The following is a 72,089-nucleotide window of genomic DNA, read 5'->3' as shown; positions in this document are numbered from 1 at the left end:
CACACACACACACACGACATATGTAGGACCTGGTTCTCCCTCTGCATCTCTCTCTCTCTCTCTGTCTCTTATGAATAAATAAAAACTAAATGCTTAAAATATATATTTAATAATATTTAAGTTATATGTATAATAAAATAATTATTAATAATGTAATGTATGTTCTATTGGGAAGTATGTATGTTTTATATATAATAAAATAAGTATAAATGATATAATTTATACATATATAAATATGTATTCATACATATGTATCTACCCATCTAATTATACACATACATACACACATAACACCGAGCAGTACTTTAAGGGGCACCTAGGTGGCTCAGTTGATAAGGGTCCAAGACTTGGTTTCAGCTTAGATCTGATCTTGGGGTCTTGGGATCCAGCCCCATGTCAAGCTTCCCAATCAGTGCAGAGTTTGCTTAACTTTCTCTCTCTCTCTTCATCTGCTCCTCTCCACTTCGAATGCTTGCTCTCTTTCTCTCTCTCACTGAAATAAATAATTAAATCTTTAAAAAAAAAAAAAAAAGAACTGAGTATTTTAAATTACTAGGCTTAAATGATCCTTTACAGTTCCTTTTTTTATATAAGAACAAATTATATTTAAATATGTTTCAATTAGTTTATAAAAATAAAATGTGGTATAATTAATCTTCTTTCCCTGTGTCCCCTGCTGAACTTATTTTTTATTAAATATTTGTCATTCCTTTGTCAGTCTTGCCCATTCTGTTTCTTAATATTATATTGCATTGTGACTTAGCATTTGGAATGTGGTCATAGTCAAGTTTGCTTCTCACAGGTTAGTTATCGGACGCTGCTAACTATACTTCATCTTTCTCTAACCCAAGCCTCTCCTATCTGAGGTAATTCAACCAAGACTTGTATCAATTGCCAAGTATTTGTGGAACATAGAATATCAGTTGTATCTCAACAATTACTGACATTCGTGTAGAAGTATATTAAAACATCTGTTCTTCTTCCTTCTCTCTTTCCCACCAACCCTTTTTTTTCTTTCTTTGCTTTTTTTCCCTTCCTTCCTTCCTTCGTTCCTTTCTTCCTTTCTTTCTCTTTCACTAAGTTTAATTTTCATGGATTTAATGCAATTGATTTTTGTACTAAAAAATATCCCCACCATATATCAAGGCAAAAGGAAACAAATACATGGTGCATGTTTTCTGAGTGAATGCACACTTGCTTTAAACAACAGTGGGTCCATAGAATCAGCATTCACTAAAACTGAATTTATTTCAAGGGATATTAGGTTGTTGGCATTTATTAAAATGTTAAAGGGAAGAGTAGTTTAGGTAGTGGTTGATGCTGGCATTTTCATGGGAGGAAAAATGGGTTGAGGATAAACATTGGAGGTATCCAAGCTAGAGAAATCAGCTTGAAGACTTAAAGGCGTAGGATAAATCCTGCTTTACTGACTCATTGGTTTTAAAGGCATTATGGAAGAGAAAGAACATACCTGTGTAGTATGAAGTGCCAAAGAAAACACATATTTAAGGTAAAGCACATGTATATATTATATATAAAATTAATAAGATTATCAATATTAGAACCCTACATTTCAGTTTCATGTTTTGAAGTGAAAGAGGATTATTCAATGTTTATTAATTTTACTTTTAAAGTTTAAAAGTCATAGAACCAAGTTTGAGTTGTATGAGTCATACAACCAAGGATATGTGCCTTAAGTCCGTAGGTAAGGGGTCTCAGGTATGGATTAGAATGGGGATAGTTTCCCTGTGGGTGATAAGGACTGGCAGTGGTCCTAAAGTCCCCTTTGTTCAGCCAGGGTCAGTGAACAGAGCATTGGACGCAGCAGGGTGTCCAGTTGCCACTGTTTTCTGAGACTGCTGGGTCCAGTCCTTCAGTCTTGTTTTCTCTGGAGGCTCCCTGAGTCAGAGACCAAAGCCTGGGGCCCTTTAAGGCTACATATATTTACACGTGATACTAACATTCCCTTTAATGTCGAAAGATAATCAGGCCTTACTGTTTCAAATAAGTCTGGGGAGTCATCAGCACTATAGAACTAACAGTACTTCAAATAATTTGAAAAGGAATCTTTACAGAAAGTTCTAAGAGCATTTTCAAATTATATAGCATTCTAGACCAAACTGGAAACAGCAACTGTGTACAGTTAATTCCAAGAGGAGACCCCTTACCTGAATCCAGCAATGGGATAAACATGTACCTCTAAATAATTAGAGTGTTTTGATCAGTTGCTTGAGATTTAAATTATATGTTATCCCATTTGTATTGTTGGCCTACAGGTAATAACAGAAATTGAAAATGAGGCCACCCTCTCAAGTCTCATCACTAATTGAAAGTTTTTTCTCATTATTTTGGCTTTATTTTGTGTTTCGTCTCTGGACTCCATCAGAAGTTGCTATAGACACGCCCCAGGTCACATTGTCATGTTTGAAACTGCAGGGCCCCTCTGGTTAGAATGCAGCCTTCCTTCTAAAGGTAGAGTTCAACTCTTTTTGTCTTCTTTGCAGCAAATTAAATTGCTGGCACTTACAAGCTTTTGGAGAGCAGGTCCCTCATCACTAAAATGTGTATTTCGAACCACCTTTAATTCACCTCTGCTCTCCACCTTTGCAAATTTTCCCATCCACCAACCTGAATGCAAAGATTAATTCTCTGCCATGTTTTCGTTTCATGTCATCTAACAAACTATGTTTATGTTTACTTTATAACTTAGGAAGGGAAGCTATTTTTCTTCATCATTTTCATTTGCATTATCATTATGTCATCATCACCTGGGAGATAAAAAGTCTTCCTAGCACTGACTCGTGTCTGGGGTTAACCTAAGAATCTGTAGGAAATGCACATGTAAGGTCATAGAATTCTTTCCTTTGCAAATATGTCCAGCTTTACATCTCCTAACAAGAATTTTATTTTATTTCTGCCCCCACTGGCTGAAAGTAGACATTTATTTCAAGAAAGCTGTTCGTGCTCTGAAACTCTGCTTTGGTCATTGTCCTCAACAAATTATTTTTAAAATCTTCTAAGAGGGTGAATTTTTGTCTTTAATTTGTATTTCATTACGGGTCCCTTGAGGCAACAGAGAGATGAAATCAGAGATAGGTCCCTGGCTTTAAATTCCTGGGGCTCAGTCCCAGTTGCTCTATGTACTAGCTATGTGATCGTGACACTCCCCAGTTCAATGTTCTCACCTACAAAATGGAAACATTAAGAACAGTTAACTCAGTGAAGTTGTAGAGAGTAATAACAGAGTGAATGGTGCCTAATCAAAGTAAATACATGTTAGCTGTTATCATTCCAAGTCAAGTTAGGTAACACATGGCAGGCTCGGTAACAATAAGGTTGAATAACAGATATTTTTATTTTTTGAATTATCTTGTAAATTAGAGGAATTTCTTAACAGTAACATCCAAAATGAGTTATATAATTGGAACAAATACATGAACTTCCAAGATTATTGTCCTTAATAGATAGCATGGATTATAATTAACATATAGGTTATAGATAATGAAATATAATGTATGTATATATGTATATGTGTATTTATATATGTATGGGTATATACACATATGTATGTATATATCTACACATGTACATGTGTATATACACGTGTGTATATGCATGTAGGTATATGTATGCATGTAAATGTGTGTATACATTTATATGTGTATATATAAAATATATATATAAATTTTTTTTAACCTTCTAGTTACAACTTCTCATTGCTTGAGAGGCTGCTTTGCCCTCTTAGAGTTGCTAATCTAGAAGGATTTAAACAGGTTTGAAATGTTTAATGAAGGAGTTGGGTGCCTGCACTTGATTAATGATAAAAGTATGTGCATCTTTAGAAGCCAGAGAGGAGTCATCTTCACAAGAGAACATTTGACTCTTGAAGGTTTCATAAATTTATTTAATAGCAGTTCTAGATAGTGCTTTTACATTCCATTTTATCATAAATTTTGCTGTAGTGTGTTATTTCTCTCTGGACACCTTGACAGCTGAGTACAAAGTTCTACTCTTTCTAATGGGTATTCATAGGGCAGTTTTCTTTAACACATCCTGGTTCTAACACCATTGGCATCGTTTCCTGGTATTTTAAAAGTTCTTTGGTCAAGAGGTTGCTTATTATTTGCTTAACTCCCTGAGAACTATGCACTTAAATCATAAAATCCCTCTCCACTAAACAGGGCCTCACATTACCACCTTTGCCAAAGGCCAGGAAGGATTTATCATGGTGCTGCATCATGCATTTGGATATGAACTGACATAGATCTATAATATGGTTTAGTGGAAGTAGTTGATGTTTTCTGAATGATAGCTCTTGACCTGAGAAGCTCAGAAGTAATGAAAGTGGGATAAATTTGCATGATTTGTGCCATAAGCAATATTTATAATGTAAGAGGGCTTTAAAGATTAATACATTCCCAAGGCAACACATGAAAGAGACAGGAAAGGTTATTCGATGATCATTTAAGTGCACTATTTATTTGCAATGCTTTCATCTGAAAGATTTTCTCCATTTTTCCCCTTTCCCCCATTAATTTAGTATACAAAGGGGACATTGATAACTCCCTAATTTTAAAATATTCTCTGTAAACTTAACTCTTTTAATCAAGGAGAGGAGGCACAGTACTGCTTGAAGAAATAGTTGATTGATTGTCTCTCATTAGTTAAGTGGCCTAAAGTATTTTGTAACTTCTTATATCATTAACTCCTTATTTTGAGAATCAAATAGCTTAAAGTATTTTTCACAAAATAGTTACATTATTGCTTTATCTAATTATCAATTTGTAGAAGAAAAATTGATGTGTAAAGTCCCTAAGAAAGTATATAATTACAAAGTTTGAGAATTCAAGTCTGAGGTTGACAACACACTTAAAGATAGTCCTCAGCCTAATTTCTTCTGAATTACTTGTCATGAACTTTTACCTTTCTATCTCAAAATATGGAAAGTTTTCAAAATGACTTCATACTCCTTATTTTTCTCCATCTTAAAAATTAAATGCATCTTGGTGCAGTGCTAAAATGAAAAGATCGGTAGGAAGAATCACAAAAGAAAATGTTCAAGAAAATTTAAGGGTTAACTTAAGCTTTAATATCTACATACATTGTATTTTTAATTCCTTTGGTAAATATGTTGTGACAGTATAGTTGTGTCTACTCATTTCGAAAACAGTTGAAACTAATTGAAAAGCAGAGTTCTGTCAGTCAAACACTAGATTTTCTTCAAAGTCTCAAATTGTATTCAATGAATATACAGAATAGGATGTTTATTCTAGAAATGTGGACAGAAGTTGAGCAGCCAATAAAAAGATTCCCTGCCGCATGGGCTCGCACCCATGCCCTGCTTCCCATCACAAGCTCTGTGTAGGAGATTTATTTTCTCATTCTCTTTTTGGTAGATTAGATCTCAATGAGAAAAGAGTTGGAAATATTATGACTTGGTAATATTCCTCCGAGGGAAAAATAAGTTTATTCTCTCCTATCTCATGTCTCATGGAGCGTGATCTAATAATGCTTCCATTTACAAATGAGAGAAATTATTTAGGAAATTTAGTAAAGGTAAGACAATAAATAAGTAGGACCAAAACTAGAGGTCTCTTGCTCTTTAATTTTTTCCTGACATCTTTAACAGTAATTTTCTGTGAGATAAGCTGCAAAATTTTGAAGAGTAATTTAGAGAAAATATTTCTATTTTCCTCTTAGAGGCACACAAAACATAAAAATGGCAGTTGTTAAAGAATGATCACTTGGATCCATTCTCGAGTTTTGAAGAACAGTAAGGTTTGTATTTACAGTGTAAATATTATATATATAAATATATATGCATATATATGTATATAATTAAGTTATTATATAGCAAATTAAATGGATCCAGATAAATTACTTCCTACGCATTATGGTCTTGACTTACAATCAAATGACTATTCTTCCCCAAATGGTCTCTGTTCCATCCTAATAGCTTTGAAGGATAAGCCTGCTTACTTCCACTTTGAAGATCTATTTTCAGTTTAGTACCATAGACTCACTGGAAAGATCTCTCTGTTTTGCTAGCCTAAACTGAAGAGGAAAATTCACATTCTCTTTACATTGTTTCCCTCACACCTGATAGGATGATTGCAGGCTATACGATCAATCAGTTCTAAAGCTATAGACTTTAGCTGTATATTGGGTACACCAATGCCCTCTTGAAGCATAACTGTGTATATCTTTGTAAAACAAGGATAATCCTGTTCTCGTGTTACAGAATTATTGCTAGGGTTTGAATAATAAAATGCACAATAAAATCTTTGACACATTGTGAGTGGTAAAATGTTTAATATTACATTATTACTTGTTTAACATCTTCTAATGTTCTGCAAGCAAACATGGCGTGGGTTATATTGCAAGGTGGAGTTGGAAAATACATCAAAATAGTAATAAAATCTTATCATACCGCCTGTGGCATGAGATTCCTTCCTTTTCAGAATATTCTTTTTTAAAAGATTTTATTTATTTTTGAGAGAGAGAGAGCACACATGAGTGGTGGGGGGGAGGCAGAGGGAGAAACATTTCCCACTGAGCAGGGATTGGAGGACCCTGGGATCATACATAACCTGAACTGAAGGCAGATGCTTAACCCACTGTGCCACCCAGGTACCCTCAGAATATTCTTGACTCGTATTTCCCTATTAATTTACCATTAACTGGTTGCTTGTTACCATAATTATGTATAGGTCCAATTACTCCAACTCTGCTTCAAGCATCTTGAGGGAAGTTGTCTGGACTTTTAATTCAATCTAAATATACATTCTATGTAATAATTTATAATCCATAAAATGTATTTTTTAAAGATTTTTATTTATTTATTTGACAGACAGAGATCATTAGCAGACAGAGAGGCAGGCAGAGAGAGAGGGGGGTAAGCAGGCTCCCCGCTGTGCAGAAAGCCCGATGAGGAGCTCGATCCCGGGATCCCGGGATCATGACCTGAGCTGAAGGCAGAGGCTTTAACTGAGCCACCCAGGCGCCCCCATAAAATGTATTTTGAATCCAAAAGAAATTCAAGAAGTGTTTCTTTGAAAGAATAGGCCATGTACCTAAGGTCAGATGATCGTATTTCCATTTGTGTTTCTTAGTCTCTGCAAGCTACCTTTTTTAGGAAAATCATTTAAGCACAAGGAGCAGGTTACCCTCATCTATACAATTGTGGTAATGCTACCTCCCTACCACTTAGAATGATGTGAATCATACAAGATAATGCAGATGAAAGTACTCTAAACTTTAAGCATGTGTCAAGTTAAGAAGTTAAAGCCCTAAGTTGGAAATGAGAATGAGAGTTGGCTCTTATTATGATGTCTCAATGCATAATACTATAATATTTAGTTGCATCTATGTACTCGAAATGACAATGTGATTTTGAGAATGCCCTCAAATATAGTAATTTGCAGATGGATATGATCTGCTTATAAACAAGAGCACTCTTAGGAGTATTCTGTGTCTCCTAAAATCTGTTGTTGTGTATCATGCTGACATATGAATAAATGTAAAGAAAATAATTAAGGAAAAATAAAATCACTGGCACAAATGTCATGTTGCCAGGATCATTCATCCTCCTCCCGTGGATGAAGAGATAAGCTCGGAGAACTGAAGTGGGATGAGAATAATTTTTATTATTTCTTCTCACTCCCAGACTGAACTTTCACCCTTCTGAAAGAACAGTCTTGAAATTCAACCTCCCTTCTCAGGCTTTAATAAACATAGACAAGGTTTATTTCTATTTCTTTCAGAAACTGGAGTGAGAAATGTTGAAATGCCACATGAAAGGCCTTGCTTAGAGGGTTTCCAGCTGAGACTGGAGATTGAAGTGGCGAACATTCTCACAAGGGATCCAGGCCTTCAGGATATTTCCAAACAAACCTTGTGGCCCCTTGGGGACAAGGGTAAACTTACGGTGAGTATCTGAGGCTTTCTCTGGTAGACCCAGCTCCTTTCCAAGTTGTCTCACAAAAATGGTGGTAATGAAGAGCATTAGACAAGTTTTCTTGATATTTTGCATTTCCTACATTACTTACATTATTTTCTCTGCTTTAAGTAGGAAAGAAAAGGCTATTTTTCACTTAATGTCAAATGTTAACTACATTGTGGAAGATCCAGCTTCTTCTTCTTCCTTCTTTTTTTTTTTTTTTTTTCCATTTTTAAAAATTTTTTCAATGACCTCTCCTCAGGAAGAGGTTGATGGAAAATGAAGCATTACCTGGCTTAATAGGTTTCAATCTCCTGCACGGGCAGCTTCAGTGATATTTTGGAGTCTGTTAAAAGGGACTCAAAATTGCACAGTAGGAAGGAACTCCCAAATAACTCCTTGAAGCTCTGTTTTCTAGATTATCAAAAAAGAAAAATAGGAAAAATGCATAATGTATTATTTTCTTTGGTGGTTGTTCTGTTGATGTAAGATATGCTCTTCTTTACTAGAAAATTACAAGGAATACCTATAGCATGTCCAAGTAAATGGCCTTAAATAATAAATGAGATTTAAATAAAAGCATAACTATTGAAATAATAGGAGAATACAGTTTTTAGTTTAAAAAGTAAGATATTGTATTACTCCACTTTCATTTCCTATATCTTGACTCAGTCCAGTGCAAAACTCGGGGGAAAACAGGGTTTTCCCTTGTGATGTCTGTTTTAGAATAAGAAACAGAGAATTTATACATAAAAATAATTTTGTTGATTAGTATTTGTCTTTGAGTTGTACTAAAAATAGAGGTGTTCTAGAAGCATACAAACACTGCATCAAAAACTAATGATGTATTTTATGGTGGCTAACATAACACAATAAAAAAAAGAAGCATAAAAACACTGATTTTTATATGGATACTCACTATATAATTTCTAATTAAATCTTGTCTTTTGAAAGATTGTTCTTTGGGCACCTGGCTAGCTCAGTCGGTTAAGCATCAGCTTTTGGCTCAGGTCAAGATCCCAGGGTCTTAAGATTGAGTCCTGCATCAGGCTCTCTGCATGAAGCCTATTTCTTCCTCTCTCTCTGACTGCAGTTCCCCCTGCTTGTGCTCTCTCTCTCGCTCTCTCTGTCAAATAGATAGATAGGTAGATAGATAGATAGATGACACATAGATAAAATCTTTTAAAAAAAGAAAGAAAAAAAGAAATATTGTTCTCTTCCTATGATATGTTGAGTTGATTTTAAAGCAGATTCTCAATTACACTTCTGTAGCACCAAATGCATACTACAATGTCTGAACCACATCCTGCTGTTACTTTGGCCAACACCATGAGTAAAGGGACAGAGAAGGGTGTCACAGTTGTTCATATGTATAATATTCATTATGATACAAAATTATCTTCTTGTTTTAAACTTTTCTTTTAGTCTTCCCAACACGGCTCATAACAGGTTTGGTGAACGGATAGACTGGACAAGGGGAGTGGTTTGTTGAATGTGCTCGTACAAGCAAAAAGCAAATTTATTTTTATGACTTCTTGCTTAACCCCATCCTCTTCACTCACTCTTTGACCCCATATGATCACCATTCTCACCCCATCTGTTGCAATATCAATTCTCATATCTTTTCCTATTACTTCATTTAACAAAATGTCAGTACCGCTAGGGTAACCAACAGCCCAGGTTTGCCAGGACTGAGGAATTTCCAGAGATGTAGGACTCTCTATGCTGAAACCCAGAATGACTAACAGGGATGATTTGTCAACCTAAATGAACGGCCTAGAAATCATGAGACTCCAAACTTCTTCAGCTCTTACTCAGACTTAAAATTCTGCTGTGCAAGAGGCTCCTGTGGTCAGATTTTGCACTATTTCTCATCTTGCTTTTCTACTCTTCTTTGTCCACTCACAAAGCTGCACTTGGCTGCTCCAGGTTTGATTTTGGAAACGGACAGTAAGGTCAGCCAAGATGGGTACAGGCAAAATCTATATCAGTAACCTCTGAGAGGATCCTGCCTTTTCTTAACATGCTTGAAATCAATTTCATCAGATTCAACAGAGAGATCTCTCTCATTTATTCTTCCTAACTCTCCTCTGCAGAATGTCAAGGATTTGGGATGAGTTTGCTTTATTTTGTCTTTCAGTAGTTAATTACCGTGATATGGAAATGCCATACAAATGAACTTTGTATTAGCCACAAGCTATGCTGGCCTAATGTGAGTTTTCCATAAGACCTCAAAAACAGAGGATGGCAAATTGAGATCTATTATTGAAACTGTTGGAATTATTTTCTTGATAAGTTTACAAGAATAATGTGAAGACCTTGTATTTTGGGGGGAAGAGGAGAGAATGGGGTATGATTAGGGAAAATTGTGGGTTCCCAGATACAGTTCTTCCATTACCAAACAAGGGATGATCTGAGGTAATGATTGTATATACTGCCTTTCACTGGTTGAAAAAGAAATGTCAGTGACTGACAAATAATAGTAAGCCTTTCCTTCTGACCCATTATAAATTGCCTGTGAGGTTTGTCAGTTCTCTGGATTTGTAGACAATCCAGGAAACTCAGTGACCATGGAAAGTCTCATATTTTAAAATATTATCAAAGGCGTACACGCTTTACTGTCAGGATAAAAGCTCTCTAGAATGGCAAATATTCAAGTCCCAGGTTTCTGAGGGTCTCTTCATTCTTTTCTCCACATTTATTCCCCACCCTTCTAAACTGATTCAGGATTTTAGATGTCCTATTAATTGTTTAACCACTCTGGCTTTACAAATTCACAGTACTTCCGAAAACAGTCTGTGTTCATGCTTGGATAGGAATCTTTTTGAGAAATCAGGACACTTCCTATAGTGAGTGAGGGAGATCTAAGATAAATCTTAGATAAATCTAAGCTCCCTCCATGAAATGGAAAAACAAGGCTAGATCTCAACTTATTATATTGACTGTGTTTATGCCTAAATTGATTTCAGCCCAAGTTTTGACTAGTTTCTATCCTTATATAAATAATTGGAAATCATTACAAAATGTTTTCTGCTACAGGAACTTAAATCACACTTTATAAAAATAGACAATATTTGGAAATAAGAATGTATACACTCTTAATCTGATTATTGCTTACCATTCAATTCTTATCACTTAATGTGGAGATGTTTATCTTTGGTCAAAAAAATGGCCTAAACTCTGACCTATAAAATATGTCTAAAATAACTAGAGTGATCTTTTACTTTTTTTTTTCTGTAAACCAAGGCAGTTTTAAAATGAGTGGGATCATGAAAAATATTTAAAATCAAATACTTTTTGAATGTTTGGTGATCAAAATATAATTTTAATATATTAGCAGATCTATAAATTAGTCTTAATAAAATTTTAATTTCAGAAATAAAAATACCCATAACATAAATATTTATTTTTTAAAAAAGCAAGAAAGCTCATTATATTTAAATTTATATCATATATTACATGTATATAATAATATATGCATATGTTATTTCATATATAATTACATATTGTTATATTAATATTATTTATGTATTTCTATTTTTATACTGATTTTCTCAATGTTTAAGAATAAGAAGACTAATTGTTCTTAGTCTGATTTCTACGATGTAAACAGTATCTTAATAATATCTTAATGACATTTTTAAGATATGTCATTCCAACATATCTTAATGACATTTTTTAAATTAATACATATCGATATGATTTTTTTAAAATATTTTTGAAAATCATTTGCAATTTTCTTCAAAGTTGCACTTTATGGCTAGTAAATAAATATGAACACACACACACACATATACATAAACAAATAAGAAAATCTTCAGTTGATTCTTTTCTAGAGATCATAATATTTTAACTCATAAAATATTCACTCTGTAGGTGCTAGTGGGGAATATTGCTAAGTGGGGAATATTCTCCATTCTAAATTGTATTGAAGTATAAACATTTTTTGGCTGAAATGTTTTTATGTTATTATGTTGCTTCAATTTAGACATTATTTTTTTTAAGATTTAATTAATTTATTTATTTGACAGATCACAAGTAGGCAGAGAGGCAGGCAGAGAGAGAGGAGGAAGCAGACTCCCTGCTGCGCAGAGAGCCCAATGCAGGGCTCCATCCCAGGACCCTGGAATCATGACCTGAGATGAAGGCAGAGGCTTTAACTCACTGAGCCACCCAGGTGCCCCCAATTTAGACATTATTAATTCAATAATTATTTTTACAAGGAAAACTTGCCAAATTAATTGTTGCCATTTATTCTTTTGAATGTCTTGCCAAATACAGATACTGCAATATCTTTCTCAGTTTCAATCTAAAGACAAGCGAAAGAACTTTTGGCTTTGGGCTGAGGAGGAGACCAAGGTGCAACTCACTTTGGTGCTACTGAATCCAGGTTTATCTGACAGCACACCACCTAAGTACGACCCCAACAGGATCAGAGTACTCCTGAGGTTAGTGGTGGGAAAGTCAGTGCCACCTCTGCCCTGGCCCCAAGATGGACCATCTGGGTCTATCTCCAAAAAAGCCTGGGGTGATGACACCACTAAGACAACCAGTGATTGGAGGGTATGAGGATTCCAGTGAAACTGAATGTTCAGAATAGATAAGCCCAGATTTAAGTGGTACCTTCTGCCTCTCCCATGATTTTCAAAGCCCTCAAGGAACTTCAAAGAGGCAGACACAGAAAAACATTAAGGACAGTGTAGCTGTCATTTTTGACGAGATTGTAAACATTGCCCAACAAATGCAACACCAACCTTTCACCAGAGAATTCTCTGGAACCATTAAAGATATGCTAGGGATTGTCCAATCTGTGAGCTATAGTTTTGATGGCCACCACCTGCATGACATCATTGATGGCATAAGTAGTGGTACAATAGAGGGGTGCCTGGGTGGCTCAGTCATTAAGCATTTGCCTTCGGCTCAGGTCATGATTCCAGAGTCCTGGATTCAAGCCCTACATCAGGCTCCCTGTTCCTTGGGAAGCCTGCTTCTCCCTCTCCCATTCCCTCTGCTTGCATTCCCTCTCTTGCTGACTCTCTCTCTCTGTCGAATAAATAAATAAAATCTTTTTTTTTTTTAAATAAAAATCTTAAAAAAAAAAATAGTGGCACAATAGAAAACCCAACTAGTTGAGCACTCCAAAGGAAAATATTTCAATGAAGGGTTGTTTGACAACCAATAAATAAATGAATGAATTAATTAAAATTTAAAAATTGGGGAAAGGATGAGAAAATAATAATGTATTTTTGAAATACGTTTTGGTATTCAATGTCAGCTTCATCACCAAGATTTTCTGGTTTAGTTATCTTAAGCTTATACATATGAAATAATTGTAAATATAGGCAAATATAGGTTAGTTATTAGAGCATCCCAGATTCTCTAGACACAGTTATAAATTATGTCTACACACAAAAAATCCATTCTTAAGTACATTTCTGCTCCAAAATTTCTTAAGTTTCATATACTCCATCATTATCAGACTAATTTTCTGAAATTTTTTACTTTAAATTAAATTTAAAATGCATATTTCACCTTAAAGCCAAAGAATTCTATCATGTATTGAAATTTTTAACTGACTTACATTTATGATAATGTTTTGTCATCAGCAAACTGCTTTTCAAAAAAATCTAATTCTTCCATTAATAGAATTTAAAAATATGACCATTACAAATTAATTAATTTTCTACTCAAATCATCTCATAGAGTGGCATAAATACATCTATTTGCAAAGTTCTTCTGTTAATGATCTAACACATTAACAAATACATGTATGTGTGTGTATATATATATATATATATATATATATATATATATTTTAACTTTCTTGTACATTCACAGGAAAGCTTGAAGTGGAAAATAAGAGAAATTAATTTAGAACAGTTGCTTGATCTAAATGAAATGTCAAGCTTCACCGGATGGTATGTAAATGCACTTTCCACAGCTAAACATGTTCAATAACTGTGCTTGTCATAGTCTCTTTTAAACATAGTTTCTTTTAGTTATCTATTGCTGCATAACACATTTTCTCAAAATTTAAGTTCAAACAACTCAGTTTTTGAAAGCTGAAAATCTAGAAACAGATCAACTGGATGGTTCAGGCTCTGATCTCTCATAAGGTTGCAATCAAGCTGTTGGCAGAGACTGTAGTTCCTTCAAGACTCACCTAGGGCTGGAGAATTTGCTACCAACCTCACTTGCATGGTAGCTGGCATGCCACAGTTCCTGTCTGGCTCTTGGCCAGAGGCTTAGTCTCTCCCATGTGGGCCTCTTCATAGCAGCGGTTTTCCGCAGAGCAGAGAGAGAGAGAGAGAGAGAGAGAAGGTGCTCAAGATCACAATCAGTCCTTTCTAAGCTCACGTTGTGTGGAGAAGACTAGATACATGATAGAAATAGCAGGAGGCAGAGATCACCGGGAGCCTTCCTGGAGGCGTGACCATTCTGCATTTCAAGTACTAGATAACCCCACAACCTCACGGAGTATGGGAAAGGTTAACTGACATTTGCACAGAAACCCACTCACCATCAACTTTCCAGAGAAGTTGAAATTTGGCGCCTAATTTTTCCTCAAATATTTTTGCTTTCTTGAATTTGTTGTGATCAAAAGAGTTCTTGTAAAAATAACATGTGTTAGTGCACAATAAAATAAATAGCTTTGGAGTGATGTCATGTAAAAAGTGCTAAAATAAGCACCACAGCAACTGTATTCAGACAGCTCTCTCCGGTTGACAGAACAGCTAAGACTGTATTTCCATACATATCTTGGAGAAAACAGGTCTGTAATTATCCATATTTACCACCATCCCATGAACAGTGACCAAGCAAACTTGCGTACACAGCAGCCTTCGACACGGACAGTGATGTAAGTAGCCAGTGAAGTGGCCAGTCAGGGTGAAGAAAGAATTTCAACCCTGCCTCTCCTAAGAAAACACAAGAGTTAACTCTCCCTCACCGCTGCTCTCTGAGCACACTAGTTCTTTTATTCAAGTGTTATGCATCCTGTCCTTAAAAAGGAAATTAGTATTTTGGAGAAAGGGTGGAGAAAAAAATGGGTGGATATAGCTAATCATCCTTTCGATATAAAAGCCCGTTAAAGTGAAAAATGCACTTAATGCATGCGAGTCTCCCAAATTATTAATGGAGACCATGTGAGACACTGGGAGTATTACCAAGCCCATCTTAATTCATTATGGTGAAATAATAACCAAAATACAATAATGCAATAATAATGCCTTCTTTAAAAATAAAAATCCAGAACAGATGCTAAACTGAATGGTATCCCAGGCCAATAGAAACAAACACAGCCTGTCCTGGCAAGGTGAGTGCACTGTCACTGATCACCTTAATAACTTTATATGTAGGCTAAGGAATGTGGGTGGAATGTAGGTTACCATACATATGATGAAAATAGCATTTCCAAGCATTTCATGGTGGTAAAAATCTGTCATCAGTACTGTTCCTGGGAAATACATTGTCACAAACTGGAAGTTATGGGAAAAGTGGCAAAGATTTGGGGCTGGTGGTGTCCTAATTGTCTTATCACTTTCTTGTGAAAATACAAAAGAATCAGTCCTATTATACTATTGTTTGTGTCAGAAATAGAGATATTTTCATACTGTGAGAGAATGCTGTTAATAAGGGTGTAAATATTGGGTTAGTGGAAAGATGGTAAACAATTTGAACAAACATCAAGTAATAAAGGGCCGTTTGGGCAAATGTTAATTACATACCTATTTCTAATAATTTAAAAAGTGTTTAATAAGCCTGGAGTCATTTCGAGTCATTTCCATAAGCATCTTTGTATGTCCCCAAAGAGAAATTAAGATCAGGGAAAAGGATTCCTACTGCATACTCTTTCAAGTCAGGAGACTTGAGATGAGCACCCTCTACCATTTTACACCTTATTCAGTCAAGGAATTAGTGCATTTCCTCAATCTAATGGCTCATGAGTTTTAAAAGTTGGCTGTTTAAAAAGTATCATTATGAGGGGCGCCTGGGTGGCTCAGTGGATTAAAGCCTCTGCCTTTGGCTCAGGTCATGAGCGGGTCCTGGGATCGAGCCTCGAATAAGGCTCTCTGCTCGGCGGGGAGCCTGCTTCCTCCCTCTCTCTCTGCCTGCCTCTCTGCCTACTTGTGATCTCTGCCTGTTAAATAAATAAATAAAATCTTTAAAAAGAATAAAAAATAAAAAGTATCATTATGAAAAATTCCAGGCACTGAGAAAACCTATGTACCTACCATTTAAATTTAACAAATGCAGAAATTTTGTCATGGGAATTGGCATGTTGTTAGCCTTTTCAGTATTACTAGCTATTAAAAATTGGACTCTAGTTTATATTGAAGCAATATAGTCTTACTTGGTCTTTCTAGAACTTGACTTTCTATTAGTTTATTTAGTATAATGTATTAATTTTAATTTACCTAATATTAGAAAAACGGATCACATACTAATACAGTTAAGGAACTATAGCATTTTCATTTTGTTTTAACTGGTCATATCCTTTTAATGATTTTATTGACCTATTTATCTATTTATTTATGTGTAGATTCCTTATATGTGTTGTATAGTAATTATTTTTCCCAGAAACTTTTTAAATATCCTTTCCAAGTCTGTGACTTGTTTTCTAACATTGGCTGTACTACTATCTTTTGTCATCAAGAACTCTGCCATTTTAATGTGGTCCAATATGGCACTTTTGTTTTCTTATATGATTTGTGCTTTATGTGTTTTCCTTTTGAAATTCTTCCCTCTACTCTGAGGTCATAAAAATTAACTTTTATGTTATATTATGCAGATTTATCTTTTTTCTTTTCACAGATATATCTTTATTTAATTTGACATTTATCATGAATAAAAACTGACATTTTATCCAATAGAGAAACAATTTCCCATACATCACATTTTGTTTTCCCAGCTTACTTGAGAAAATATTGACATTTAGCATTATGTAAGTTTAAGGTATACAACATGCTGCTTTGGTGTATGTATATATTGTGAAATGATTACCACCATAAAATTAGTTAACAGATTCATTAGTTCACATATTTGCCTTTTGTATGTGTGCGGCAAGAACATCTAAGTTCTACTTTCTTCCCAACTTTTAAGTATACAATGTAACCATTAACTATAGTCACCACTCTGTACACTGGATCCTCCATACCTCTTGAATCAATTATGCTAGGTTGAAGCCAGTTTGCCAGGCTGTTACTGGATCTACAGTGGAGTAAGCAGTTGGCAATCTTGTTACGAGGGGCTTAGGCATGTGTGGGTCCTGTCTGGTCTCTGTAGGGGATGCAACTGCTCCAGGACTTTGGTCAGTAGGATGGCATTGGGACAAGTGTCCATTTCAAGGTCCAAAAGGAGGTACTCAGAGAGTGAACCTATTACCGGATACATGGATAGGTGTGGCTCCCAGAGGGTCCTTGGGAGGATCCCTGCCCTGTCACTGGGTGGGTTCCAAGGTGGGAGGAACTTTCCAGGTGGTGGCTGAGGGGGCTGGGACTGAGTCCAAGCACTGCTTCAAGGTCCACAACCAAGACTGAGGTCTGCATACCTGGCTCTGGAGGCATAAACAAGAATGTCTCCCACCAAGTTCCTGAAGCAAAAGGAGGGGCCCATTACCCACGGTTGGGAGGGGGTAGAGCCAAGTACAGTGCCCTTTCAGAATCTCTGGAGATTCAGATAGGACCCTGTGCTGACAGAACTGCAAGTGGACGGTAGTTGGGAGGGGCTACAGACTGGTTATAGGGCCATATCAGAATCTACAATTGGACCGAGATCGGTAGACTTACCTTCAGGGGTTCCTGGACTGTGGCAAAGAGGGACTGGAGTTGAGTCACAGGTCACTTCAGTGTCCATGGCCAGGAACAGGTTCTATGTGCCTATTAACTGAGCCATGTTTGGATGTGACTCTCCTCAGGTCCCCTTGCATAACTGAGGTATGCTGGTGACAGGATCAAAGCCAAATGGGGATGTAACCAAGTCCTATCTGAACTACAAATCTCCCACCTGGATCCCACAAAGGCACTTTTGACCATGGGTGGCTGCCAAATTATTGCTGCTGAAGAGAATCTCTTAGTGTGCCATTTGGCTGACACTATTCCACACATCACATACTGATTCATCTATTTTTTTGTTAGCTGTTTGTATAGATATAGATATTTAGTGTATCAGCACCTGTTCTTATACCTACTTACATAATAACTGATATATGCTTGGTTCTGTGTTTGGAGTCTTTATTCTGTTTCACTGTCTATTCTGAACAGTGCTATGTTATATCAAGTGTCATATATCATAGAGACCTTGAGTTCTGGTAGGTTAAATGCCATGCCCTTATTTTTTTCTAAATGGTTTTTAGCGTCCTTAGCCCTTTATTTTGCTCAATTGCTTTAACAAACCCCAGTTGGAATATTGATTGGAATCACATTAAATTTATATGTTGGTTTGGAGAAAACTGTTATCTTTGCAAAGTTGATTATTTTCATCCATAAACACAATGATTTTCATTGATTACCTTATATAACACTATATTTTTTTGAGAGAAGACCTGTAATTCTTCAGTTATTTGTTACTAACTAATGTATAGATGTTTCCTCATTATAAAAGAGACTATTTTATCCATCTATCATCTATCTATCTATCTATCTATCTATCTATCATCTATCTATCTATCTATCTATCTATCTATCTATCATCTATCTACCTGTCTATTGAGAAAGATAGTATGTGTACATGAGAGGAGAGGTTGGGAGGGGGCAAAGGCAGAGAGAGAGAGAACCCTAAGCAGGTTCCATGCCTAATGTAGAGCTTGACACAGGGGGTGATTTCACAACCCTGAGATCATGACCTGGGCCCAAATCAAGAGTCAGACACTAACGAAACTGACCCGCCCACACACCCTGAAAAAGAGCCTACTTTAAATCACCTTTTTCTAATTTGTTTTAATTCAGTTTGTTTTTATATATTGATCTTGGAACCAACAACCTTGCCCAACTATATTATTAGTCATATTTTGTCTGTAAGTACTCATGGATGTTCAATGTCATTAATCTTGTCTTCTATAAGTACTAGCAAGGCTGTTTCTTCCTGTTCCATTCTAATACTCCTTACTTGTTTTGTTTTTCTCTTTTTTTTCTTTTCCTTTTTTACCTCACTGGCTAGAATTTCAAATATAATGTTCATATAGTAGAAAATTGGCTTTTTCCTGACTTTTATGGAAATATTTCTAATATTTTACTAATAATATAATACTTTTCATATTGTTATGGTTATCTTTATCATGTTAAAATATTTCCTTATATTACAACTTACAAAATTATAAATTGATATTATATTTTATTGAGTGCTTTTCTGCATTGGAAGCAATGTTTTGTTGTTGTTGTTGTTTTAATCTTTAAGAATTTTATTACCATTACTAGCCTTTGTTTACTATCCCTTAGCATTTTAGGATTTTATATTATGCTTTTGAAATACTAATTTCAATATAATGCTAAACTCACACAAATTTGAAGAGACTTCCCTCTCTAGTTTTCTGGAGGAATTTGTGTATATTAGGGCTTAAATGGTCCTTTAAAAAGTCCCTATAAATCTTAGTTGGTTTATTAGATCTCTGATGCACTCATCTAAATATTTCCTATATACATGTTCAAATTTATTACAGACAGTCTCATTTGACTTTATGGTGTTGTGAAAGTGATACGCATTCAGAGTAAAACTTACTTAAATTTTTAATCTTTTCTTGGGATGGTGAGCGATATGCAGTATTAACCTCTTTCATGATGCTGGGCAGTGGCAGTGGGCCTCATGTCCCACTCAGCCACACAACCACAAAATTAAGCAACCAGTATACTGACAACCGTTCTGTACCCATATGACCATTCTGTTTTTCTGTACAGTATTTCAGTACAGTATTTAATAAGTTACATGAGATATCCAACACTTTACTATAAAATATGCTTTGTGTTAGATGATTTTGCCCAACTGTAGACTAACGTAAGGGCTCTTAGCTTGCTTGAGGTTGGCTAGACTAATCTGTGATGTTCAGTAGGTTGGATTTATTAAAGGCATTTTCCACTTTATGATGTTTTCAATTTACAGTGCTTTTATTGGGACGGAGTTCCATGGTACGTCAAGAAAGATCTATAGTTACATCAACAGTAATGTTTTTCTGAATTGTCTAACGTACTGTTACCTAGAAATGATACTCTCACTCGTGTTACTTACATCCAGCTCCTTTTCTTTGTTGAATTTCCATAGCATTCTGTGAACTTTTTTCAACAAAATTTTATGAGCCATTTTATGTTTGTTTTTTTAGATATGTATGTTCATTGTGTTAATTTAACTTCCATTCTAGAATGATATTCTAGCTGGGATACTACATTCTAGACTTATATGACTGTATTTTATTATTAAATCTCTTATTGTAGATGTAAAATCAACCATTGCTTTATAAATATTTTTTTTCATCTCTTCTTTATTTGCTTTATCAAATATCCTGTCAGTACTTTAAATATCTCTTTTTATTATCTTCTGGACTCCATTATTGGTAAGAAGTCAGTGATGTTTGGAATGTTTCTAATGTTTCATTTTACACTTCTAATTTCAATATAAAAATATTATTAAAGAAAAGTTTCTTAAGAAGGTGAAATTTTGGTATTTTTGGCTATAGTTATGATCTTTATTTTCAAAAGTTCAACTGTTCAGTCTTTTTTTAACCACTTTTAACTCCTCTTGGACAAAGTGGTTTTTCTCTTTGCTCAAATTTTCAACACTTATCTGATGCAAATTTTCATCACACCTCAATTTAGTGTGTTTTTCTTTAATTCCTTCTTTCTTTTCTTCCTTCCTTCCTTCCTTCCTTCTCTCATTACTTTACATTATACATGTATCTTCTTATTTTTCTTTTAGATCATAATTTATACCAGAGTGGGGTCCTTTCATATGTAGACTATTAAAATACAAAAACAATGTAACACTTTATTTATTGAGAAATGTACTTTTTGTCATTAAAACATTTTGGCAAGTTAAAGCGACTTTAAGCCTTGTTAAAATTAGATCAGTGATCCTATTAATGACCTCAATACCTTTACCTTAACACTGATGGTTTGGAAGCTGTGGATTTACAGTTGTACATGCAGTAGATATTGAAAAAAAGAAAATGCATCTCAATGAAACATTTTTCTTTTTAACAGAATATTTTATTTTACTCTTTTAAATAGCTTTATTGGGGTATAACTGATATACAAATTGATATAATTAGTATATAATTGAGTGTAACTACACATGTTTAGTGTGTACAATTTCATGAGTTTGGACATATGCAAACATCTATGAAACCATCACAACAATTAAGGTAATAGAGGCATCCAACATCTCCCATAGTTTCCTTGTTTCCCTTTATTTTTGTTTCTTGTTTTTTTTTTTTTTTTTTTTTTTTTTGTGGTAAGAAGACATACCATGAGATTTTCCCTCTAAATAAATTTTGGAGTGCAAGATACCATGTTGTCAACTATAAACACTTTGATGTACAGCATATATCTCGAAGTTCTTCATCTAGCATAACTAAAACTTTAAACCCAATGAAGAACAATTTTTCTTTACTTTCCTCAGTAAAGTATTGCCAGTATTTCCTGGCAATGGCTTATATTCTCCACTTTATGAGATTTTAGAGATTTAATGTAGGTGGAATTTTGCAGTATTTGTCCTTTGTGACTGGCTTATTTTACTTAACAAATGTCCTCCATGTCCATGCATATGTTCACAAATTAAGGGATTTTCCTTTTTTTTTTTTTAAGACAGAAGGATATTCTTTTGTATTATATACCACATTTTCTTTATCCATTCACCCATCAGTGGACTTTTGTTTGCTCCCATAACTAGGCTATAAGTAATGCTGCAGTGAATATAAGAATGCTTATATTTCTTCCATATCCTGATTTCAGTTCTTTTAGATTGTACCGAGAAATGGGATCACCAGATCATAATATTTCTATCTCTATTTTTTTTTAATTTTTTTTAGCAACATTGTTCTGCCCACCTTCCTCACCCCATCTTCCCCAGAGATGACTACATATTTTTTTAAATAGATTTTATTTTTAAATAATCTCTACATTCAACATGGGGCCCAAACCCACAACCCTTGAGTCCAGGAGTCTGGCGGACTTCTACCGACTGAGCCAACCAGGTGCCCCGAGACCGCTATTTTTCTGCTTCTTGCTTTTCTGGTAGTAACTTCTGTATGTCTCAGAATACACTTATAGGGCCTCTGGGTGGCTCAGTCGTTGAGTGTCTGCTTTCTGCTAGGGTGGTGATCCCGGAGTCCTAGGATTGGACCTTGCATGTGGCTCTTGGCTCACTGTATTTCTTTCCATTAGAGCTGTACCATTTTATATTCTCACCAACAGTGAGAATAATGAGTACAAGGGTTCTAGTTTTTCCATAACCTGATCAACATTTGTTATTATTTTTTTAAATAATATCCATCATTTTTTAATAATATCCATTATTTTTTAATAATATCCATTCTAAGTTGTGTGATATGAGGTGATATCTCATTGTAGATTTGGTTTGCATTTCTATAATAATAAATGAACATCATTTCTTTTTTTTTTTTTTTAAGATTTTATTTATTTATTTGACAGAGGTCACAAGTAGGCAGAGAGGCAGGCAGAGAGAAAGGAAGGGAAGCAGGCTCTCAGAGAGCCTGATGTGGGACTCGATCCCAGGACCCTGAGATCATGACCTGAGCCAAAGGCAGTGGCTTAACCCACTGAGCCACCCAGGTGCCCTGAACATCATTTCTTATACCTGTAGTCCATTTGTATGTTTTTTTTCTGGAGAAATGTTTATGGTACCTTTGCCCATTTTTAAATTGCAGTATTATTATTATTTATATTATCTTGCTATTGAATTATGGGAGATTTTTATAGATTTTGCAAATAAACTTATCAGGTATATGGTTTAGAAATATTTTCTCCCATTTTGTAGGTTTCCTTTTCATTTTGTCGATGGTTTCCTTTGCTGTGAAAAGATTTTTCAGTTTGATGTAGTCCCACTTGTCAATGTTGCTTTTGTTGCCTGTGCCTCTGATATTATATTTAAGAAATCATTGCCAACATTAATGTCAAGAAAAATGTTCACTGTTTTCTTATCGGAGTTTTACCATTGTAGATCTTACATTTAAGTCTTCAAACTATTTAGAGTTGAGTTTTTTATAGGAGAGAGGCCCAATTGTTTTTTTTTATTTTGTTTGTTTGTTTTGGGGGCCTTTTTTTTTTTAATCTATCCAATAGTTTACCGATACTGTTTGTCAATGAGAGTATCCTATCCATTCCTTAATGTGCGTTCTTACTACCCTTGTCAAAGATCAGTTGAGCATATGTGCATAGTTCATTTTTGGCTCTCTATGTGGTTTCATTATGATTGCCAGCATTACCAACTACATTTGTTGGCAGACAGATAATGTATATTTATTTGCAATATGTTTTATGCATGATCATAATAAGTTTATTACTCCTATCAATATGAAATATAATTTTCTGTGACTCTTGCCTTTTCTCATTATATGGATACAGATGTATAGAAATGAATATTTATATCTATTCTCCACCCACATCCTTCTCAATATCTTTGACATCCCTACTTGGAAGATGATAACCAAAGAGATACCCATAATGGTAAAAATATTGGTGCCAAAAGCCTCACCAGCCTCCCATTATTCTGCTTGATCTCTCTCACAATCTGTCTTATTTTGGGTTGGTCTTAAATCCTCTAATTCGTTCTCTCTGCTCAATGATTCTGCTCTCTCTGGAGGCGTTCCCTCTTGCTGTCCTCTTCTTAGACTTAAGGTCACCTCATTTTTCTCTCCTTCACCATTATTAGCTTGTCAGTACTTTATTGTTTCTTCGGTACACATCACTTCTTTTACTCTCTCACGATCTTATTGTTTTCTACTCCTATTGTGACTGTTTTGAGGTGACAAAAATTTTTTTACAATGACTCTGGTATGATAAGACTTCACCTGGATGTGTGTTTTCACATTTTCACAGATAACCTTCCACTCCACTTTCTCATTTTTTGAACTTGTCTCCAGACCAGCTACTGAAAATAAAATTGAATTAATGCAAGTAATGAAACAAATTTGCTTAGTTCTGTGACAACAGGGTACTGTCCCAACTTTTAGCCAGAACCTGTCATAAAACCTACTTTCACAAAATATCTTTAGTGACAGCAGAGTGAAAAGATTTTAAGTTAGAGAAACGCAGGCATGAGATCTCAGGTGGTTGTTGAAGGACACTAGAAGTCACATAATAATGATCACTTAGATCAGGGTTTGGAAATGAAAAAATCTATCTGGAAAAAAATATGTAGCAGTTAATATCATAGTTTAGTAAATGGTTTCATGGAGAGTGGTAGAGAGAACAGATACCAAACTGTCTGTAATTCAAGTTTCTAGTGTGAGTAACACAGGAAGTGAAATCAAAAAGAGAAACAGTTTTAGTTTGAAGATTTGTAGAAATAAGTAGCAAACACCACTCTGCATTTTTGCATTCTAATTTGTAACTTGCAAATTTTATAGCTAAGTTCCTTGACAGAACAGGCTTTGACCTGGCTGTAGAAAGAACCTACTTAAGAACCAAATGCTCTATCTTCATATACACCAAAGGATCTTTTGCTGGAAAACATGAATGAGGAGGCTATGGAGAGTTTGGATTGTTGGCTCTAAGCCTCAGACCTCACAAAGACTCATGGGCCACCTACTTTAGACTATCCATTTTTGTATTTTAGGTGCTGTCTGATGTTCTCTCTAGTCAAAATGTTCAAAATGTTTTCTGAGTAAAGGAATAAAAAATGTTACTTTACCAGCAATGATCTCTTTGACAAAATGGAAAGAACTCAATCATTTCCAAAGTCCAGAATGTCACTTTTCTCTAAAGCTACATCTTCATCTCTGTTTTTCTTATTTTCTCCAACTTTCATATATAGTTTAATTCTTTTAGAGGCCTCTGTAAGGGATTCCAGAATAGTGACTGGCACTTTGTAAACTTTAAATAACATTTGGTTAATGAATAAGTAAATTAATAAAAAAAAAAAAAAGAGTGGATGTGTATTCTACCATTTTGAATGGACCCCTAAACAGCTACTCTCTAATTGCAGAAGTTATTTTTGTGTTTATTATTTTGATACTATTTATATTGGTATCATTAGCAACTTCCAAGGGCATATCTTCTTTTCAGGTTTTAATATTTTTTATTTGCGTATTTCAACAATTGTGCAGCCCAGTACTTAAAAGCATTTTAACAAAAAAGAGCATTCTGATGAAATTGCATGTTTCAGTCTGCGAGATACCTTGGACTGCCTTGCTTTTTTCTCTAGATTTCACTCTCATCCCACCCAGCTTCTTTGTTCACCAACATGCAAGTTCTTTTCTTTCCCTGCCAGCCAGACAGGCAGATGGGAGAGGCAGGAGTGGCCTTCCTTGTCAGTAGTCCTCGGTTCTTTGATGTGAAAAGGGGCAGCACAGTCATTTAAACTCAATCCAATCTCTCTGCATCCTACAAAGTTAAACAAGTAAAAGAAGTAAAATAAGAAGGCAGTGCCTGTGAAATGTACAGTGACTACTGGCGGCACACACCTCATTACAATTTCCCTGCTTGCTTCACCTGTTCTATTGCTTCTTCTGAAGGCACTGGATTTTTCTCTTGTGTTTCTGTCTTCAATTTTGACTTAGCACATTTCTCCATCTCAGGCATATTGGGTTTGTCCAACACGGACGCAGAGCAGACCGGAGCAAGGCAGGTGAGCCAAGCAGTCTGATTTGTGGTCTGTGCAGTAGCCATTGTCATGTCCAAAGGCAAATTTTAATGGATTTTCCCATATCCATGAAACATATAGTTATCTGACTCTGTATTCCCTAAGCCATCATTTTAAATGTTGAATGATAAGCTAAGTGTAAAACTATGACAGTCTATGTTTTGGAATGATTTTGTTAATTCTTACAGAATTTTATGAAGTGGGTATTCTATTTATTATCATTTTATGTATGAGGAAATTAAATATCAGATAAATTAAGTAAGTTAGCCTGTGAAAGAGACAAGATTTAAAGTCAGATCTGAGTACTTACAGATGGTCTTAACATTGTCATATTCTGGAGAAGCCCATCTTAAATGAGACTAACCCACTCAAAACTCTAACCTTACAATTCCTTAAATTTCTCCATGCCAGTGTTTCACTCCAGAACTGGGCATGATCTTTAAGAAAAACTTCACATTAGAATCCTAGTATTGCTTCTCTACCATAGTTTTTATCATTCTGACACTATCACACTCATCTCATCCACTCCAAGCTTCTGTAGAACTTCTCCATTCCTTGATGCCTTTTTCTTTAATCTGTCATCCATTTCCTGCCCTAATATATTTTCTTCCTCAGCCTTGAACAAGTAGTGACACTTTTAGTTGTAAGAACAGAAGCCAGACTCAAATTATTCAAGCAAAAGTTTATTTGTCACTCTTAGACTACAGAGCACAAAAAATAATTGACTCCAAATGACAGGATTTAGGTGTTCAACTGAGTTGGAATATGGCTCAGTTCAAGTACTAAATTATCTCATCAAAATATTGTGTCTCTCTCTCTATTTTACTTCTAAATCTTGATTTTTTTCTAGGTGTATGAGCTCCTGGCTAATATATATGCACACATATATAATCATACATATATACACAAATTTTTATTCTATCTTCCTTATCCCCAGCAAGTAAATGCAACCAACTTAGATTAATTTAAGGCCTTATTAAGTACAATTTTTTTTTTAAATTTCTGATCAACCTTAAATTTAAAGTTTTCTGAATGTATTCTCCCCCTTCCCCCTTCTTCTAGCATAACAGGCTGAAGTGTATTCTTTTGTCATTATTCCATTTGTAATTATTGTTACTTTCATTATTCCATTTCCTGTAGTACTTACCCATAATATCATGTGTGCTTGCTAGTGACTTATTTCCTTCACCTTAGATGTGTTCTCAGACTTGAAGACCACTCACCACACATGCATCTCTGTACTATGATACTGCTTCACCTTCTTTCCTTGCTCAGATGTGCTTTTAAAAAGTTAAGTCTTCACTAACACTCCCTGATTCTTTGCTTCTTATTTCCTTTTTCAGCTTATTGCATTATAGTTTCTGCCTCTACTCTATTGAAATTGTTTTGGCAGATATTGTCTATAATGTCCTTACTGCCAAATTCAATTGATAAATTTTAGTCCTTATCTTACTGGACATATGGGCTGGTTCTCTAATGCATCTTTTTGATTACTTGGCTATCATTAAAGCTCTCTTACCTTTTTTTTTTTTTTTTTTTTTTTACTTTTCTGACGACTCCTTTCTGGTTTTCTTTATGAAATTCCTTAAGGTAGGTCTTTTCCAGGGTTCTCCCATTGGATCAACTATGTTTTATTCTAAATAACTGGAAGAGTTTACCTGAAGATCAAGCCTTGCTGGTCCCCTTGAATCTGGCTTTTTCATCCAATAACTATTTTTCCTTCTTCCCTTATTTATGTCCCACAAATACTTCAAATTCAACATACTGAAGCTCACAATTTCTCTAACTGGCATCCCTAGTGTTGTTGCTCCCCTTCAGATGAAGTAAAGGTTAACGATCATTGTAGTTACTATTATCATCATCATCACTTGATATTATTATATTTATATTTCTAGAATCCCTTTTAATACTGGGCACATAGTAGCTTTTAAAACAATAAACTGTATTAGTAAATAATGCATTCCCATCATTTAAACAAACTTCCATACAACTTTCTGAGAACATATCATCATTATTATTAGTTTAGTCTTCTTCCTAAACTAGACTAGCTTGAGAGATGAACCATAACTTACTATTAAATCTCTTGTTTATTCACAGTACTTGCCCCTTTGTTGAGTTTAGTAAATGTTACTAAATAAAGCAAATGAAGATTTTCTGCCAATAAGCCTTAGATTTTGGTTTAATTGAAATAATTGAAATAGAATCTTCTTTAATTTTCTTCTTCTTCTCCTGCCTCTCCTCTCTTTCTTTTTCTCCTTCCTCTTTCTCCTCCATTTTTCCTCCCCCTCCTCCTTCTCATTCTTCTCATTAACATTACTCACTGTGTTAATTTTTTAGAATTACTATAACAAAATACCATAGGCTTGGCAGTGTAAACAACAAAAATTTATTTTCCTCACAGTTTTGAAGGCCATGAGTTCAAGATTAAGGTACCAGCAGCACTGTTTCCTTTGAGGGCTCTATCCTTGGCTTTCAGAGGGCCAACCTCTTGCTGTACCTTCACATAGCTGTTCCTCGGTAAATGCATATCTTTAATATTTCTCTAGATCTTCTAATCTCTTCCTAGAAGGGCATCACTCAAATTGGATTAGGACATACCCTAAAGTCCTCATTTTAAATTAATACCTCTTTAAAGCTCCTATCTCCAGTAAAAGTCACTTTCTGAGGTACTGGAGGTTAGGGCTCCAACAGATGAATTTTGCAGGAGTACATTTCTGTCCGTAATGCTCCCTCATTTGGTTATTTCATCTTTTCTCACTATGTAAAGTCATGAGATAGTGATCATGTTTTTATTTCTCGCCAGGATCAATCCCCTAAAATGCCATCATGACAACTCCATCCTTTCAGTGTTGCAGGACAAAGGCTTCTCATCTCAACATTTCTGTTTCATCCTCTGTCTAGTCCATTAACAAACTGTTGACCTTTCCTTCAGAATATATCCAGATCTTGACCAACACTTCTCATTACTTCCTCTACAGTCACTGCACGACAGTCAACCAACTTCCATTTCCAGAAGTGTTGCAAAAACCTCCTATCCACCCCTGACTTGAACCTCCACCTATGTTCTAATTCTAACCATCTATAGCCTTCCACAGTAGAAGAGACAGAGTGACCAACTTTAAAACTAAATCAGATGATGTTTTTCTTGAATTCAAATATTTCTAGTAGCTTTCTATCTCACTCAGGGTAAAAATAGCAATGAAGCAGGTCATGGATCATTAAAAAATGATTGGATCCCCACACCACCACTATCTCTTTGACTCTTTCCTATGTGACTATATCATTCACTCACTCTCCTCAAGCCACACAGGCCTCATGGCTTTTCTTCTACCACATCAGGTATATCTCTATCTCAAGAACATTACACTTGTAGTTCCTTCTGCTGTGGAGTGCCCCTCCCCTAGGCATTCTCACGATTTATTCCTTAACCTTCTTCTGATGTTTACTCAAATATCCCCTTTTCAGTGAGGTTATCTATGACCTCCAAACACAAGATAACAGACCTCCCATGGTCTACTTCTTTTCTTGTTTTACTTTCTTCCTGTGTACTTGGGGGAATCTTTTATATTTTAAAGATTCATTTATTTTATATCTCATCTTCCCCACCCCAACAACATATACACCCACTAGAAGCTGGGTTCTATAGGTAAAACAACCTATTTTTTTTTTTCATAATCTAAAAGAAAAAAAAATTTGCAATCACAGCCAGCAGTGGTAAAGCATGTGGATTCTTGAGATTTGAGGTATTATTCAGATATACTAAAGATGTTATTGTTTTCTATAGGCTAGGCTTTGCTTATTAATGTTGTTGAAGATAGCTTGTTTCTGATTTCTAACTCCAAAACTTCCATTAGGTGTTCTGTAAATATTACATGTAAATGATGATCATAGTAACATCCAATCAAGAATAAGCCAAATGCTGCTATGTTTCCTAGTTTTCAGAAAGACGAAAATACAGTTATTTAAGGAAAACTGAACTTTAACTAGTTTCTGCACAGACTGTCAACATTGGAGCCTAATTACAAGCATTTATGTGTCATTACCAGCCTTTTTGGACCTAACCATCTGAGTCTAGCCTATTCACTGATTCACTATTCACTGATATCTCTGTCATGTTTCTACTCATTTGAAAGAATTCTCAGAAGAACTAAATACAGTGTTTGTGAAAGAAAAAAACAAGTTCAGCCATCAGGTCATCTTTCTATGGGGAATAGGCTATAATAAAAATGAATTACAGTCCAAGAATCCAGAGATGCAGAGTATCACATACTACTTCCTGGTCTTAAATTAGCTTAAGTTTTGACTCTCAATTCCCAACCTGCCTAGGAGCCATGAAAGGTAACCTTATTTTTACTGAAATTTCCTTTTCACTCCAGGATAGTGCAAATCCTCAGTGATCTGAAGGGTGGGGGCACCTAGAATTTCACTTAAGTCATTAATCATCTTTCTTTCCCATGTACCACAGAGACCCAGCTATTCCAGTGTTCCCTCAGGATGCTGGCTTTACTGCTCTGATGTCTTACATAGAGCCGAGGAATCACGGACAGGCCTGAACCCAAGTAAATAGCGCCCTTGATGTTTCTCCTCCCAAGACAGAAACAGAAAGATAATGGGACAAGGAGTATCACAGGCATTTGTTGATTTGGAAACCTCTCTTGAAAATGTTTCTACATCCTAGCTCCTTACACGACATTCAGCTTTATTTCTTCAATATCTTGAGGTTTTAAGAAAAATAGATGCCTTCATGGGAATTGTCTATAGACAACTTCTGCTTTCTGCATTGCTGCAAATCTCCCCTGGGGAAAGAAAATGCAGAAACTTACCCTGGCTTGAAGGAAAACAAAGAGAGAAAAAATTCACACAAACATCTTTAAAATGTTATTGCCACCGATTTAATTATATTTGGAGTTACAGCATGTAAAATAGGAAGAGAACAAAAGCACCTAATAAGCAAATGAAAAAAAGGTTTTAGGATTTCATCAGAAATAGTTGAAAAACCTAGGGGTAGTTATTCTTAAGAAAAGGAAACTATTATGTAGTCATTTTGTTCTCAGTTGCTCTGAAAAGAAGAGATGAAGAGAGGCATGTTTCAGTTTAGCATGAAAAAGGAACATTAATGTTTGATGAATATGGAGAAAAAAAAACTGGTTTTGTTCCCAGTTTCTCAATCTTTGGGCAAGTCAGATAACATATGAGTCTTAATTTTTTTAGTCTCTCTCTCTCTCTCTTTTTTTTCTTCTTCATTCACATATTCAATAAATGCTTATATAGTACTTTCTATGTGATTCAAAGTACTGTGTTCAGTTTTTTGTGCCAGTGAGCAGCAAAATTTAATATTTTGCTTTCATGGCATTTACTGTTTATTGATGGGGATAGAAATTAGTCAAATCGCAGTTTAACTTAATGGAGAATAACAGTAACAAGAGCTATGAAGGAAAATATTAAAAATGGAGTTGCAACGGAGGACTAAGACCAATTCTGTGAGGGCTTGGAGACTATAGCTGAAGATGGTCTGGGGTGGAGGTGGTTTCATAGGTCATGTGGTATCTGGTGAAAGGAATGAGGTGGGTAAAGTCTTTGAGCTGAGAAGAGAGTGTGCTACCTTCAAGGAACTGAAAGTCAGTGAAAAAAAAGAAAACTAGAGGAAAGGAGAAGCTTGGGAAAGAAGACAGGGATGAAACCACATAGAGATACAAAGGATAAACAAAATGGGACCATGTACCTGAAGACTAATAATAAGCCAATGTAGTTTTATTGGTGACTACAGGATGGAGGCCTAAATTTTTTGAGGAGTCTCATATAGGTAGTTTCAGCACTGAAATAACATTTGAAAGTTATCCAAAAGACCATACCAATGGCAGCCATTTGTAATGATTACACTTGCTATAATATAAGCCATTGCATTCTTTGGTTGATAATTCCCATACTTTATTTAAACAGAAATTAAATTGTTATCTATTTGAAATGTCCCTCAAGTGAGTTTTGCTTTGGGAGAGGGTTTGAAATACTGGGGACATGTTCTAGTTTCATTCTTGTTCTAGTTTTATTAGCCCTACTTTTAGTCTAGTTCTATTTTTTTTTTTTTCCTTTTAATTCCTTGGTCTTCCATAGAAGCATGCTGAGGAGAATGACACTATGGCATTAGAAACAAGTTTCTGTAGTTTCACTATACCAGAAGCCTCTATTGTTATATCCCTCTTTATCTGACATAGTTGTTCAGGAGAAATTCATACTCTTAGATTAATGGAGAAAAGCTAACGGGTGGAAAAAGTTTCAGGAGACCTCCTGAGGTTTTATGCATTGAAGACCCAAGAGAATAAGTTTTAGTTAGGCATATAGTTCTTCAAAATGATGGGTTACTAGTTATCTATTTCCAATCTGCTTCCATAAGTAATTATGGAAGCAGATTGGAGAGAATGAGTCCGGAAACTGTGATAGAGCTTCATAATCCCCATAATAACCTAAATCAATATGCAAATGATCTAGTAAAAATAGTTTTCTTGTGTCTTATATTTAGATTAAATATGGAGATTATGCCAATCTATAACAGGCCCACGCACATCATATATTACTTTGTTCTGGAAGATATTTGATGTCTGCTCAGACTTTCCAATACATGGCTCTCATTCCTAACAACCATAGGTGTTTTGGCTCAGAGTTAATTGATTAATATCTATGAACTTCCCCATAGGAATTTTTTGCATATTAAAGTTATCAGACATGGGGCACATAACCTCTTACCCTTCCTTAAAAAGGGATAAATTCTGCTATAACCTTTTTGCTCCAAATCTCCCTGTAGGATCAGACTCAAGGCTGACTTCAGCTGAAACTACATTCATTTGTGAATTCTCTGTGTATCCTGCCCAACTGCTTTTGCTCCTATAAAGCGCCCCCTGAATCAATCATATAGACAGGAATCCCAGCCTCAAACTTCGCTTCTGGGAATTCTGACTCAAGACACATATTCTTTGAGAATTTCCTTCTTATATGAAGAAAAAATTAGTATTTTCAAACAATATGAGAACTTAAGTAAATTGCATTTTCTATGAAAATACACTCTTATAATGAAACTATACATACATTTCTCTATATCTAAACTACAGATACATACATATGTAGATAAATATACATATATCCCAAACATTAAGAATTAAAATAATAATAATTTCTTTAGAAAAAAGAGTCTGTCTTTGATCTTTGTTGATTTTTTAAATTTTTTTTAAATTTTTTTTAATTTTTTTTTTTTGCACAGAGAGAGAGATCACAAGTAGGCAGAGAGGCAGGCAGAGAGGGGTGGGGGAAGCAGGCTCCCCACTGAGCAGAGAGCCTGATGTGGGGCTCGATCCCAGGACCCTGGGATCATGACCTGAGCCAAAGGAAGAGGCTTTAACCCACTGAGCCTCCCAGGTGCCCCATGTTGATTACTTTCTGTGAATAAACTTCTTAGTTTGATGTAGTCCCACTTGCTTTATTTTTATTTTTATTTTTATTTTTATTTTGGCTTTGTTGCCTCCTGTGCTTTTGACATTATAGAAGTCTTAAGGGCCTCTGCATACGAGATCATGTCATCTGCAAACAGAAATAATTTCATGTCATCCTTTCAATTTGGATATCTTTTTCTTTTCTCTCTCTTTCTCTCTCTCTTTCTCTTTTTCTAATTGCTTTGACTGGGACTTTTAGTACTATACTGACTAGAGGAAACAATCAACAAAGAACACTTTTCTCATGAATGGGTACTGAATTTTATTAAATCCTTTCCCACAAAATTTATGAAGTTCATGTGATTTTTCTTCTTAACTTGTTCATACGATGGATTACACTAATGGAACAATTCTTTTGGAATTTCCTTTTTATGTCTGTAGTATTTTAGTGTGGAGCTGAATTTTCTCAAGCTGCCACAATGAAAGACCACAAAATGGGAAAATTAAAAAGAAAGATGTCTCACTGTTTGGGAAGCTAAAATTCCAAATACAAGGTGTATGCATGGTTGATTCCCTCTAAGGACAGAGTGGGAAGAATTTGTTCTAGGCTTTTCTCCTTGGCTTATAACCAGTCATCCTCTCCCTCTGTTCCTTCCGTTATCTACCCTATATGGGTATGTGTGGCCAAATTTCCCCTTTTTATAAGGACAGCAGTCATATTCAGTTAGGGTTCCCACTAATAGCCCTATTTTAACTTTATTATCTCTGTAAGACCCTACCTCTAAATACATCACATTTTGAAGTATCGCAGGTAGGAATACCAACATTCTTTTTGGAGAGAGCACAATTCTACCCTTAATAATCACATTATGTAGGCTTTTCAGTGATTTCTGTAATACATAAATTTTACATATTATATATGTGTGATATAATACAATATAATATAATATAAATTACTATATTAAATCATATAATAATATTAATATATTATATATGTATTATATATATACAATACCCATAACTCCTAACAGTTCATAGATGTCATTATTTAGCATTTCAAGTAAACTGCAGATACCTTACCTCACTTTATATCCCTTAATAATAAAACTGTCTTAATTATTTCTTCCACATACATTTAGAACCTTATCAGAGTTATGATTTTGGTTTCAATCCTCAATGATAATTTAGAAAAATTAGGAAAAAAAGGAAAATCTGTTATATTGTCCCATATATTCGCTTACTACCTTCTTCTTTCCTTTCTGATATTCTAAGATTCTTTCTTTTATTATTTCCTTTCTGTTTAAAGAAACTTCTTTAACCGGTTCCTTACTGGTTCATCTATTTGTGACAAATCTCATATTCTTTTTCCTTTTTCTAAAAATACTGTGATTTCCTCTCTATTCCTAAGGATAATTTTCTGGGATTTAGGATTATGAGTTGATAGGATTTTGCTTTTAACAGCTGAAAAGCTTTGTACTTTTTTTTTTTTCCTAGCAGCCATGATTTCTGATGAGAAACCCACTGTCGATTTCAATTTATTTTTTCCATATAGATAAAATGTCTTTCTCATTGCCTTCAAGGATTGTTCTTTAGTTTCACAAGCTTGACTATAACTGTGTCTTGATGTGAATTTTTGGTGGTTTATGCTGTTTGTGGTTCCTTAACTTTTGAATCTGTAGGTTTATATCTTTTGCCAAGTTTGAGAAGTTTTCAATCATTTTTTCTTCTCTTCTGGCTCTTTTATGACCACATGTTAGATCTTTTGTTATAGTCTGACAGGTACCTGAGGCTCTGTTCATTGCTTTTTCAGACTATTTCCTCTCTGGTGTTCATATTGAGTAATTTCTGTTGTTTCATTTTCAAGTTCACTGATCATTTCCTCTATCCCTGCAATGCCGCTATTGAACCATTTCTTGAGATTTCTTTTTTAAACTTTATTTCAGTTGTAGTTTTTAGTTCTAACATTTCCATTTGGACAAGATATATCTTCTTTATTTTTTTTAAGATTTTATTCATTTGACAGACAGAGAGAGAGAGATCACAAGTAGACAGAGAGGCAGGCAGAGGGAGAGGGGGAAACAGGATCCCTGTTGATGAAGTCCCTACACGGGGCTTCATCCCAGGACCCTGACACCATGACCTGAGCAGAAGGCAGAGGCTTAACCCACTGAGCCACCCAGGTGCCCCTATTTCTTAAGTGAGACTTCCTATTTATTTGCTAAAGCTTTCTTTAGCAAATACATACTTTTACATACTTTTCTAAGTATGTAATTGCATGTTAACACATTTTTATAATGGCTGCTTTAAAATCTTTGTCAGATAGTTTAGATATCTGTGTCATCTCAATGTTGACATAGATTTTTTTGTTTTTTTAAGATTTTATTTATTTATTTGACAGACAGAGATCACAAATAGGCAGAGAGGCAGGCAGAGAGATAGGAGGAAGCAGGCTCCGTGCTGAGCAGAGAGCCCAATGCAGGGCTCAATCCCAGGACCCTGAGATCGTGACCTGAGCGAAGGCAGAGGCTTCAACCCACTGAGCTACAAAGGTGCACCCCACCCTTTTTTTTTTGAAGATTTTATTTATTTATTTGACAAAGATAGAGTAAAAGCAGAGGGAACAGCAGAGGGAGAGGAAGAAATACCATGTCCCTGGGATTATGATCCAAGCTGAAGGCAGACTCTCAACCAACTGAGCCACCCAGGAGCCCCAATTAATTGTCTTTTTTTCAGTTTGAGATCTTACTAGTTCTTTGTATGATGAGAGTTTTTTTTTTTTTTTTAATCAAAACCTGGACATTTTGGATAGTATATTGTACAACTCTAAATTTTAATAGGCAGGGCAAGAGAGGGGCACCACCTTGTAGGTTTCATGGAATTGTTTACAAATAAACAGATTAAAAATGGTAAGTACGTGAATAAATAAATATGTAGTGCTTTTCTGATGTTAAAATTATAACTTCTCTATTCTATTATTAAAAGTCAGTCCCTAAGTCCACCTTACAGTCTCACACTCAGAGGTAGGGAATTTATGCTCCACCTTCTCAAGGCAAGAATAACAAAGAATTTGTGGATTTATTTAAAGTCATCATATATAATGTTGATCAAAGAAGCCAGACACAAAAGAGTATACACGGTGTAATTCTACTTTTATAGCTTTTTTAAAGATAAAAATAATTTGTACTAGTTGTCAGAATAGCAATTATTGCTCAGGGCTGGTAGTGACTCAGAGATGATGAAAGAGGTGCTGATAACGTTCTATTTCTTGACTCCTAACTTGTGATGTTTGAATAAATAAGCTAAACTTATCTTTAAAAGTTATTTGGGCTATATGTATGCATTTTTCATTTAAATGTTTATCTGTAGATTCAACATATCATATTGAGTTAAAAAAATAGGGGAAAAAACTTGAACAGGGACTTTAAAGAAGGTGATCAAGAAGACAATACATAGAAAATTGACCACATTCATTAGTGATTAGAGAAAAGCAAATCGAACCACATGGATATATTTCAACTGAATGTAAAATCAGCTAGCTTAACTATAACTCCTGTATTTGGCTGGTGTGGATACAACTTGTTATAATGGAAAAAACATCTGGCATTACCTGCTAAAGCTGAATAGGTGTCTATGCTAATCTGACCAATCCCACATCTAAGTACAGTCATGTTTATTTGTGTATCCATACTTACCAGAAGTACATGCTCAAATGATCATAGTAGCATCCTCTGCCATTGTCACAAACTGGAAACCACTCAAATATCTATCAGCACTTAAATGACTGAGTCATTCATGGTATAGACATAGAGAGTACACACTATAATAATGAAAATGAACTATACTCATAAACTTGCAGCAATCTCACAAACATAATACTGAGCTGTAGAAGCCAGTCACAAAAGTGTCCAAACTGTCAAGATTAAAAATAGTTAAAACTAGGGGCACCTGGTTGGCTCAGTCGGTTAAGCATCTAATTCTTGATTTTGGTTCAAGTCATGATCTCAGGGTCATGAGATCAAGTCCTGCATTGGGCTCCACTCTCAATGGGAAGTCTTCTCGAGATTCTTTCCCTCTCCCTCTGTCTTTGCCTCTCCCCCGTAACCTCCTGCTCATGCACTCTCTCTTGATAGCTCTCAAATAAATAAATAAATAAATCTTTAAAAATAGTTAAAACTAATTTAAGATAGAATGAAGATAATAGTTACATTTGCAGCTAGGAATTATCCTGACCAGGGCACAAAATGTTCTATTTTTTTTCATCTTAGTGCTGGCTCTGTGAAGATGCTCACTTTCAGAACTTCTTGAAACCATACACTCATGATTTGTACATTTTTATGTCAGTATCTTATGTAATAACTAAGGAAAATAAAAAATAAAATGTGGAGAATGCATCCTTATAACACCATTGCAGTATTGTAATATTCAGAAGTGGTTATCATGGGCAGAAGAAAATTTTAAAGATAGTGACATTCTCTTGACTAATTATACTTTTTTAAGAATTTGTTATTTTTACATACTACATACTTTACTGATAGAAATAAGTAGCAGAATGTCAGGAATATATACTGTGATTATACCTTCCTGTGGACAAAGAACCATATTCTTTAGAACTTTAATGATTTTTCTGGTGAATAGTCCTATATATTGTAGAAATTTAGTAGACAGAGAGGGCTTCATATGTCTGAAATACTTTAATGATTAATTTTGATTCATTTTAAATAATAGAGACCAGTACAGTTTTTAGTCATAGAATATTAATAGGACTCATTGGCACACTGAAAATCTCCATAATATTGTCATTGAAAACCCCATCAATATCATCAAGAATATTGGGGTGATATGGCAAGCCAGGTGACATATTGAAGTCACTTTTTCCTTCTCCGCAGGAGTATACAGCATCAGTGCTCAGGGAGTATAGAATGGTTTGAATTAAGAAGTTTCAATGCTGGGAAGAGAATCCAAATCTGAAATTTCCAAATGACAGCTTAGACACAGAGTGCCAAATCTTATCCCTCTCATGCTGTGCTACTGAAAGCCAAGAAAAACTAAAACTCAACAAAGAGACTTTTCATGCTATCTCTGGTGATCCAAATCAAGAAATCTATTCAGGCTGGGGACCATTAAACCAAGAGCTGCTTGCTATGCCCTGAATTGGCCAATGCCAGACTCTACCACATCACATCCATATACATGTTAGATTAACTGGTTGTGCTTCACCACTCTTGATTTGAAAAAAGGGGCCAGAAGAAGAAGGTGCTAGTTTGACTTGCCGTATTTATGAGATCATAATATTTTCACTAACTGTGTGTGTGTAATTCAGTGAATGTGTTAACACTTGGAAACATCTGAACCACATTAAGGGATAAAGTACAGGCTCAGCATGGAATAAAATCTCCAATATTGCCAACATATCCAGATTATTTTGTTTAAAAAAAATCAATAACGTGCCTGAATAACTCTAAACATCTGGATATTTGTAAATACATGTAGGAACAACCTCATGTTTTGGCATCATGTACAATTGGTGACACTGATGGATTAATCCTGATCATTATTCCTTGGGAACATTGACCAAGAAACTGGAACATTGTGATTTCCTCATCATAACTTGAATTGTTATTGTACCTTATGTTTATTAGAATATTTTCACATGTACTGGTTTATTTGCCCTATTTGAAGCCCTTTATAATTAAACAGAACTTACTTTTTATTTGCTTTTTTTAAGCAAATAATGGATGAAATGTGGTTAAGTGGCCCTGCCTAGGTCATAGCTGGTTCCATGGAGAGGAGAACCCATTTTAATTGCATCTATTGATTTCTCTCTCCTGAAACTCTGATATCATGGAATTGAGAATAATGTATGGTGTGCATCCTTAGATTGAGATAAAAAACACAACAATCTATCTTGATACATCCTCACCTCTGGTGTGTACCATGATATTCCTTCTGAGATTAACACCATAAGGAATGGTCCATACACACCATTAGATAATAACTTTTCTGAAGACTTAGAATAAGAGAATTTTTGAGCAGACAGAAGCCTACTAGTCATTTCTTGAGACATGAGGAAACAGCTCAAAGACAGCTTTGGAACCTATTTGAAGTCACATAGTAAATTCAGAGCTGATACTAGAACCAGTCCAATGACTCAGACCAGCTATCTTTTCAGGACACTACACATTAACTTCCTCAGCTGAAAACAAAAGGAAAGTAGTTCTAGATAAATAGAATGAGATGTTTCCTAAACAGTATCGCTGACTGTATTCATGTTGACACCTTCCCAAGGTTATTACAAACAATGTTACTCATATTTTGGAAAGTCTTGATATTTCTCTGTTTCAGTCCATCTGGACAGTATCCTTGCCATAGTAAAACTGGTTTGCCTTTCAGATAGGATGCAAGATCAGAAGCAGCTTATCTTAGAAATAGCATTTGTTGTAATAATTTGGGGATAAATGTTTTTTCTCTGTGATTCCTACCTGAAGCACTTCAATCTCAATCATCCAACATGATCTTTATTTTATAAACTTTCTACCTTTTCGATTTATGTAAACATTTTCACTTAAAATGAAATACCTCCATGAGGTATGAATTTGATTTTTGTGCATAAATAAGAATTGTATAAAGAAATATTTAAGCCTCAGGGGAAAACTGATGTGAAGAGCAAAATTACAAGAAATGAAAAGTGTTCCTGATTGCAAAGTAAAACTATATTTTATAGTGCTTTATCAAAACTATACTTGTTATAAATCAATGCTGAATTTTTCAGTATAGTTTATTACATATTATATACATACATATATCTTTATACCCACTCCTTCTCTACTCAGTTTAATTAGTTACTCTGATATTTATGGGTGAACATTATCAATCCAATACTAGTAATTGCATAATCTATAAAATAATATGACATGTTTTGGGGGCCATAAAATTAATTGATGTAAAATGAAAACATTTGTGAGGTTTAGCATGCATTTCTTAATGTAAGCACAGCCACTCCATGTTCTTCTTACTCTTTTCTAAAGTGCATTGGTTTATTTTTTTCCACATGAAGCCACACACTAATTCTGCTTTTCTATTAACCACAATGAAAGAAACTTTCCTGTAGAACTTTCATAAGATTCGTGCAAGTGCAAGAAAATCACTGAATTATTATAAGGTGTTTTGTTTTGTTGTTGTTTTTGTTTTTGTTTTCTTTTTTTTTTTTACTTTCCCAGACGTGTCAAGTACAATTGAATATATATGTTTTTTTTTTTTTTTTAAAGATTTATTTATTTGACAGAGAGAAATCACAAGTAGACAGAGAGGCAGCCAGAGAGAGAGAGAGAGGGAAGCAGGCTCCCTGCTGAGCAGAGAGCCCGATGCGGGACTCGATCCCAGGACCCTGAGATCATGACCTGAGCCGAAGGCAGCGGCTTAATCCACTGAGCCACCCAGGCGCCCCTATATATGTTTGTTTTATATAAGTGTTCATTTTGTTTTAATTTATGGAGTTAATCCTTATATTTTGTTTTGAAATGTTTGGTTTTATGTCCTTAAATTTAATTTCATAATTGAACTGATCTTTTGAAAACAAATAATTATAATAGTTGCTATTTTTGTCTGCATCCTTATAGATGCCTATAATATGCATCTATATTACATTTTTCAAATGCACAAATTTATGGTTGCTATAGAACTACATGTATATAAACTAATGTTATTTTCCATGCTATCCTACTTGACTGAACTAACACACTTGTATAATTCTCATTGATAATTTCCAATTTCTGGCTATAGGTTTTCATTTCTTTAAATTTAACTTCATTTTTTTAGATTATGATCTTGGAACCATTCTTATTTTTAGCTAGTACTTATTTATTATTTTCTCCTATAGCTCATAAGATATTTATCATTTTGCACATTTTATTATTTTAAAAAATGATTTTAGATTGGTAATAAAAAGGGACTAAGAAGCTATGCTTTTTCTGCCACAGCATACTATATTTCAGGACATTAACTAACTTAAAACCTAGCATCTGATATTATTCTGGTAAAATACAGATCACAGTCTTTCTAAGTAACTTGGGCTGGTTGCTTATTGCTTCCCCATATGTGGAAGAGTTACTAATATTTAATTATCAGCAAATCAATAGGTGTTTGCATTCTTATTAACTGCTACAAAAAGCAATTACTGAGGTCTGTAAGTCTCTCCCACATAGGTCAACTTTTCTATTGGTGAGCTTATTTTTAAGCAAAGGTAAGCCAATGCAATATTCTTTTGCCTATCTCCTTAAATACCTGTTAATTTCCATCAGAAACTAGATTGACTGTGTGCTTAGAAAAGTAGAGGAGTTATATAGATATCATGCATTAGCATTCTTTGTTACTGTAGTTGTCAGGAATAAGAAGTTGACTAATTTGATGCAGACTAGATTTTGCTTCTTGGAACAAAACATACAAACAAACACAAAAACAAAATGCAAAAACAAAAACAGAGCATCTAAATGTGATGGAACTTTTGGTGTATTTGGGGATTTTTAATATTGGCTGTTTACAAGTTCTTGTCAGCTTTTTAACTGCCTTCTTCCCCTCTCTGAATTTATAAGTAGCCAAGTTAGTACGTTGAAATTATAGCCAGAAATGTCTGCCATAATTCTTTTCATGTATATGCATTTATTTACCCTTGGGATTTAATTGGACTCAGAATTCTCATGGCTGTTCTGTAAAATAAAGGGGAGAATCAGTAAACCCTGAAATAGTTACCATGTAAGTATTGGACCAAATGTGCTAAAATATAGATTACTCTGGTGGTTTCTGTAATAGAACATCTGATTTGGCCATTTTAAACATATTAAAAATTAATGAGTAGAATCTGTGTTTTATCAGTTGAAATACTCTTAGTGATTCATTAGTGGGGGTTGAATCATGCTATTACAAAATACTTAAAACATGGAAAATACATGAGAGTACTACACTGACACCTACCACCACAGAGAATAAACATGTCTCATCAAGTTGCTATATTTGTTTTAAGTCATTTTTGTTTAAACAGACAAACATTATTAATAGCCATTATTCAAATTATCCCAATTGTGTCTCCCTCTCCCAAGAGGTAACTATTACCTTCAAGTTGGTGAGTGTTCCTATGATTCATATTTTTATAGATAAGTATCTCCAACAACCTATGTATTTGCTGCTTTGAATATACTTGTAATTGATTTAGTAGTGTACATACATTTTGCCCATTGCTATTTTCAGTAAAAGCTCTGTTTTTTATGAATATATTCACACACACACACACACACACACATGCACACAGATCTAGTTAACATTTTAGAATTCCATGATGTGACTAAGCCATAATTTATTTATATACTTTCCAAATGATGTGTATTTATATTATTTGTAATTACCCATTGATGAAAACATGCAATTAATAGGGTATTTATTAGAATTAATTTTTTTTATATTGAGATTTGTATATCTTTCTTGTTACCTGACTCAAAGAGTGGGCTTTCTTTCTTTCTTTTTTTTTTTTTTTCACTCAGATTAAAACTAAAGCCACTCAGAATATTTCACCAGCTCTTATTGGGTGGGAAGAGGTGCTTGGTCATTTAAAAATAAGATAATCTTGATAGACCGAAAAGCATTTTGAAAACCTGAGTCTGAGCCTTATAGTTTCCTCCATAAGGAAAACCTTTTTAAGCCAGATTTACCCTGAAGCAGTTTCCTTCCAAGCCAGGGAGAGCTTTTTGCTTAAGAGGGTGTGCCATTCTCTCTCACCCAGCTTATGACCATCCTGTTTGTAAAGCTGATACAGGGAACATCGTTTATAGAATTCAGAAAAGGCATGCATAAGATGCGTTTGCATTCTGCATTCATTTGAGTTTTTCTGACCATCCCAATAGTCAATGCCTTGATTCGAAAAATGTAGACAATGCAGGTACCTAATCCAACCACGATCTGACGTTAAATAGTAGAATAGAAACTTCTAATCGCCTTCATTTGGAAAGTTCCAACATATTGCACACATTTCTCCTGATGGTGCTATCCTTTCACTACAAGCACAGCTCAAGCCTTTGTGTGGGCCTTTTTCTAGACTTTTTCTGTAAGTTAGTGTCAGAAGGTTCACTTGCACTTCGTGTTTCTTTTTCTCAAGCACATCTAAAAAATGATACCGTCTAAAATTAAATTGCCTTAATTTGTCTATTCTAGCAGTTCTACTCTGGGAGGAGATACAGAGAGGGTCTGCCCATCGGAACCCAGGTTTTACATATTAATCTTCCATGTGTCGCTGACAGTATACTGCATGAAAATTAGAACTCCCATTTGAAGGGACATTATAGGGAACTCACTACATAGAATCCAGTTGATAATAGATGATATCTCCAATCTGACCCTGCTGCCTCCAGTTTTTTTGGGTTTTTTTCCGTCCCATCTCTTGCTTGCTGCCAGGATTCTCTTCAAAACAAAAATAGGATCATGCCAAGCCTTAGCTTAAAAATTATTTTTAATCCTCCAATTCATTAATTTTATTCTTATCTACAACAAAAGCTTAAATCCTTATTGCTTTCTCATTTTCTCCCCACCTCTCTTGACTCTAAATACCATTCAGAACTTGAAATTTTGAATTTCCCCTAAGGCCCTGCAGAGACTTGCTTTCTTACAACTTCTGTGCCTTTGGATATATTCTCTCTCCTATCTGGAATGTCCCTGAACTCTTCTCTCTGTCTAGCAACTCCCTTCTAATTATGCCATGTCCTGTGTGCATCTCCACTATCACAGGCAATAATACCTTTATTATGAAGGGTTCCTGGTGACTCTCTGCAGGTAGAATTACTTGCTCTCCACTTGCGTTTCCAAAATATTTGTTTTTCAAAAATATGTATGATAATGTTTTTGATATGTCTTTTTTTTAGACCCAAGTTTCTGAGCTCCAAAGATAGGTTATTTAACAAAACACAATTTGAAAACATGAAACAACCATTATTATATTTCATCTATCTCCACAAAGTAGAGACATTCAATAGATATATGTTCCATATACATATCAAATCCCCATGTACAATGGGAATTTCATATGTACATGAAATACATATGTATTTTATGTTCATTAAACCAATATTTGTAGACACATATCATGCTAGCTTGCATTCATTCTACTTGATGGAAATACAACTTTGAACTACTTCCCACCCTGCTACAAAGAACTGAAGTTCCCCCCTCAAATTATTGCCTGTGTTTTGGGTCTCTGAGTCATGGGTTACGTCTTTGACCAGAGGACACAGTAAAACTAAGTGGACTCTGCTGAAATGACTAATGACAAGCACTTCATTGAGACAGTACCTTAAACCACTACAGCGACAGTATTTCCATGAATAAGGTGTGACTGTATGAAGAAAACAGCTTGAATGGATAACATTTTGTGGGTAATAGTAACCTTGGAAACTTGGATCCCAGCCATTCAAGATCGAGCTCTTCTCCAGCTATTACATTTCACCTCACACTGTAATTTAGTGCTGCCCTTTACAGGATCTCCAAATACCACACAAACATTATATTTATGACAGCAGAGACTGTAGCTAACTTTCTCCAAACACTTGTACCATAGATCCTTCCCCTCCGGAATTTTTTTTTTTTTTTTTTTTTTCCAAATCATGTTCCTTTGGACAGACTACAAAGACCTGATCACAGCTCCCTTGTCATTTTTCTCTTTTTGAGAAATATAACTTTAAACTAGTTTTGAATTATGTGAGAGGAGACAGTGTATATTTTCTACTTTAAAAGCAATTTGAGGTGGAGTTCTCTGGCACAAAGGCAATTCAAAAATAGCTGAAGCTTAAGAGTTGAAATCCCCCCTTGTCTGGTATATATTGAATAGAATTATTAGCAATCAGAGTTATTTTCAAATACTCAGTACAAAATTACAGAAGTGTTTAGCTTTATAATTATTTTGTAGGCAATGAAAGTGCCAGATTGAAGGCACTATTTGTTCTGTTAGAATTTTGAAGAGTGGCAAGCCATTGGTGTCATTTTAATTGTTTAAGTACTTTCAAATTAAAAGAAACAAGAATAGAAATTAAATATAAAAAATATGAAGTAAGGACATCTTGATACTTCACCCAGAATGTCTTTCCATTATCTTACTTGTAATTCATTACAATGCATCCCTTGGTGGGGGAGATATATTAGTGTGATATTAAGATCAGGAGCTTTGGACTCAGGAAACATTTAGTTCAAATCCTGTCTTCAATATTTTTCTATTTACCGTGGCAAGTTCCTTAAACTACAATGCTTACACAGTTTATTTATCTATAAAATATATGTATGTCAGTCATTATACTTACAGTTTAATGATCTTCACTGAGAACATTTTTCCATCCCAAACTTAATTTTCACTGGTTTTTAGAAGATAAAGTACCTTCCACATTGGAAATGAGATTCACAGGGAAGATTAGAAATATTTAGAAAATATTTTTAAAGATGCCATGTTTTCTATAAAGTAATAAATTAGTAATCAGGCTTTGAATTTACATACTATATGTGAAAAGAATTCACTGTAAAAACTTGTGTGCAGAATTCTTTCTAAAGTCCAATCTCAGAGACATAACAGTGTAACATATGTGGGTATCTTTGAATACATCTCTAAGATGCTGTGAGTTTGTAGGGGGCAAGACAAAATTACTCTATGCAAATGTCAAGGTGGCTATTTCCTGATAGATGGCATAAGAAGGAAAAATTAGCATTTAAAGTTCAGGTCATTTTTAATATGGGGAAGCATGATGCTGTATCACTCTGGGTAAAGCTGAAGTTATATGCATAAGATAAGGGAAATGATGGTTAATTAGAATTAAAAGCATACATATAGGGCGCCTAGGTGGCTCAGTCAGTTAAGCATTGCCTTCTGCTCAGATAAAAACCCCAGGGTCCTGGGATCAATTCCCACATGGGGCTCCCTACTCAGAGGAGAGTCTGTTTCTCCCTCACGCTCTGCCCCTCTTCCCTGCTTGTGCTCTCAATCTCTTTCTTTCTTTCAAATAAATAAATTAAATCTTTTTTTTTTTTAAAGCACATATATTCTTATATAAAGGCAGTTGGACAGGTATCAGGTAAATGAATGGCTGCATTTCTAAATGGGTGGAAATGTCTTATCTTGATCTCCAAAGAAGCTACCAGAACGTTCCATGAAACTGGAAGATATAGTTGAGACTTATCCTCTGATGGCATACTCAAAATAGATTGTTTAAGGAAACATTTATTAATACCTTCAATCTATTTAGATTTCTTTTAATGGTCTACAATATAAGACCTAAAACATGTTTTTTTTTTCAAGTTAGGAAAATGATTAGCATCAAATCATTTTCATATTTCATAAATCAAATTAGGAAAAATTAACATGATTTCAATATAAAAACACAAAATAGTTTCTTTTAAGTATGACGTTGTGCTACTATTTGGATTTTTATATCTTAATGTTAGACATCTGAAACTTGTGAAGACTTCAGTCCAATTATGTAACAAACCTGGAATTTAATATCACTGTGTGTCAGTTTAGTTTAGAGGAGTATAAGAAACATGACAGCAACAAGTTGAAGACAACCGAAACGTAGATAAAGTAGGCCTGGGAAACTTAAAATGGGAGACACTTGAATCCCTTAATCACTTTTTTTGGAAGGGAAACTGCACACCAACTGTAGACATGCATCCTTGGACAGTCATGTTTTATATATAGGATATAAATTCAAGTTACCTGTGTGAGAAATAAACGTCTATAATGGTTGGGGGAAAAATCTATGATGGTTAAATTATTATATATTTTTAGTTTCTATTGCATGAGTTTTTGTTGTTTCTTTATTGAGAATAACTTATATATGTTGAAACATATATCTAAATATGATTTAGCAATGTCCATAATCTAAGACAGTTTCTTTATGAACTTTTCTTGTCAATCATCTATGCTCCTTAGATATAGGCTCTGTTCTGGTTAATATCACCATAACTTAGTTATTTATACTTTAAAAATTCATACAAATGAAGCCATATACCCCATATTCTTTTGAGTTGGATCCCTTCAGGGATATTATGTTAATGAGGTTCACCCATGTTGTCAGGGTAGAAGTAGTACACTCCTTTTTTATTTGTATATTACATTTAATTGGTGTAACAGTTTGTTCATCCATGTTTTGTTTTTATGAACATTTGGATTCTTTTCTGTTTGGGGCCATTATAAACAGTTTCTGTGAGCATTCCTATACAAATATTTTTGGATATATTTGTTTAATTTCTCCAGGATAAATACCTAGTAGTGGAATTTCTGGGTCATAGGAAGGGTATATGTATGACTTTGGTGGTGGTGGTTGTTGTTCTTATTAAAAAATTGCCAACATTTTATTCCAAACTTTTGTGTAATGTTCTACCCTTCCTAGTGATTTCTGAGATCTCCATTTGTTCCATATCTTCATCAAAATTTGGAATTAATATTTTTAATTTATCCATTCTAATGGGTGGAAAATGGTATCTCATTACTGTTTTAATTGCATTTTCCTTGTGGCTAATGATGCTGATCATCTTTTAAAGTGCTTAAGGGCTATTTTGTTTTGCACATAAGACTTATATGTGAAGTCTCTTTTAAAATTTCTGCCCATTTATTTTTATTGAGCACTATTGTTTAAAATTGAGTTTTAATTCTTTTTAAAATTTGAATATAAATTTTGTCAGAATGTGTATTGAAAATATTTTTCCAGAGTATGCCTCATCTTTTTTGTCTTTTAAGTATGTTTATTCACTAATGAAAGATTCTCAAATAAAAGAACTAACTTATCAACTTTTTATGGTTTCCATTTTTTGAGTCATAAGAAAGTTTTTCATTAACGCAAGACTGTAAATATATTCGCCTACAGTTTCTTCTAGAAATTTTATAGTTTTAGGCTTTACACTTATGTTCAATCTCAATTTGACAGTTATATATGGTGTATGAATTTGTTTCAAAACTCTTTTAAAAATAATTTCTTTGGGGGCACCTGGGTAGCTCAGTGGTTTAAGCCTCTGCCTTCAGCTCAGGTCATGATCTCAGGGTCCTGGGATAGAGCCCTGCATGAGGCTCTCTGCTCAGCAGGGAGCCTGTTTCCCCCTCTCTCTCTCTGCCTGACTCTTGTGATGTCTCTTTCAAATAAATAAATAAAATTTTTAAAAAATGTCTTTACTCCACTACATTTTTTACTCCCTCCCAAATATTAATTTATTTACCAACTAAGTATATATCAAGTTCTGGATTCTCTGTTCCATTTCATTGATATAATGCCAATGCTATATGGTTTTAGTTACTATAGATTAAACAAAACTAAATTCATGTCCTAGTACTCTTTTCAGTGATTGTTTTGCTGTTCTAGTGTCCTTTTATTTCTAATAGAGATTTCATTTGTCAATTTCTCCACACATAAAAAAAACTTCTTATGATTTTAAATGAAGTTGTGTTCAATATATACATCAAATTCAGGAAAACTATCACCTCAACAATATGATTCTTTTAATTAGCATTGTCTTATTTAACTTTTCTATACATTGTTTTTATAAAATTTTAACTACAATAGTCTTGCATTCTTTTAATAAAACTATCCCCAATTATTTTGTGCTTTTTGATGTTAATTATGAATGGTAATTGTTTAAAAAATTTCCTATTGCTCATTACCGGTACCTAGAAAGAAAAGTATTATATATTTCCTTAATACCTGTAGCTTTGTTAAAAATTCATATGTAAGTTACAATAGATTTTTGCATATATCATTGAATTTTAATGTAAGTATTCATGACAACTGTACTTGAAGAGTTTGGACTTTTCCTTTTCAATGTTTATACTTTTGCTTTTATTTTTGTTTTCTTTTTGCTTTAGGGACATCAGATATGCTCTCTTGTATAAGGCTGAATAAAAATGGTGAAGGAAGAGATTCTTGTCTTCTCAAACTTAGGGGAGTTATGCTCAATGTTTTACCAGAGTGAGTGTTGCTAGGTGAAGGCTCTTTGTAGATAGGCTCTTTAGTAGATAGACAAAAATGTCTTTCTACTCTAGCTTGCTGAGAGCTTTTTTCATGAATGTATGTTAAATTGCAGTTTTCTGCATCTAACTAGATGCTCATGTAATTTCACAATTTTGTATGTTAAATCATCTTTGCATTCCTAGGATAAATTCTACTTTTTTCTGATGTATTATCTAATTATGTATTGATGGATTTGATTTGCAAATGTTTTCTGAATGATTTTGCATCAATGTACAGAAGGAATAATAATTTGTTATTTTATGTTTTCATAATTTCCTTGTCAGATTTTGATATGAATATTATTCTAACATCATAAAAAGATTTGGGGATATTTCTTCTTCATATTCTGATATGGTTTGATAATACCCAGGACACAGTCTGAGAAAGCTCTCACCTAGCAGAGATAGGACAATTTGAACACCAAATAGCATAATCATTGTAATAAACTGAAATCCATTACATGTGAGTTCAAAAATCATTGATCAATTTTAGAGCTAGGAAATTGTATTATAATTTTGGAACACTATTTTTAAAATTTTATTAACATATATTGTATTATTTGTTTCAGGGGTACAAGTCTGTGATTCATCAGTCTTAAACAATTCACAGCCCTAACCATAGCACATACCCTCCCCTATCCCTCCCGTCCCCTCCAGCAACCCTCAGTTTGTTTCCTAAGATTAAGAGTCTCTTATGGTTTGTCTCCCTCTCTGGTTTCATCTTGTTTCATTTTCCCTCCCTTCCCCTAAGAGCTCTTGTCTTGTTTCTCAATTTCCTCATATCAGTGAGATCATATGATAATTGCCTTTTTCTGATTAACTTATTTTGCTTGGCATAATAACCTCTAGTGCCATCCATGTTGTTGCAAATGGCAAGATTCTGGGGTTTTTTGATGGCTCCATTGTATATATGTATATACCATATCTTCTTTATCCATTCATCTGTTGATAGGCAGCTAAGCTAGGCTCTTTCCAGAGTTTGGCTATTGTGGACATTGGAACATTATATTTTTTAAAGATTTCATTAATTTATTTGAGAGAAAGAAACCAAGTGAGAGAGCAAGAGAACACAAGGAGGGGGAGGAGCTGAGGGAGAAGCAGATTCCCCACTGAGCAGGGAGCCCAGTGTGGTACTTGATCCTGGCACCTCCGGATCATGACTTGAACTGAAGACAGACACTTAACTGACTGAACCACCCAGGCACCCAGAACATTATTCTTTTAAAAATTAAATAGGTATTTATCCAAAGAATACAAAAATACCAATTCAATGGAATACATGCACCTCAATGTCTATAACAGCATTATCTATAATAGCCAAATTATGGAAATAGTCCAACTGTCCATCAACTGACGAATGACTAAGGAAGATGAAGCATGTTTGTATAGATAGACAGATGTAATAGATATACATCTCTTTATTATACATAGTGAAATATTACTCAGCCATAAAAAAGAATGAAATCTTGTTATTTCAAATGACATGGTTGGAGCTAGAGAGCACTAACTAAGCAAAATAAATCAGTCAAAGAAAGACAAATGTCATATGATTTCATTCACATGTGGAATTTAAGAAATAAAACAAAAGAGCAAAAAGAAAAATGAATGAGAGAGAGAAAGAAACAAACCAAGAAACAGACAATATTAACTATAGACAATAAACTGATGGTTACCAGAGGGAGGTGGATGGGGGGTTGGGTGAAACAGGTGATAAGGATTAAAGAGTGTACTTTTATACTCTTCTTTTTATTAGCTACAATGCTTCTTTCAAGATAAATTTCCTCTCAATTATTTGTTTAAATGAAGTATAATTCATGTGAAAAAGACAATTTAAATGCTTTATCTCCCCCACTCATGTGATTACACTCTCTCTAAAAAAAAAAATTTAATAAAATTTAAAAAATAATAATAATAAAAATAATACTAATAAAATGTCTTAGCAAATTTATCATCAGTAACAGCCAGATGATTAATGTTAACTAAAGGTTACTATGCATATATTTAAACTGATTTGGCAGCAAATTTGCTACGAAGTATTTTGCTAAGAGCATGTGCATTTTTGAAATATTTTGAAAGTTATAAAAAGGTATGATTTTTTAATGCTACCTAATTTAATTCACTCAACTTCTTAATAATTCTGAACATTTAAAGACTGACTTTAATAAAGATCCAAAATTGACAAGTCACTTTAAAAAATAAAGAAAACAAAATCATGTATTGATATCTGCCTATTCTTCTCACATACTAGGTACCCTGTTCATTAAATTATTGCTTTTCCTTAGTATAGACAATGGAAATTTTTTTCCTTGTCTATTAATGGCTTGAACAAAAAAGATAGAAGAAAATAAAAAAGTCAAGGCATCCTGACTCACATAGTCATTATAAATACACAGTAAAATAAAATCATTTTGATGATGTATCTTGGAAAAGAAGGCAAAGTTACTATGATTACTGTATCTTTGATAGCTGAAAATCAATATAATGAATTACTTATTTTATATCCACATATAAACACATTAGATACATTCTGATCATTCCCCACATTCTTATAAATTTTTCTAATGAGAGTTGTTTATGTTCCTCTATAACCAAACACTTTCCAGATAGCTAGATTCTTTACTTTAGCACATAGTTAACTATAATCTTTTACAAGCCATAAATTTGCACCTAAATCATTTCTCATTTATAAAACTCTAGTCATATTCAAAGTTAATTGAAAACTTGAAATTTCCCCTAAAGCTCATACCATATAAAGGTCAGTAAAAAGGTAATAATAATTATTTTTAAAAAATGGATACAAGGTGAAGATCTTAATAAACCACCTTATTTAGAGCTGTTTTATTACAAATATATTTTAAAACTGTAAATTCACAGTAAACAAGTCTGATAATTTAAGGAAATCTCTAGAAAGAGCAAGAAACAGCTAGGTGCTTAACAAGTATGTGGCTTTAAACTACTCAAGTTTATTAATGGGATTCAAATGGACACAAAATTACAAAGAAAAGAGAAGCATGGAGAGAGAAAATATATTCTCATTTTGAATTAAATCAACTTAAATACAAAGAAGGCAGTTTCGTTCCTTCTTCTTATCAACTTGTTATTAATGAATTAGGATCTTACATGCAAATATCCCCGTCTGTGCGGACCTTGGAATGCACTAATATCTTCAAACCATTATTGGGTGTTAGGATTCCTTGAGTGAACCTGAGCCCTTACTTTTGGGTTTGCCTCATGCAGTGAACATATAATTTACCTTCTAAATCCAAATATGCTTGAGAATGACACAAAGAACTTTCAATAATTGCACTGGGATAATAAGCATAAAAGGGAATTTCCCTGGGCAAATTGGAACATCTGCTTACCTGCCACATGACCCCTCTATCCTGAATCATTGAAGACCAGGGCCTGATCTCCAGTGCCAGAGCATGAGTGTGGGACCTAGGGCTAGGGGTGAGGTCTTTACTTATAAAATTGTCTGGATACCAGGAAATCGGTCAGGTGGTTACTAAAATGTGAAGTTTATAGAAAACAATGGAATCGAAAGAATCTCAGTAGAGCACACAGACAGATTCTTTAAATATCTCCTCCTGTTTTGGAGTTACTTACATAGCCCTAAACCCAAATCAGCTTGCATTCTCAGGGATATATGCTTACTTCTCTCCCCATCTCCTCTTCCTCACTTTGAAATCTTCCCCAAATGAGAAGTGGCTGGCATGAACATGAGACTGTTCCCTGAATTCTCTAACTGAATATGTTTCCCCTTCTGTTTCTCAGTCAACATGTTTCCTTTTATAGCCTTCTGCAAAATTTTGCCATACAATGGCAATATTCTGATAATCATCTAGAATATCTTATAATATCAATGAGACTTTCAAAACAAGACCCCATGCTTCTTGTATTTCTGTCTGCACACAGTTTTGGTAGGTTTTTAGCAGAGTCTAACACCCAACACAGCCACTAGCACTATCTAGTGACTGTCATAAGCTTGCATATGACATGATAGAATGTCATAAGATAGGCAGCAGCCTGTGGAACAAGGTTATGCTTTTACATTAATTTGGGGCACTTTTACATATAGCCTTGATTGGTGTTTATTACACACTGTTCTTTGTAATTAAAATTGTAAGATACACAGTCATCCACAAGCCACTTTTTGGGGGGGAGGCAAGGAGAAACAGAGGGAGAGGAAGAGAGAAAATTTAAAGTAGGCTCTACACCTAACACGGACCCCGATGCAGGGCTTGATCTCATGACTCTGAAATCATGACCTGAGTTGAAATCAAGAATTGGATATTCAACTGACTGAGCCACCCAGGTGTTCCACTTTTTGTGTGGATCATGTCAGCCAAAACACAATCACTTTAACTCTGGTATATTTTTCTTCTTTCTCACCACCCCATGATCAATGACTAAAGAATATTTCTCTGCCTTAGGAGATTATGATAGTTGCTCCCTATCTGCCAACTATAAGTACTTACAGTTTTGTATTTCATCCTGTCCCCTACTGTTATCAGTTAAAGTTACTCACTAAAAGCTACCCTCCTGGCATTACAATTGGATGACCATTCGTTGATGTCAAAGAAATAAATTATAATCAGAGATAATCTGACAGTTACTTAATATAACTACATTTTTACTAAGTATATTAATACATTTCTCTCACACTATACACTCATAAAATTCAGGGAAAAAAAATCTGTCCTGATTTATGGATAGAAAATTGACTTCTGAATTTACTATCCGCTACCAATAAATAAAATGATTTTAAACCCCTGTTAATTTTTCACTCGCCTTACATTAGTTTTCGGTCAATTTAATCCATCCCAAGATATACACTTGCATAAACATGGCTCAGAAGAAATGAATCATTGAAATTAATTCCCTCACACACACAAAAAGGGAGCTCTGTAGACATGGCTCTGAATAACTACCCACCATTATCTTTCCCATGGAACTCATTTTTTTGGTTTCATTGTCTGTCCTTAAAAAAGCTGAGAATATCATTTGGAAAATTGCTGGTATTTTGGAAGATGGGAAATCTCAAAATGTGTTCTGAAGCCCAATGCTGTATAGCAAATGGAGTAAATAAAAAATGCAGATAGAATGAGTCTATATGTACAGCTTATTCACCTGCCCCTTTCAGCTATGTAACCCTTTGATTTGGGTGCTTTGATTTCATATGTTTATGTGTTAAGAAAATATTTATTAAGCCAGACAATGTGGATGGGATTGGACACAAAGATAAATTAAACATGCATTAGATATCCTTTATTACCCAACACCCAAATAATTGTGATTTCACTTGTCCCCAAAATTAATAGCATGAAATAAGGTGCTGCATGTACAGTTTAAGCTGCTATAAGGTTTCAGAAAATAGGGAGAGTTAAAAGTTATGAATTATCAGGACAGATTGTTTTCCCTCTGTTACCAGTGATAGAAGTGGGAACATTGATGGACATGATAAGATATCATCCAGATTCTCCAAATATACTTGCATAAATATGGAACAATTTTTTTTTTTTTGCTTTCCAGTCAAACTTCTTTTTAGTTCTTAAAGAATTTAAACCAAGTTTGTTATGACAGAGGTAACATATGCAGAGTGACTGCAAAAGCCTTCTCTTGAGTTGCTTTGTTTTTTATATTCTTACCATTGTGAACTATTAATAAAGAAGAAAATATAACTTGAACAAACTTAATGGATGAGCTGCAAAATGTGTGTTGTTATGTTTCTTTATAAGGAATAATATATATATATATATATATATATATATACACACACAAAAAAAGAGAAACATTCCTTACGGGGCATTTTTCAAAACTGCAATTAATCCCCCACAATTTCTTTCAAAAACAATCTAGGGAGAGGATAAAATACAACATTTACAGAAATCCCTGTTATTTCTGCTATAATGGATTGCCATTTATTTTTTTATGATGCCCAGAATAATTGGGGGTGTGTTTGGAGATGGGGAAAGGAGGTAATAACTTTAGTACGAGAGAGGGAACCAAATAAAGGTTCTTCTTGTCTCTCCTTTACACAAGTTGTTTGGGCATTATGAAGACAAAACATAAACCTGAGATAACCAGGGGTGCCTGGGTGGCTCAGTGGGTTAAGCCTCTGCCTTCAGCTTGGGTCATGATCCCAGGGTCCTGGGATTGAGCCCTGCATCAGGCTCTCTGCTCAGTGGGGAGCCTGCTTCCCCCTCTCTCTCTGCCTGCCTCTCTGCCTCCTTGTGATCTCTGTCTGTCAAATAAATAAATAAAATCTTTAAAAAAAAAAACAAAAAACAAAACCTGAGATAACCAAGTGTGGTTAACCTCTTTTTTTGCTTTGCACTGTTCCAACTCTGCTGTATTGAATTTGGTCCAGGGAGCAAGGGAATCTTCAAAAGCAGACCAATTCATAGCCTCGAGGACTTTTAAACTGAAGACATTTGATTAACCACAAAACAATGAAAATGGAGATAGTGGACTAATCTTTCTTTCTTTCTTTTTTTTTAAAGATTTTATTTATTTATTTGACAGAGAGGAATTACAAGTACACTGAGAGGCAGGCAGAGAGAGAGAGAAGGAAGCAGGCTCCCTGCTGAGCAGAGAGCCCGATGCGGGACTCGATCCTAGGACCCTGAGATCATGACCTGAGCCGAAGGCAGCAGCTTAACCCACTGAGCCACTCAGGCGCCCTGGACTAATCTTTCAATAAAAAATATCAGTGATCAAACTGAAAATCATACAGAAAATTTGCAGAACCATGGGATCCCCCAGTGAGGCTAGACTCTGTCTGAGATGATCATTTTGCAGGAGCTAATTTTATTTATTTATTTTTTTTCTACAGCAAGACTTTTAAAAACGGGTTCCATAGCTTAATTAATCCAGGCTCTGACAAGGAGTTCTTAAAAGTAGAAAATAAAAGTGGATTGCCAAGAAAAAATATCATTTAACTATGAGCTATGGTTTGGACCACTAAGGAGAGAAATAGCAAAATTAGAACAGAGGATGTCCAGAATGAATGTCAGTTTTAGGGCTCCTTTTAATTTATGTCACAGGCACAGAGGAACAAGAATAGTATTTTTGTTATGTTTTGATCTTCTCCTGGCCAGATCCTTTTCTCAGGCTTGGCTGCTTAGGTAAAATGCATCAATGAAATCTGGGCATTAGATGATATTCCTTTATAGACCCTTCTCAGGTCTCTTAAGAAACTATTTCTGTTCTCAGAGGTTAAATCTTGAACAAGGAAATGAACTCTAGAACAATGGTATTTAGATTCCACCATATGTTGAGCACTTTATTAAGAATAAGGTAAGATCATTTGTGAGAAAAGTTAATTAAATACAAGATTTTTTTCCCTCAAATATATTTTAATTCATTGAAGACAGAATAAAAATACCACATGAAAAAATTAGAATTAGAATTTGTTGGTAAGTAAGAAATGCTGATTTAAACAATATTAGTGTATTGGAGAAATACTGTTTAGAACCATTATTACTCTATATTCTTTAATAAATGACCCAATACAAGATGGCACCTAATTACATGAAAAAAAAAGTATGCCATGTCTTAACACAAGTGCTGCTTTATTTATGTTGAAATTTTGTCAACTATCTGAAAACCCTATTTTATACAGGAATAGATAGGATATAATGCAAAGTAATGTTAATGAAACCTCTGTAACTTCTGTGTGTGTCTCCAGAAGTATAGGGCTACTGAATAGGCAGTATTATATGTTTAATGTGCTCTGAACTAGAAGTCAGAAAACTTTGGTTTGAGTTCTGATTTTATTGTTAACCAGTTAAAAGCCGATAGGCAAATTTAGTCACTGACACAGTTCTGGACCTTGTGGGGTGGTGGGGGAGGGAAATTGGACTATGTCATCTCAAAAATATATTTTTTCCCCATATCCTCTGATCTATGTTCCCTATGCAATCTACTCTTTTAACAAACCCTGAGGAGTACTTGCCAGGTTTATGCTACATGCCCTTATTGGTGTGGGGAAAACAGCTATGAATCTGTCCAACAGCACCCTTGTTTTCATAGATAGAAAAAAAAATGAGATTCTATGAGGAAGTGGTATGTATCATGAAGAAAAGAAAGTGTGGTGCTTAGCAAAAGAATGTCTGTGGCATTACTTTAAATGAACTAATCAGGAAAGACTATCCAAGGGGTCATCTTGGCAGTCATAGATGAATAACAGGAAAGATCTGGAGAGAAAGAATTCCCAGCAGAGAATCAGCAAGTGCAAGAACTAGGGGGACTCTGCTGTCACAGTCAGAAGAACATATGGTTCTTGATCTTGGGGTTGTAAGTTCAAACGTTGGGGATAGATCCCACTTTAAGAAAGAAAGAAAGAAAGAAAGAAAGAGAAAGAAAGAAAGAAAGAAAACTGAGAATTAAATAGAAAGGGGAAGACACCATAGTGAGCTTGGAACCCAATGGACTAGAGGGGATGACATGGAAGGGCAGATCTTGGTCTGCCCCATAAATCAGCATTCAGTGTGTGGAATTTAATCTTTGATGCTTGATAATGGCTTGTAGGGCTTCATAATTTTAAAAGATAACCCTGGCTGCTGGGTGAAAAAAATCATTGGGAGGACATGTTAGACTGGGCTGCCAAAACAGAATACTGTAATCTAGATGGCTTAAACAACAACAAAAATGTGTTTTTTTTTACCAGTCTGCTTTCAGAGTGATGGCCAGGTTGGCTTACTGTGAGAGGTCTCTTTCTGATTTGTAGATGACCCTCTTCTTCCTGCCTCCTCAGATAAGAGAAAGACAACTCTCTAATGTCTTACAAGGCCACTGATTCTACTCATGGTCTCCACCACCCGACCCAGTTACCCACTAAAATTTCCACCTCCTGACATCATACTGGGAGTTAGAATATCAATGTATAAATATGGTGTGGAAGGGGAACAAACATTCATCTATGAGAGAGAGGAAGGGAGAAGACCATTAGACCAGTTAGTAGTATTAGTACTACTAATAGTAGTATTAGGATAAAAGTGAGAGCTGATCAGGGAGGTAGTGAGGTGAATGGATCAGTTCACTGAGTTGCAAACAACCCAATCAATGTTTGCAATGAGTTGACAAGAATTGCAATGATGATTTGACTTAGGGGTGAAGAAGAAAGGGAGGATAGGCTCCCAGCTTTTAGGCTTGAACAATTAAATAAAATGGGGCCACTGAACTTAATGGGAAGAGTACAGGAGAAACAGGGCAAGAGTGCATTTAGAGGGTGGTTCTAGAGTTCTGTTCTAAACTGATTGATTTAGATTTGTTTTTAGACACTCCAGTGTAGATGGGTAAGTCAGGAATTAAGGAATTTTGAGCTGTTGGTAGGGGTTTGGGAATAACAGCTTGTTATGAAGCTTAGAAAAAAGAAAATGATAATAATTAATCTCTGGTAATAGATTTTCCATAAAGACAAGACTAATATGATAGTATAAAGGAAACTTAGTTGGATCTGGATGTTTCCAAAAGAAGCCAGCATACCTATGCTGGGGTTTTCTCTCAGGGAAAATCTGGTGCTAGGATTTTCATAGTCAGAAACTTAATATGTCTACACATGAGAACAAATTCCTTTCACAGGGAAACACAAACCAATTCTTCATGAAATTGAAATACAAAGCCAAATCATCATTTATTAATTAGTATACAGATCAGATAAATTTTAAGTGAAAATATCCATTATTTTCACAGTAGGAATTTCTACAGATGAAACCAAATTTTGCTTAGGACCCTTCTTATGCTAATGCTTTAAATGCTCTTGTTCTGATGCCAATCCTATTATAATTAGAATTTTCTACACTGAGAGGAACGCGTTATTTATGTTAATAAAATTGTCTTGAAGTAATCCGTCTCTAGAAAGAGTTTACCAATAGCACCATAGATACTTTGGTGAAGGTTTTCTTTCTTGAAGAACCTCTGAATTTTGCTTGAATGGATGTTATAGATAAATGCTTTTGCAAATCATGCTTGAAGGCTCCCTTTCCTGACCAATCTTTTTTTTTTTCTGATTGACAAGTTATTTTCTCTGAATATATTAATGTAATCAGTGAGATCTCTTTGGTATTCTTAACAATTCTGTTATTTCAGATGTATTTATTTATATCTCGATTGTGTGTCAATGTAATAATTGAGATCCCTAGTTGCAATGCTATATCCCCTTTGTGCAAGTCTCTGGAGGAAAACTATAGGTGCCCTATAACATCACAAACCACTCAAACATCTTTCAGTAGCACTTAGTTGGCTGAATTTATTGAAATTACAAAAGACTAATTTTTTTTCTTCACTATATGAATGGAAAAAAGTAAAGTATGGTTGTGATAAATTTGAGTTACCCATATATTCAGTTAACCATATTTTCCCCAACCCCAAGAGACCAGTGCAACAATACTTGTATGGTATTTTTACTTATTTGAGTATTCAGGAGACATTATTTAAAAGTTTATTTCTTCCAATCTGTGAACCCAGAATTATTTCAAAGTAATTAAAATTCATCTAACAATTTATAGATTACCTTTGAAACTCAAAGCGATCCTGCTCTATCCTGCTCTGTGTGGCATTGCCAGGATTTAGAAATTCCTGTGTCCTAACATTTAATCTTGTAATACTGATAAGTGGGATATCTTGTTTGTTTGTTTCTTTTCTTCTTCTTCTTCTTCTTTTTTTCCCCTCCGCCATGAGCCAGGTTTTTGCTAGATATTTTGTAAGGAATATCTCATTTAATCAGCATACAAATCTATAAAGTAGGTCTCCCTTCTGCCACAGAATCAGTTAAAGACTATATGATGGAGTATTCTGCCTAAGTCCTCAGAACTATGAAGAGAGATGGTGCAGGTTTTGCACAAAGGGAGGCTTAGTTCAAAGTTCATAGCCACTTAGCCATAGTGATTACGAAAACTTTACTGAAGTATAATTAACATAGTGTTACATTAGTTTCAACTGTACAATATAATGGCTCAACAATTCTTTACACCACTCAGTTCTCATCACAGTAAATACATTCTTAATCTACTTTACTGAGTTCATCTATCCCCACCCATTTCCCCTCTGGCAATTATAGATTTGTTATCTGTAGTTAAGAGTCTATTGCTTTGTCTTTTCTCATTCCTTTTTCTGTTCCTTTTTTATTTTAAGCTTTATTTGTTTATTTCAGAGAGAGAGAGCATGAAGAGGGGAGGGGAAGAGAGAGAGAATCTCAAGCAGACAGCGCTGAGTACAGAGCTGGTTGCAGAGCTTGAATGCATGACGCAGGAGATCATGAGCGGAAAACAAAAGTCAGAAGAGGGCTTGGTTCAACTGAGCCACCCTGGACACCCCTCTTTGTTTTGTTTCTTAAAGTCCACATATGAGTGAAATCATAGGTGTTTGTCTTTCTTTGTCTGACTTATTTCACTTGACATTATGCCTTGTAGGTCCATTCATGTTGTTGCATATGGCAAGATCTCATTCTTTTTTACAGCTGAATAATCAATCAATCAATCACATCTCTATATCCATTCATCTATGGGTAGATTTTGGGTTGCTTCAGTATCTTGGCTATTAAACATAATACTATAGTAAACACTGGGGTGCATATATCTTTTCAAATAAGCATTTTTATTTTCTTTGGGAAAATACCCTGTAGTAGAATGAGTGTATTAAATAGTAGTACTATTTTTAAATTTCTGAGGAAACTCCGTACTCTTCCACAGTGGCTGTACCAATTTGCATTCCAAACCAATAGTGCACAAGGATTCCTTTTTCTCCACATCCCTCCCCCAATATTTGCTATTTCTTATCTTTTAGATTTTAGCCATTCTGATTAAATGACATCTCATTGTAGTTTTGATTTGCATTTCCCTGATGATGAGTGATGTTGAGCATCTTTTCGTGGGTCTGTCGGCCATCGGTATGTCTTTTTAAGAAAATGTCAATTTAGGTCCTTTTTTTGTTTTTTACATTGAGTTGCCTTTTTTTTTTTTTTTTATTCAAATCAAATACATTCTTCATATATTTTGGATATTGATCCCTCATCAAATATAACATTTTCAGGGGCGCCTGGGTGGCTCAGTGGGTTAAGCCGCTGCCTTCAGCTCAGGTCATGATCTCAGGGTCCTGGGATCAAGTCCCGCATCGGGCTCTTGCTCAGCAGGGAGCCTGCTTCCTCCTTTCTCTCTCTGCCTGCCTCTCTGCCTACTTGTAATCTCTCGCTGTCAAATAAATAAATAAAATCTTTAAAAAAAATTTTTTCAAATATTTTCTCCCATTTATTAGGTTGCCTTGTCATTTAGTTAGTGGTTTCCTTCACCGTGCAGAAGCTTTTTATTTCAGTGTAGTCCCAATAGTTTAATTTTGCTTTGTTTCCGTTGCCTGATAAGACATACCCAGATTTCAGGTCTCACATTTAGAACTATATTCCATTTTTAGTTTATTTCTATATATGATGTAAGAAAGTGGTTGAGTTTCATTCTTTTGCATGTAGCTTCCCATAATTATGGAAATTTTAATGCTCCAAGTGGTCTTCATTTTCATGAAACCTCCAAAACATGGTCATTTCTCCAAAGTTTGTTTTTTCTTTATTAGACAATTGTCCATTTTCATTTGTAACATTGACATTTTATACATTAAATAATATACTATGCACATAATAACATTACATATACACGTGTGTGTGTGTGTGTGTGTGTGTGTGTGTATACCTATAAAATCACATGAAGGAAGTGACATTGTTTTTAATAAAATGACTCAGAGCTAGCCAGTCAAGTTTGCAGATGAGGCCCTATAATCATTTCTGAAATCATTATCAGGTCTATACAATATTACTCAGTATAACTAGTAAAGTTTACAAGTGAAATGTATACTCTTTAGATATACCACTCGTGGGGGGGGCGCCTGGGTGGCGGGTTAAAGACAGCCCCTGCCTTCGGCTCCGGTAATGATCTCAGGGTCCTGGGATCGAGCCCCACATTGGGTTCTCTGCTCAGCGGGGAGCTTGCTTCCCCCTCTCTCTGCCTGCCTCTGATCTCTCTCTGTCAAATAAATAAAATCTTTAAAAAAAAAAAAAAGATATACCACTCAGTAGCTGAGATCAGGATATGCTAATAAAGTCAAGAAAAAACAGGCTTTGTGGATTACTTACTAATTTTGCTCAAGTCCAGGAGTACTGAACTTCAACCTACCTTCATTTTATTTCTTTTTTTCAGAAAAACTACCCCAAGCATGAATCTTACAATAAGCATGATCTTCTCATGCATAGAATAGCAAAATATACAAAGGTTTTCATGTTTTTTGTTTTTCCCATGAATCTATACAAGACATGGCATCTACTTTTTTGTTATATCATATATACTCATTGGTATTTCATTTACAAAGGAAAGCACTACATTAATTCTTATACAGTTTTCATTCAACCAGAATATGCTCTCAATATGATACATAATAATCTCAGAAGTCTGGATAATAAACTATTCCCCATTACCTTGTTTCTGATAAACTTTTACTTGTTTTGACCAACTCTACTGCTTCAGGGGTCTATTCTATTAAAGCCTCACAATGCCTTCTGGTCTTTTCTCTTTCCCTCCCCCCCCCCTCTTCTTTCTTCCCTTCCTCCCTGCCTTCCTCCCTCCCTCTCTCTCTCCCTTTCTTTCTTCTTTCCCTCTTTTTTTCTTTCTTTCTTTCTTCCTTCTTTGTAGTTCCTTCTGCCAAGTGATAAGAGGCAAACTTCATAGAACAAGACTTGAATTTTCCCCTGACACATCACCATGTTCTTTTGCAAAAGCTTTCTTCTCTGACTCGTGAAGTAATTTACTGCCATGAATACAGTTTTATGCCCTTTGGTAAAGTCTGCCATCAAGAGTTTCTATCCCTCTTTTGTCAAGTCCTACTGTCCTATCTGAAAGTCCTCCTGACTTTTGCCCTCTTGGTGTATGACAGAGAAATTTCTGACTTTGTAATTAAAAGTTCTCATGGCAAATACAGTAACAAAATCCTTTCTGTGGCTGAGACAATGCTTTGTGTTCATTAAATTCTCTTTTCAACTACAGAGTGAGCTCTGGCTGCTATTTTGTGACATGATTCCACACTCACCTGATCTCTGACGATAAGACCAGTCATCAACACAATATGTGGTGCCTCTCCAGAAATTAGTCCTGGACAGAGCAACTTCAGGTAACTAACAAGTAAGTACTTTGAGGCACAAGGAAAATTAAGTTGTAATAAAGTTCTGAGTTCCATTATCAATTTCTATATTAAGTTATACTGCAGTGTTCTTATATATAAAATGGGGCTGGGACACCTGGATGGCTCAGTTGGTTGAGTGGCTGCCTTTAGCTCAGGTCATGATCCCAGAGTTATGGGATGGAGTCCTGCATTGGACCACTTGCTTGGCAGGGAACCTGCTTCTCCCTCTGCCTCTGCCTGCCACTCCGCCTGCTTGTGCTCTCTCTCACTCTCTGACAAATAAATAAAACCTTTTAAAAATAATAAAAAAAAATAAAAAATAAAAAAATAATAATAATAAAAAATAAAATAAAATGGGGCTGAACTAGATCTTGCAAAGGCCCTTTCCTCGTTTCTATGAGTCCATTTTTGTTTATGTTTTTTGGTTTTAGATTATATTATTATTATTATTAATTATTTTATGTTCAATTAGCCAACATATAATCTAGACTGGGAACTCCTTGTGCCTGTTCCTGTAATACCTTGTGTGTAGCTCTATAGTATCTATGGCAACACAATATTCTAATTATCTGTTTACTTATGAAATGCCACTCTTAATCCATGAGTTCACTGAGACCAAGGCCTTTGGAGACTAGCACATTATTATTTTTGAGTAAATAATTAATCTCTTAATAATTATATACCCAAAAGTTTGTGCTCCTAAACATAATTTACAACAAAATTACAGACAATTCTGTTTTGACCAGAATTCTCTTTCTTCTCTGAAACATCTGAAATGTGCTACAAAACTACAAGACCTTTACCAAAAGCAGATGTTGTGAAGTTGAATGAAGCCATCACTCAACCATATGGAATGTCCAAAACTGTCATTTTTTGGCAACCATGTGTCTGTTCTGATATCTCGATTCAGAGAAAAGAACTTTTTTTTTTTTTTTTTGCAGGACTGTATTATAAATAGTTTATTTAAATCTCAAAATTACAAAGACTATTTAAACTTATATTTGGGGTGCAACATGAATAATTACTTGTTCTATTACTCTATTTTTAGCTCTTATCAGATTGGCAAATAGTGTGTATTAGATCATATTAAGCTTTATTTAATATTATGAAAACTATTTTATAAGTTTCATGTGAGTATCATATATTTTTGGATGGTAAAATGTGTAAAGTTTGGGGATATTATTATTAGTGTTTTTAAATCCTATCTGAAGCCATACTTCTAAAATCCAACTGGCGCCAAGGTAGACTCATTAAAAAGTGTAATATAGTTTTACTAGTCACTGCCTTTTGCTTAAACAGTTCTATTCTTGACTACCCTTTAGCCCTGATACTTTATGAAACTGATGCTTTATGATTATATTTGAGGAAATACCAGATTTGGGGAGAATACTCCCACTTTTACCTGAATATACACCAAAATAACTCTCTCTTTATGTGAATATTCTATTTCAAGGAAAGAGCTGACAAATAATCATCTAAGTATACAGAAGATTCTGCCAAAAGAAATTTAATTTCTAACTACTGGCATAGTTGACAAATCCAGTTAGAGGCAGCAGGAGTGCCCATCACTCCCTGAGATACCCTACAACCAAGGAAATCGAAATAGGTGTTAATGCTGAACAGCTTGGCAAATGACAGCACTGGAACACAGACCCAGGGGTGTACCTTCATGAAAAAAGAATGAAGTCAGAAAGCTTTGTGAGGCTGTGGGGAGACTTGGAGACATGCTAGACAAAGTATTAGGGAATTTAAATAAGTTATTGAGAACATGATTAATCATCAAATTGCTTCCTTTCACTTTTGCTGCAGGCTGCTGTTTTCTTCTACCTTTCTACCTTTTTTTCCCAGTCTTTCTTTTCTACTTCTTCTAATAGCATACCCATTTACATCACAGAAATCCTTGAATTCAGAATAATAAGATGATCATCTCAACTCTGTAATTCTAAACTCCTCAAAATTGATGTCCTCTTATTTTTTTTTTAAGATTTTATTTATTTGAGACAGTGAAACAGAGATAATGACAGTGGTAAGAAGAGAGAGCAGGAGTGTCAGGGAGGGGCAGAGGGAATGGGAGAGCAGGCTCCCTGCTGAGCAGAAAGCCCACCAGTGAGCTGATCCCTGGACAATGATCATAACCTGAGCCAAAGGCAGAGGCTTAATGAACTGAGCCATCCAGGTGCTCCCAACTGATATCCTCTTTTTATAAAATAATAAATGGTGTTTATGATGAACATGTGAACAAACTACTATATGTGATGTACTTCTCTTTCAGCTAAAACTCATTTGTTTATATCTAAACAATTAAAACATAAATCTTGTAAGGGAAAAAAACTTTCCTGAATCCATTTCCTGTCTTTCCATATCTAGTTCAACTGTAGCTGTTCACTGGCATTGATTAGAAAAATATAGAATGATGTTGAGTAACTCATGAATCTAGAATGCCATAGCACAAAATATTTTTGAACCCTAACATAAAATATTTTAATTTATTGCATTCTGTGTATAGTTTTGGCCAAATCCTAGAGTTTGAGATGTCTTTATAAAAGTACCCAAATTCTAAGCAACACAATTAAAACCTGATGTTTCTTACTGTCAAAAGAATGAATATATATATATTTTTTTTTCTCCCAAATGTATATCCAGTCTTCTTTTTTTTTACAGTCTTTATTTGCCTTCACCATTATGGAGGAGATGAATTCCAAATTCTTTGTAGGACCTATAAGACCCTCTATATTTTGGCTTCAGGATACTTTTTTAATATCTCTTTTTTACTTTCTTCCTGTAACCAAACTATCCTTAGTAAAGAGAAGTGCAACCAACCTGAATTTTGACTAGATATGAAACACTAGGTATTAACATCCATATTCAGGCAGAACCAAGGAAGATCCCAAATACTACCATAATAGATAGAATTAATTTCTAGTTTAAATAAACCAGAATTTTACCAAAATTAATATAGCAATTTTATCAATTTTTTAAATCTTTAAAATTTCACATTATCATACAATAACAATAATTTCTTAACACTTTCAGCTGCTGAATTATCCTGGTAGAAACTGGACTATACACTTTGCAATTCTTAATAGGTATTTGTTTTCCTCTGAGGTTGGAACAAGAATACTTTTTTTTTTTTTTTTGTCTTCCCCACTGTGGGTTCTATGAATGGCTGTGGCTAAATCATTATTTCATCTTTCTGAGATGACTAACTGAGGTATAGATTTATCAGTCACTCATCTGTCAGACTGGAAAATATGATTCATGATGTTCAGGCCTTTTATTGATGTGATCCCCAAAATGAAGCTTTACAAATTGTGTGCCAAAATGCTTTTTAACATTTTTCCCATACATACCTAATATGATTGTCTCCATTCAGCATCTTGTTTTATTTCTCTTACTTTTTTTTTTTTTAATGAATTCCACTGTTGCATACAAACGTTGAAGGAAAAATGGTCCTGATATATAGGCTCAGAAATAGTTGGTTTTAAGGTAACAAAATAATGCATTAATGTTCACCTGCCTCAGTATTTATACTATGTATGTTGACTGCAATATTTTTGTTAACAGATTGATAGCAGCACCATTAGAGAGAAATCAAGGAAAACCTACACTTTGGATCCCACCAGTCCTGGTTATTTAAAAGAAGCTGTTTTATCGGGGCGCCTGGGTGGCTCAGTGGGTTGAGCCTCTGCCTTCAGCTCAGGTCATGATCTCAGGGTTCTGGGATCGAGTCCCGCATTGGGCTCTCTGCTCTGCAGGGATCCTGCTTCCTCCTTCCTCTCTCTCTGCTTCCCTCTCTGCCTACTTGTGATCTCTCTCTGTCAAATAAATAAAATCTTTAAAAAAAAAAAAAAAGAAGCTGTTTTATCTTCAGTTAACCATTAGTACTGAATAATATCAAGAGTGGGAAGTAGATTTACAATGTATATTTTAATTCTTTCTTTTGTTCAAGAATCCTCTTCAAAAACAAATGAACAAAAAAATATATTCTTCCTTCTTTAAAAAAAAAAAAAAAAGCTTATATTAGAACAAATGTGAATGAATCCTTCCTGAATGTCACAGTTCTTATTTGACTATGGCAGGAGAGGATTTTTTGAGAGTACCCACCCATCTTTTTACTCATGGTCATATATATGTACGTATGTATGTATACATACATATGTGTACATATATGTATATGTACATGTATATATATTTTTAAAAGGAATATATATATTATATATATATTAAAAGAAGGAAGAATATTTTTTGTTTGCTTGTTTTTTGTTTATATATATATATATATATATATAATCATGTTGTAAAAATTCAACAGAAAGATATGCACATATCTTTATATGCTAGTGATCAGTAAATCATTCATAGCCAATAACACTGCCATGACACTTTTTGTATTGATTTTCTATTATTTAAATACTCCTTGCATCTGATTCATTCTCTTGTTAGTTCTGGCAAATCCAATAAGCAGCTATCTCTCAGCAAGGAAGTAAAGTAGAAAGAGAGTTGAATTCATCATTTACCTTAGTCAATTCAGACTGCTGTAACAAATGACAGATGTGGTGGATTAACCACAGAAATTTATTTTTCACAGTTCTGGGTATTTAAAGTCTAAGCTCAAGGTGCCTGCTGGTTCAGTTCCTAATGAGAACCCTCTCCTGCTTTGCAGATAGCTGTCTTCTCATTTTATTCTCACATGGCAGAGACTGAAAATCTTTTCTTAGAAGGACACTAATTATATCATGGGGACCCCATCCTCTTGACCACATTTAAACCTAATTACCTCCAAAGGCCCTAGCTATAGAATTATGAAATGCATTTCTTCAATAATAAGACTTGAAAGTCAAAATAACTCCTCAATCCATAGGCTGCAGGATAAATATTGCATTACCAGACATGAAAATAATATTAGTTTCATTGTGCATCTCTATGAGAGATCTTGGATGACAAGGTGCACTGTCAATAAGCAGTAATATGAAAGAAGTCTCCCTCTCCCCCAGCAGTAGGTCTCACTGATGGGCTTAACATATTCAGTAAAGTGTGTTGTAAACAGAAGTGAAATAATCCTGATGGGTCCATAATCAAAGGAACGAATCTTATTGATGCTAGAATAATGAACAACTGTATGGACACTAGAATTTCAATATAGTATAATCTCCATCAGTCTTTGCCTTAATTTAAAATTATTTAAATATATCTAACTCTAAAATGATATGTTTTTATTCCAAAATTATTGCATAGGAAGTAATTTCTGGTATAGTATTCACTACTTGTGTAGTTAATCATTGATCTTCAATTGTTAGATCACTTAATTTTTGCAGTGATAAGCACACATTCATATTTCAACTGACATTGCTTCAGTAAAAATATTCCTAAAGAGAGTATATGCCTAATTATATCTATAATGGTAATATATATTTGAGTGTGATTTTAGATATTAACTCTAAAGCCAAAAGTGTTGCTAAAATTACATTGCTAGTACTTTTGGACTGTTTATTTTGAACCTAAAAATGCAATCATAGCATTATTGATCAGGTGCAAGTTCAGGTATGACAGAAATGACATTGATGTGGATATTTGACAGTCTCTTGCTCCAAAGCCTAAAGCCAATATCACACAACGGATTTTTGCCAAATACTAAAGGTGAAGCTTATTCACACTTTGGTATGTTATTACCACCTCCATAACATTTCATTAATACTTCACACTTTACCACTTTGGCAAATATAGTTTCCTGTCCCTTCTTTTACCTTTCCATTACCTCATCTTGTCTGATAAGTTTATCTTTCCAGTTGTAATTGAAACATCTACTCTTTTCAAGAAATCTACATTGAATATTATTTTCTCAACATCTCAACCATTATCATTTTATACATCACAGTTAGTTCAATTATTAACTTGTGTGACTATTTTAGAATAGATCAACACATGTCAAATAATAGTGATATGATGTCTACTTATAGGGTTTGAATGTAAAGAATATCAGGAAAAAATATTTACAGACTTCTGATTTAAAAGGGAAAATAAGCCCATGGATTGTCATACTTCAACCATAAGTTTGCAGTGAGATGCCTGGCTATGTGCTCACTTGCAATAGTGAGGAAACCTTGCTTGCTTCGAGCAGGTACGGGAATGGGCTCTTTGTTTGTCAGAGGCATTTACTGGGTTTCTGCAAAATAAGAAGACTGAGGGAGAATATTCATCCATAAAAGATTGCTGAGGAAGCCCCAAAGGAGGGGAAAGGTCCCTGTGGTGGAGTTGGAAGTGTTTTCGTAGTATTGATTTATAGAGACCCCAGCGGCAGCACTGACTGCTGTGAAGAGTGGGAGTGGGTGTTTGAACACAGACCAGGGACAGGGTCTGCTGCCTGTGGTTCAGTTCTCACACCACTCCTTCATCCTGAGTTTGTCTTTACACTGAGAGTCTTGGTCACCTGACATTTAACCCCTGGGGCCTGAGAAAGGGACTGAACAACAAGAAAAATAACAAAATATTTGATGTTTCCAGAAATAGCTGGGATTTCTCCAGTTGCGTTGCCTCATTCTAGCACTTCCAAGAGGCCCTAGCCCTTCCCAGGCCTCGCAATACATAGTGATTCCTGACAGCCATCACCTTCTGCCCAGGACCAGTCCTGCTTGTAGCCAGCCCTCCCATTAGAGAGTCACCAGCTGTGGAAATGATCTTGACTCTATAGTAGCAGAATATACCCAACATCAGTCTCATCAGCCAAGGTTGTCATAGATAGATACAAAAGGACATCCGAGGAGCAACATCCATTTGAAGAAAATACACACAAACACACACACACACACATCAAGACTAGCACAGAAGACCACAAACACAGAGGAAAACAGGACAAATATAAGCTAAAAAATTTACTTATGTTCTGACAAATATCTTCAGAGGAGTATATTCAAACAATAAAACAAGATTAGATAAGTAAGAATTAGAAGGAATTAGAGATTAAAAAGTCTTCTGATGGGTAAAATTACGGGAAGAAGATAAATGGGCTGAAACAGAAATTGAGGAACTCTCTGGAACGTAAAAGGAGTTATGGGGTAGTAAAACCCTAGTCAGGGAAATCCCAAAAAAAGTGAGGGAGGAGAAAATAAAAGGAAGAAAATAATCAAGGAAACATTAAAAGAAAATTTTACAGAGCTGAAGTAAGGCAAAACATATTCAGATCCAAAGGATCCAGTGAAGAACAAACAGAAGGAATGCTATCAGACCTACCTGCCCATAAAGGAGTTTTATAAACTGAGGCTACATATAGTGAAATCTATAGTAAAATTGTCTTAAGATAATTTACCTACAAAAGAAAAGAAATGGTAATGGGATCAGATTGTTTTGTCATTAAACTGGGAACTGGGGAAAAATGGAAAAATGGAAAATTATTTAAAAACAAAATAACTATGAACTAAGGGAAATAATCTATTTTGAAGATAAAATGAATATTTTAGGTAGAGATAGACCAAAAATGTTATTTGAAAAATGTCTTTCACACTTTGAAAAGTATCTTTGTAAAGTATGTTTTCCACACTTTTCTAATGTGTGTGTATTTTCCTTTCTGTACTTAAAAAGTGTCATTCGTGTGAAACTGTTTCTATACTTATTTGTGTCAAGAACTTTGTCAACACCCTTTCTGTCTCATCTACTAGGCATTTAGGAACATAGAATGATTTGGGATCACAAAATAAATTGAAAGGATTAGTGAACACCTAACTCAACTGATTTTGATATGACAGTAAAAAATAAAACAAACAAGCAAAAAAAAATGTTTTATTGATCTGCCCCTGAAGACCAAGCATTTTATTGATTTTTTCTTTAATTTTTATGACAATCCTGTCAAAGGTTAGAGACATTTTCGATGTACAGATGGCAAAACCAAGATGCAGAGACTCTCAGTGACTTCTTCAAAGCTACAGGCTCCATGTGCCCTGTTTTATTTATTTATTTATTTGTCCACTTGCCCCATATTGCTGGTTTTACCTTTTGGGTTTGTAGCTGGGATTTAAGATCTGAAGGATTTACTTGTGAAAATTTCAGTCTCACTGTGGATACATCCCTCCTCAAAAAAAAAAAAAAAAAAAAAAAAAAATCTGGGCTGAAGTAAACTAAAGGGTACACAACTTGCCACATGTGTTTCTTGAGATCATATGAGTCACCTGGAAGAGAAATCCCAGCAGCCCACCATGCACTAGGGAAATAAAAGATGGCACTACCCAGCCCCATACTGCATGTGTTACAAGTAAGTTATTAATAGATGGGACATCTTAAGGGATTTCAGTTGAGGTTGCTTATCTAGAACTTGCATGTCTTAGATGCCAAAAAAAAGGGGGGGCTCCTGGGGGACTCAGTGGGTTAAGCCGCTGCCTTCGGCTCAGGTCATGATCCCAGGGTCCTGGGATTCTGCCCCGCATCGGGCTCTCTGCTCAGCAGGGAGCCAGCTTCCTCCTCTCTCTCTGCCTGCCTCTCTGTCTACTTGTGATCTCTCTCTCTGTCAAATAAATAAATAAAATCTTTAAAAAAAAAAAAAGGAAATGCAATTTTATTGTCATACTTAATGTTTTGCATTTGTAGGCCACTATGCTGATTGCAAAGTCAGTTAAGTTTACTCAGAGTATACAAATTACCACAGGCTAGCTTTTTTTTTTTTTTTTTTTTTTAAGAAGGATTTTTTTTTCATTGCTGTATTTGCATCAATTGGTGTGATGGGTCTCTATCAAAATAACTGAAAATTTTCAACCCTGTC

Source organism: Mustela nigripes, chromosome 13 (genome assembly GCF_022355385.1).
Source record: "Mustela nigripes isolate SB6536 chromosome 13, MUSNIG.SB6536, whole genome shotgun sequence".
Lineage (NCBI taxonomy): Eukaryota > Metazoa > Chordata > Mammalia > Carnivora > Mustelidae > Mustela > Mustela nigripes.
The sequence above is the reverse complement of the archived record's forward strand: the minus strand, read 5'-3'. Positions refer to the sequence as shown.